Source organism: Drosophila yakuba, chromosome X (genome assembly GCF_016746365.2).
Source record: "Drosophila yakuba strain Tai18E2 chromosome X, Prin_Dyak_Tai18E2_2.1, whole genome shotgun sequence".
Lineage (NCBI taxonomy): Eukaryota > Metazoa > Arthropoda > Insecta > Diptera > Drosophilidae > Drosophila > Drosophila yakuba.
This window is the reverse complement of record NC_052526.2, coordinates 6,757,829-6,810,875: the sequence shown is the minus strand read 5'-3', so window position 1 is coordinate 6,810,875 and position 53,047 is coordinate 6,757,829. Positions and strand designations below refer to the sequence as shown.

Genomic DNA, 53,047 nt, shown 5'->3' with positions numbered 1-53,047 from the left:
CAATCCCAATCCCAATCCATTCGATTTCGATTCGATTCGATGCGAAACGATTCTGTTCCCTCCTTCCTTTTCTTGCCCTTGAGCAAGTTGAGGAATGGATGATGTAAAAGTTATGTAAAATCACAAAAATCATTAAGATCAGTAAAAACAAGATTCGATTAAGAAAACACGCACTGAAATCAGAGCCTAAAATTGACCAGCATGACGAACAGTCATTATGACTGCGAGTAAATATGTTTATGAGACAGATTGGCTCCATCAATTCGAAACTGTGGGAATTTTTACGAGCTTCACAATATTTTTTGCACCTTACCCACCCACAGAGCAAAATTCACGGAAGCTTGCCATATTTTCATTAATTTCATTAATTTTGCTAAGTAAATTAGATACTCATATATAAATGTTTCATTGATAAAACAGTTTGCGGTGTTCTGTGAAGATGTTTTTCATGCAATTAATGTGGCAAAATGTTTAGACTTCGATTTCATAGGTACATACATGTATACATACGAGTATATGTCGATTTATTCATGGATAGAAACATGCATATAAGGCTCTGTTACCGTTTCCAATTCATGTTACTGTTGCCATCTCTTTGTACAATTTATTGGCCAAATTAAGCAGTATCTGTCAGTGCATCTAATATTCTATTGATATGCAGATCGCATTGTGAACCTCTCCTTATAGACAGTTCCATAAATCTGGGCAGCTCCATTTCGGAGCAACCCATCACCCAACCAATCTGATCGGATCTGCCTACATCTCTTGCTCTCTCTGTATTGAACTGGTTCGATGGCGTCCGTTAATCCAACTGATTTGCATTGGGGCACATGCAGAGGAATCCCCCCCCTTCTCCCTCGTACATACTATTATCAAATCATATAGAATAATATTATAATTATACTTGTAGGTGGCCGAACAACGCCCCTAATTTTTATTTGGCAATAGCTGGTTGTCATTAGTGGAGCATGTCCAGGGCGTGATTGAATCTGAATGGAATATTAAGAATCAGTTATGGCTGCAGGTTCTCAATCGGAATCAGAATCCAGAATCAGAATCGGATTCAGAATCAGAATCAGAATAAGATAGAGAGAGAGAGAAAGGGAGATCTGGTTGCGGCCATAAATAATATGTGGCTAAATCATATTTTATGGCCAACTTAAGGAAATACGCCATACTCAACGCAACGCAACTCAACTCGACTCAACTCGACTTGACTGGGATCCCAGTGTGGTTGGTTCTACGGGTCTAGAACTCAACCGTGTAGCCGTGCAAACCAACTAAATCGAGTTGCGATCAGGTTCTCTGTGGTCTTTGACCGGTTATGCATATGCCAGCTGAGCCGATCCATCGATCGATCCAACGCTCCTTTTTATGGCTGTTTTCTACGGTTTTTTATTTTTTCACCTTTTTTCTATTTTTTTTTTTGTGTTTTACTTTGGTTTTGAGGGGGGGATTTTATTTGTATTATTTCTGCGAGAGCCAAAAAAATAAATAATCAATGCGAATTTGCATAGTTTAAATAGAAAGCTTAACACGTTTTGCTTTTACCCCGAAAACGTAAAGTTATCTGTCTCTGCGCTCGCCTTTTTGTGGTTTTTTTTTTTTTGTTTTTTTGTTGAATTTGTATAATTAAGACCAGTGTTTTTTCGTTGTATTCGATTTTAGGGGAGTATTAAGTTCCTTTAAATATATGCAGACATACAGTGCGTTTCGGTGTTAAAAATGCCATCGAAATTGTGGGATGAAAGTAGATGCCGATGCCGCAGTACCATAATTTACTCATTTTATTCATTAAGCCTAGTTTTTTTGTACGTTTTCGATACCTGTTCTAAATAAAACATACTAATGTGCTAAATTTAGAATTAAATTTAATAAAATATTTAAATCGTCATACATACTTATACCTGTTTTTAAACGAGTTTAACAATGCTATTAAGTAGGCCATTTGTTCGAATTTAATTTAATGTGTTATTTAATTCGAAAACTTCTTAGACACTGGATGAGGTAATCCCTTTTTGGTTTTCTACAAAAATTTTAAATGTTTAACATTTAAGGATTTAGAATAAAGGTACTATTTGTAGATTTTCAAAAATAATGAGTTAATAATTCGTTATTCTAAATCAAGATATTTAAGCAGAACGTCAATCTCTAAATTATTTCAGATTAAATCTAGATGGAGCTTCTCAGGCGTGACAACAAGTGCAGAGCCACAGGTTCAGAAATCCAGAACCAAGCCCAAAATTTAAAGAAAAAAAGTTCGAATCCGAGATCGCCAGCGAGTCTAAGAGAAATCACATAAAAGTGAAGCTGTCGCCATTTAAGACCGCCGTTCAATTAACTCTGCCTCACTAATTCCATTAAAGTTTTATAGGGATTATAAATCTCCAGACAGATATATTAAACTCGTCTTTGGAAACGGGCAAAGCCAAAAGGAGCGTTGATAATCCATCTAATTAATAGTTGGTAGGAGTAGTTCGAGTTTACGACTTGTTTATTTAATAATTTATCTGAGTTTTCCGCAATACTGAGATCCGGTCAACCCCCCGCCACATAAAAATCTGGTTTTCAAGATAATTTTTTAGCTTTCGGCTTGTTAGCATTTTGTGCGCACAAACTCTAAAAATAGCACACGAAATAACAAAAAATATGTTTTTGGAAAACACTTTTGGGCGTCTTTGTTCACTTTAAGGCGGCGCCAAGGGCAAGAATTGATTGGGAACTGTGTCAATCATGATTGTTGGATGCTTATTAAGAATTAATTTGATTATAATAATCTAGTATAAAGGAAGTTTCTGAAAGCCGTCCATCCGAATACAATAGTTCAATTTTTCTTCATCCTGGTTCCCAGTTTATTTATTTTTCCAATCAATCATTTATTGCCTCAATCTCTACATCAACAAGTTCTTAAATTTCTTAATGATCAGCCAACTTGCTCAAGCTTTCAATTAAGTTGAAAGACGAATCAATCATTCAGCGCCACTCGCGCATAAATCAAAAAATCCCGCGCATAAATCAAAGAATAGGAAAGCGAATTATATGACTGTTTGAATTCGGATCTATAGGTCTATATAATGCCGCCCATGGAGTTACCCAGACGATTTATTAAAACTCGACGGAAAATCGAGACGCGGCGGCGAAGACACTTGCTCCACTTCCAAAAGCTTACAGCGCAGACAGCGCGACTCCACCGCATAAACAAACAATCACAGACTCCCCATCCAACGACCGCAGTGATGGCACAAACTGGGAGGCTAATTAATGAGAATCACTAAAGAAGATGTACAAGATTCTCTAAAAAAATATCAACCATATATGTTCAGTTCAAAATATATATGTTAACTTTAAAATGAAACACATTTTTCTGGAAATTTGTATAGCTAACTTAATACTTAAACAATATTGTTACCTTAAAACTAAAAACTTGAAGAGAACTTAAAGCTAAGAACTAGCTATGAGCTACTTAATCTAGCTAAGAACTAGCTAAATTATGATCAGCTCTGCGCAGTGAGAGCAAGCGAGATGGCGCGAAAAAGGCAGCGTGTGCGCGTTTGTACAGTTAGACACACATGCGCCAATATTACGTATACGTATACACCACTCAATATTACGTATACGTACAGGGGCCACTGTTTGTATTTGTGCGGCGACGCGTGCGGCGCATGCGCAGCTTTTTTTGATAGTCGTTTTTTCGGTTTTTTTTTTTCGTTTTTTTCGGTTTTTTTCTTCTAAATTTTGATCGACCGATGTGTCCATCGCCTAACTAACCGATCTTTATCTCCAAGCGTGGCTACCTTTTGCCCCTCTGCCGCTTTACACATGTCGCTTCTTTATGGTCACCCCTCCCCCGGTAACAGAGCTTCTTCGTTGTTCTTCCTGAGATTATTTAGCTTATTCCCCGCGGTTTTTTTTGTTTTGCCATAAATTATTGTGGCTTTTGTTGCTTTTGTTCGTTGTTTTGGGTCTCATCACAATTTGCACCTGCACGAGAATCGCACTCGCAAATTAGGTGCGCTTTTTTTTGGTTGGCAAAACGAGAGATATGAAGGGGGTTTTTGGGAACAAGATTTAGAAGCACAGTATCTGAAAATTGTTTGTGTCTTTGCCTATGTTTATTTTATTTAAAAATTATTCAGGACTTTATTTGCTATTGCCTATTAAAAATAACAACGTTGTTTTACAATTTAAAGGAATTTTTTTTACCAGGCTTTATGGTAACGTTGCTAGTATAACTGACTAAATAAGTAAATGTACATTAGTTAGCTAAAGTGGTACTCAGACTTCTCAGTGCTACTGTGGTTGTCATGCCATATGCCCATAGGAAAGAAAACACGTTTGACCATTAACGATGACTGACTTTCATTAGATAGATGGCCAAAATCCAGTTTCCCTTCTCCATTTCTGAGTGGGTGCCTTGGGTAAGATCACCAATCGCCAACAGCTAAGTCGCATCATCGATACCCAAATCAAATACAGTTCAATTCAATTCAAATCGAAACGCGGGCTTGGTTCCAATTCGATGAGATCGTGATCGAGAGGCAAAGACATTTCCGCTTACTTAGGCGCAACAATTTCAAAATTGACAGCTCCCCGATTGCCAATTAATCTTTTATTGGAATCCGAATCGAATCTGAATCCAAATGCGAGTGTGAATCGGAATGGACCAAAGCCATAAACCAAATCCAGATAAATTGCTATAAATGTCTTTCCGAGTAGAGTTCATAAATTAAATCAACTCCAAATTAATAACACAAAAAAAAGAACCAAATTCGCATTCTGGTTTTTCATCTTTAAAAGCTGTGTGACGTGGGTGAATTCAGAACTGGATAGTTCATTTGGGAAACCGTTGACCCGATCCGGAATATTCAAACTATATTTTAAAATCAATAAAAAACCAGTGATATTTCCTACTTGCTTTACAGCTCTATTCATTATTTAACGACATTTTCTTAAAACTTCCTACAAATTGTGTGAGCTTAGAGCAAAACATATATTTTTCAAAAAAAACATTTTTAGTTTTTCCCTTAAATAAGAATTTCAATTGGTAAAATGTATAGATAGATAGAAGTAAACTTGCTATAAGGAATACTTATAGCTAAAAAGTCCTGGGTATCAAATGGTATTCAAATTTAAATAAGCTTAAGTCGCACATTTGGCTATATAATTATGCAGTTGCGCCATGCGATTAATTGGCAATTAACAAATTCGATTTCTACAGATTGCTTTTGCCTAATTTTGTCGATTTGCGGCGTTGAGGTGAAAGGTTCTTTGGCAGTTCCTCGTTTTGTTGTTCATCGATTGGAATACTTAATTTGGTCGATGCGGAAGCATTAAGCGATTTGTTTGCCTTAAACAATTGCAATCAATTATCCGTCGATCGAATGAACTAAAAGCATTCATCAATCAATATGTATATTTATCTCTATCTCTCTCCATCTGTGGATCCCACGCGAAGTATATATGTATGTACATATATTTTATATTTTTTTGTAAAGCCTAGAAATTGGCTTTAGTGTTTGCAGCCCCAAAAGTTATGCTATACTTCGAATAATACACATCTTGATTCATTTTAGCTTTCGTTTTTTATTTAGGATTTTTTATACAATAACTTAACATCTTGTTTTTTTTCTTTTTTTTAATAGGTTTTTGCTTTTTGGAATCGGAAATTTACAATATTAAATATTGATTTTATTGCTGTACTGGCTGCTGTTTTATCCCTCTGATGGATTTAGTTGACGAATTTCTTTATTTTCATTTGCGGACTTTGAAATTTTCCCATTTGCTGTTTGCTTATTTTCAGTTGAAACAATATTGCTATTTCATATATCTGTGTGTGTGTGTATATATATATATATATATATTTAATTTATTTTTTGTTTTTCATTACGTTTATCAAATGCAGCATATTGATGCTTAGGCTGTAGGTGTGTGGGTGTAGGTGTCTCTGTGTCAGTGTGTTTGAGAGTGTGTGAGTGTTACATATTTGTGGGTGTGGCTGTCCATTTCGGTGTTCTCATTACATTCTTTAGCTATTTGGTTGCTGCTTTTTCTCTCTGTGTAAACATTCTTGTACCTCGCTTTGCTCGATTTACCTGCATATTACTTCTGCATATTTGTTTGCCTTCACTTTTGTTTTTGCTTTTGATTAGCGTTCAAACTGAGAAAAATACTGAGTGAAAGGGGTTGGAAAAATGGGTGGTTGGTTGGTTGGTTGTTTTGTGAGGGTTTGTATTGTGCTTAACTAAGCTGAAAAACGGTGGTTCTTCCTTTTTTATATACTTTTTCTGGCCTCATTTTTAAGCTTTTGTCTTGGGATTTCGGTTTCTTCAAAGCCTTTCTTTCTATCTATATATATGTATATATATATATATATTCTCCTCAAAGCACTAAGACCTTTTCTACCATTTTCGCCGTCTTTCTTCAGCACCGCTTGGCTTTGATCAGCCGCTACAGTGGGCCCCAAAAGTCAGCGCACCCGGTTTTAATTGTCTGCCTCATGTATATAATGATACAAAATAATTACTCATTATTTAGCCTTAGAAAATTGGGATTTCTTTAATTAGTTTTTTTTTCTACTATTTCCGGTTCATCTCGTTTTGCTTTATTGCGTCATTCATTTCATCTCATATATCGTATAATATATATGCGTATGTGTGTGTGTGTGTATTTTGTATATGTACGTGTGTATGTGTATATTTGTTTTAAGGTTTAACATTTAATTTACTTTCATCTGCTTCGTCGTCATTATATAAATAAAAATAAATACATTATTCTTTATGTTAATTTTTTTTGCATTCCTTTTTTTTTCGATTTTGTATCCATTATGCATGCAAGCAAAACGTTTTTCGTTATTTTTTGTCCTTTTAGATTTTACTTGTTAAACGTCCCTACATCCTTTTCATTTTTTAAAAAAGCCGCACTAAATTTTACGATTACAAAAAAAAAATAAATTCACATATATGCATACAATAATTTTTATAATACACATATGCAGGTCGAGTCCACATTACACAAAAAGGAAAAAAAAGAGTATGTATATATAATAATGGTGAATTGCAGTGTGTAGCATCGCCTGCAGACTAACAGATATATATATAAACATATATAAGTGTGGTCGTCAGATTTACAATTCAAATTTTGGATTTTTGTTATTCTCGAAGCTGGAGCAACAGTTGCTGGGTGTTGCATACATTTTGGTTCTCACTGTGGCTGCCGGCTGGTGCCGCTACAACATTCTTGATAATCTTCTGCTGCTGCTGCTGGTCAGAGAGCTTGGTTTTCCTAATGTTCTTCTAGTTTATCATTGTGTTGCAAGAATCTCAATCTCGGTCTCGGTCTCAGTATTAGGGTCTCGTCGTCTTGCAAAGCGAAGCAAAGCGATTTATGCGGCATGCAAAGTATCAACAGCTCGGCTCCATTTCGTCCAAAAAAAACATTAACATCAAAAAACACGGCTAGCCGTAAAATGACCGCCCCCTAATCTGCTGTCGTCCCCCCGCCGCTGTTTTCCCCCAAATTATTGAAGGACACAGCAGCCCTTCTTCTTGTTCTTCTTCTCGTCAATGACCACATGACTAGCGGACGTCGGTCCGGGAACCACCTGTTTGGACACCTGTCCCAGCGAGGTGACTCCATTGTTTCCGTTCCCGTTTCCGCCGCTCAGCTCGGTCGCCGTCGCTGCTTTTCCGGCGCCAGCGTCGGCAGTTGCAGAGGCATGGGAATTTGTACCATTTTGTGCTGTTGCTAGATTCTGCGAGAGCTGCAAATGACATAGGGATTTAGTCACACATGTATGTATGTACATATAGTTAAGCTATATCTGCAATCTTACATTTGATTTGGTTACACTCTCGCCGATCGCCGTGCCGCCGTTGCAATTGTCGTCCGCATGCTGGGCGCTCCCGTTGCCAATTGTACGCTCCTCTGTGGGTGTGATAGGCTTGCCACCTGAAAGTAAGGGTATTTGATAAAGATAATAATGAAATTACTGAAAGATCTCATCCGAATGAACAGATGTAAATGCTTTTATAGTCTCTGAACAAATAGAACTCACCTCTGATCATGTTGACAATTTCATCAGCCTCTCTAGACAGATCGCCGCCTGGGCGAAAGGGATTGTCCCAGCCGGAATCGGTGCTGCAATAGAGGATTACCAAAGAATCGATAAGATACATATGTATATACATTAAATGGTTCATGGTATGGCCACCTGGCCACCACCAACCACCCACCTTTGCTGTCGATCGTAGGCCGCACCCAGGCCAATCACCTGCTGCTGTGGGATCCCCGCCGCCGTCGTGGCCATCGTAGTGTAGTCTAGGAGGTTGCTACTGTAGTTGTACTCCGGATACTCCAGATACTCCGCCGGTGGACAGATTATCTGCGGCTGGCTGCTTTGGTAGATTGAAACGCGCACTATCGAACGCTCCGATCTGGAAATGAGCAGAGCAGGCAAGTACAAATCGAATTAGAGATTTGCTATATAATATATCATGTGTATCTACATATATGTATGTGCAGTGGTTGATGTGCAGCGTTTGTTATTGTATCGAGATTACGAGAGGGGCCAGTGGGGGGCGGACGAGCACTAAAATCACGCATCGGCGCATGTGACCTTAAAATAGCTGAGCAAGTGCGTCATCTACTGAGGAGCCACCTCAATGTCAATTAAATTAAGTCATTTGGCAATTGGCTTTCAGCTAAATATCTGATTCAATTGATTGAAACAACTGCCAGCGAAATACAATTTTCTCTCTGTATTTCTGTATGTTGGCCAGGCTAATGGGATAAATGTAGAAATTGAAACTGTATTACTCTTCAATCAGCTGCTTATCTGCGTCTGATATGGCGCCCCTCATCCAGGAATCGTCCAAAGATTCGTTGGGTTCCATCGAATACTCTATACGTGTGTGGTAGTAATCCATATTGTTGGCAACGAAAACGAATTCTAACTTCTGGCACTTACACAAATATCACAGGTCACTGGATCAAACAAGTTAAATCGATACAGGGGGAAAGTGTTCCAGATTTTGGATTTTCCTTTCCTTTTTTTTTGGGCATTGGGGAATCTTTGGCGTTATTTTAGGATTAGTTTCCCTCTCGGAAAACATAATCGAAACATTTTTGGAGCATCCAGAAATACAATGCGTTATTTACAGAAGTTGGCTTTATTCTTAAAATATTTATATTATATTCAGCAAACTCAGCTGCACTAGCAGAAAATTGGATCAACAGAATTTAAGGTATGACATATTTTTTATGCCCAATAGAAAACCAGCAATTTGACAAATCAGTTCAGAAATAAATTACGTTTTTATAACGCAGTCTGTTGGATGGGCAGCTTTTTTAATTTTTTATCTTTATAACTGGTTTATGTCGATGACTTCATTTATGGCCGGTTGGCTGTGCGAAAAGCCCGAGACTTACTGAGCCGAAACGCACTGTACTATCAAAGAACTGGAATGGGAGAGACGATTTAACTTGTAAGATCTCAATCTTCGCCATCCATCCAATGGCCCATGGGACATTCACTTCCTACATCTTTCCAGCATTCGGTTTTATTGTCCCAGAACTTTGAACCCCAAGTGGGAAAACCATTACAGAAACCTGTCGACAACAAAAAAAATTGAGAACCAGAAGAAGTAGCAAAAAATAAACAGCCTACAATCGAATCAGACAACCCGTTCACTATATAAAGACCCCTCCCCCCACTCCTCCTCCCCCACACAACACAGCTTTTTATCTGTTTACATTTCAAATACACTTCATAACTCAGTGTGCTTGTTGTTGTAATTATTTTGTTGTTGTTGTTATTGTTGTTGCTGCTGCTGAACATGTGAAGATTACGTCATGTGCCGAAATTGATATGGAAAAAATTGATACAGGGCGCACTCAACAGTGCGAACTATGTTTGCTGTGCAAATAATACAAGCAAAGTGTTTTTAACTTAAAGCAACGGATTCCTAACAAGGGAAAAGCTATAGCTTAACTATTGCCTGTTTTCCAAGTCAAATAACTGTAAAGGAATGTAACTTTTGTATTCCGCAAATAGAGTGTGAAATAATGGTTTTAGTTCATTATGATAAGGAATTATAAAACAAAGAAAATAAATGAGTGTTCTATGGTATCTCCTTATATTATTGATTTCTATGCTATAACTATGAACTCTAACTCTTAACTCTTTAGCACATTATATCGAGGGCGGCCTGTAGCAACTGGAACAAGAACAAGACCATCAACAAAACACGAGTGTTACAAGCTCGAAAAACAAGTTTTAGGCAAATAACAAATAACAAAAAAAAAACAAGAAGAAGGAAAACGTTTTCATCTTGTTTCGGCCCAAAGCATTATTAAACGTTTTTTCCTCGGAACAAAATGCTTGTTAAGTAGAAGTGGAGAAAAAGTTTAAGGAGTTACCACTAACTCATAAACGCAACTTCAAGTGCCCCAGCAAATTAAACAACTGAAAAATATGGGAAAAATACTTGTTGCCATTACTGCGAAGCAGGAGGTGGAGTGAATAAATGGATAATTCTCAAGAGAAGAGGAGAGGAAGGGAAGGGAAGCGAGAAGACACGAAGAGGAGGTGGAACATGAGCTGTAAATGGGAAACAGAAGCAGAAGAAGCAGCATCAGCTGGGGAATAACGAACTCAAAGATGATCGCATTAATTATGTTTGCCACCAACGATCTAGTGATGCTGAGCACTTGGCCATTTTCTGGCTACTTAATAGCTACATATGTATATCCAAGACTTAAATTATCAGGTGATCTTTGTCAGGGGTTTGGCTTGTTGACACAATGCATTATGCACTTTTCACTTTTGCCTTTTTTTTGCGAAAAAAAAAGTATGCCATTACAATAAACAGTTTAATAATTTTTTAAGGTTATTGATTTTTACTGTGACTGTATTGGATCATAAATTTGTATTGGCTGTAGCTTGCATTTAAATTAATTATTATGCTTTGTGATGATTTCTTTTCCTCTTTTCATGTCAATTTCTGGCATTTTTCTTGAGAACATATGGAACTTTTCAAACGAAAGATTGGCACATTGAAAAAAAGCACTTGAAACATATGTTTATGTTGTCATGAGACATTTGGCTACAATTTAGCCTATTTTTTTTTGCATCGAATGGATGGCAACACTGTTTGGCGACTGCGACGCTGGCAGCGCAGCAGCTTTTCAATTAGTTTTGGTTTTTACTGTTGTATTTTGGGGCACACACGCGAGGGACTACGTCACGGGCGAAGAAGAAGAAAATGCTAAGGGGGAGGGGGTCAAGTGCGAGAGGGAGAGTGAAAATTAATTTAACAAATTATGCGACCCCACCCGCAAACACAAAAACAACAAAAATAAAACACAAGCACATGAGAAACAAATAGCGGAAAATTCAATTTTGCACTTGAAAAGCGAAAACAGAGAGGAAAAAGAGAGCACAAGAAACGCAGAGGAGGGGAGACAAGAGAGGGCCACTGCAGTGCGGCGTTGATTTTGATTTGTTTTAATAATTTCAAAATATATACACTGGCGCAACCGAAGTGGGCACATATTGTATAATGCATACGGTTTATATATAGTATAAATAACAGCGACTAAGGCTAATTTATGTACAAACAAGGTGCTATTTTAACACGCACACACACTGGCGCACATTTATTTTAATTGCGTTTAGCGGTGTACACTGAGCGAAACGGATATGATTTGGTAATTTAATTGAACTCTAGAACCATATTACTAACTATATTAGGTAAGGATTGTACTGCAAAAAAAAGCATTATTAATCTTCAAATGTCCTATTATATATTTCAAAATATGGATTTCATTGCTAATCTAGCCTCTATTCCTCGCAGTGCAGGCGTGCGAGGGAGAGGAGGCGTTGTCGTTCTCTCACGCTGTTTGTGTGTATGTGTGTGTGTGTGTGTATTATTTTTTGCGATGAACTCACTGCGCGCAACAACAACAATTACAAGTGTACTACTAATGTTTAACTACTTAAGTGTGTGTGAACCAAATAGCAGAAATTACTTTCACATGGTTTTTGCTATTTTCCTATTTAATTCAAGTGTTTTTTTTTGTTTTTTCTCAACCACTTGCACTTGCTTATTCGACTCTCTTTGCCCGCCTACCCGCCCTCTCTCTCCATTTCGCTCACGCTGTTAACTGTAACTTTTCCCTCTCTTTTTGCACTTTTCTTGGGTTTAAACTTAATACTTTTCTTGTTTGTATTTGAAACGCACTTTTAAGGAAATTCTACGCGCGTTTTGCACTCGCTCTTCTTCTTTGATCCTTTTGCGAATTAAAAAAATAGCCGAAGAGCGGGAAGTAGCAGCAGCAACGATTGATGAGCGCGTAATTTTCTTTCGTTTCGGTTTTTGGGTTTTTGTGCTTTTATTTTTTGTGTGAGGTGAGCGCTCTTTTTTTTTTTGTTTGGAGGCTCTTCGAACTTTTGCGTTGTTGCTGCCTAAACTGAAAAACTGAACTGAAACTGACTGTTTGAGTTTCACGCTGCTGAAAAGTAAAAGATACAAAACACACACACACTCACACGCAGGCGTTCACACGCACGAATGTTTGCAGGAGCGGGAAAGAGAGAGAGACCGCTCTCTCGCAAACTTTTGCCAATGTTGCCACCTAACTGACTGTTCAGTGGCGCGCTTTTTGAATACCACAACTTTTCAAGTTAACAAATAAGTTAGGCTGTTATTTAACACTCGTTTGTATCAGAAAACCAAATGAACAAAATTGTTAAATTGTTTTTTAAGGCTACAAATTTAAATTGTACATATTTAAGTTAACATATAACTTTATATAACTTGTTTTCAATGCAAAAAGAAAAAGCAAATGCAAAATAAAACATTTGTTCAAACTTCTGCTAATAAAAATAGTCCTTCGAATAAGTGAACTCTATTTCATGCTTAAGGCCCAAAGTACTCTAAATAAATCACTTGAGATATCTGAAATACGCCGCAAGTGTTTCACTTTACAACAGAAGACACAAAGAACAATTAACATTCTCTTTAATGAGCTCTTTAATGGGCTCCAGACACACACGTCTACGTCTATCTTTTGTCATGGTTTTATTGCGATCTATTTTGAGCGAAACAAAAACATTTCCAAATTTTTCATTTCGCGCATTTCCTGGCTACAAAATTTACACATTTCGGACAAACAAATGAAAACAAACAGCACAACCGGCAGTTTGTGCTTTTTGTATGGGGATTTTTGGCAGCTGCTGCAGGCCCACCTGAAAGTACACTAGCCAACAAAGTCGTAAATATTTTTCAACATTTATAATTTTAAAATATACAAGAAAATTCGCATAAATGTAAATCAAAAGTTGATTTCGAATTGAAATGTATAATTTATTTTGGATATTTTATATAAATTTCCGACACAAATTCTTGATTTTTGTTTTATTTTAGTCAGCTCTAAACCGGCGGAAACCTAACAAGTTTTGAAGAGTGTTCTTGCTGCCTAGTGTAGTTTTGAGATCTACGTATTTGCTTCGTTTTTTTGTTGTAAAAGCCCAGATGAAATGCGCAATAAGCAAAAGGCGAAAACGCCGCGCATTTGTAATGGCAAAAACGGAAAAACAAACAAACGTAAATCCAAATGCGCCACATCTGGCAACGTTGCCAAAGCCAACAAACATGACATCACTTTTTTGCGCACTCACCAAAGTAATAAAAGAGCGTAAGCTCGCTCTACCGCTCCACGCTCGCAATCTCTCCCTCTCTCTCACTTGTTATACACAAGCAACGGACCGAAAATAATATAACAGCAACAACAGAAAAAAAAAAGCCAAAGAGAGCACAAGGGAAACACGGAAAAACATAAACACGTAACCACACACACATAAAGGTAAAAACGGGGAAGCTGCTGGAAATAGCGATGGAAAAGGGCGAGGGGATAAAGAACGACACAGAAGGGGGGTTGATTAAAACAGGGTTGCCACCGCCACCATACAGATGCTTAGAATCGGGGTCCCCATCTATTGTTGTCCAAAAAAAATTGAAAAAACCGAACATATAAGCGGAAAAATAAGAGCAGAACACAAAATCAAGAAAAACCACGGCACTCAAACCACAAACACATTCACACCTGTGGTCAGCCAAATAGCACACTATAAAAACAATATAGACTCGTACATTCAACAGTTGTGGTGAGAAGTCCGAAATAAATTGAAATATTCTACATTTTTCAAATAATTTCAAGACTCGCGTACACTAAAAAAGAAAGTGTTTATGAGTTAACGATCGAATATTTGATCATTATTTTTAGATTGCGATGTGAATCATTGAACGCAAGATTCTATTTTCTCTGTGTACAAGGTGCCGCAAAAATATCTCACAGTTCGCCATTTAGCACTTCAGATACTTTAGGTTAGCTGTAAATATTGGCAATAAACAATTATCGTTTTGGCATTGTGTGCTAATTAAAAAGTTACTTACAGAAAATATTCAATACTGAATAAGGTTATTTAAAATTGACAACAAACACTTAAATGTAATGAAATGAATAATAAAATTATAGATATTTACATTTTTTGGTAATATTTTTACGACCTGCACGGTGCACACGTAAATGGGTAATAGGGCTAATGCACAGTGGGAAATACGAATACGATCCAATTTGAATATGACAGCATGACTGAGGCTAAAAATAGAATTTACTACTCCCGATTAATTCGGCTCTGGAATTACGCGGTTCTCCGCGTTTGCCACACAATATATTTTGGGCATTAAGTGATTTGAAATTATTTGGCATTGCTGTGAACAGTGATAAGTCCAGCAACAATTGATAACGAAACGATTTGAGGCGAAGATGGATGAGTGACGTTGGCAGCAGAAAATAAATACTTATAACATTTGGGCAATTTGTTGCCATTGCCAATGGGAATTTGTCGAGAGTATTATAGTATTTACGAGTTATTATAAATCTATTATACATAAACATTTGAAAATCTCACGAAATGCTCGTGCTTGGGAACCGAAGTATATTTCTTTTGGTATGCTCGCATTTTCCCCATTTCCGTTACAATTTCAAACAACTAAAACACAATTGGCATAGTTCCCAATGAAATTGACAGTATTCAAGATTGGCGTACTATAAAGAATATAAAAAAAATGATTGCTATACAAGAATTTTTGCAGGGAAATTTAATTGATTCGAAGACGACACTAGGATTTGAATTATAGCTACAAAAACTACGAAAATATAATTTTAATAAATAAACTCGATTAGCTAAAACCTGCCTATGATACATATGATGCATTATACCATTCGAATCACCTGGAATAAAATACTTTTTTAGCAGGGCTTACAATTGTTTTATATCACAACAATTTAAACCAATTTGTTTTGCAAGTAGTCGTATTTGTTGTAAAGCTGACAGCTTTAATTTCATAAGTTGAACAAAACTACACTGAACTATGCATAATCTTTGTGTGGAAAAATGTATTCAGTCTACCTTGTGGCCTCATAATCGCGTATCTTTTGTTCCTGCTCGTTTTTTTGTTTAGCCTAAAAGTTAATAATAATTTCCACTGTTCCGTTGCACAGAAGAGGCAACAACAATTACACACGCACTGCTGGCCAGCGGCACAATTACCGTTGTTGGCATTACAACAATGTGACAATGGGCCTGACCCGTCTGCCTATGATTATAATTATGCCTATATGATTATGATTATGACTGGGTCCGCTGGTGATGATCATGATGATGATGATGAGCACGCTGTATGCATGTCAAGTGTGCCGTGGGTACCGGAAAATCAATTGACTGAGTGACAGGCGGACAGTTCGAGATGTACTTTCACAATAGCTATAGACGTGAGCAAGGCCCACCGGCCGATCGAATTTCTTAAGTAAAAAAAAATGAGAAAAAAAACAGAATCATGTCGAGGTCAGCTGTTCAATCAGCCTCCTTTCGTTGGCTTTTAGCAGAGAAAAGAAAAGTAAATAGTTGGATTTTTAGCTCAAGAAATGCCTTTCTTCTGCACAAACGGTCACACTTTGTCAATTCAATGAAATAGCATACTAGAAATGGCAAATTACTGAATATCTAATGAATGATCATTTTATGTGGTAAATTTGATACATTTGTTCCCTGTGTATCTGGATAATCGATTATAAGAATAAAGAGCCGCAAGATTCTCGGTTTTTCTTTCTCCGCTCAGCGTTCTTTTGCCTTGTTCTTTCCTTTCCTTTCTTTTGTGACTCTGACTAACTGTAAGAAAGAAAGTTCTACAGCAAGTGCCGAGCTCAAAAGCTGATGACATCACGCTCCACCGGCAAATTAATGCTCCGCACATACAATAAAAACTGAAGAAACACACATGTGGAGAGACTGGCGAAGAAAAAGGTCACAACATGTGTTAAGTCTAATCTCTCCCAAAATGGAATATGCCACCTAGACGAAACAGCAATAGACAAAGCAAAACAAATTGTCAGCAAATTTGATTTGATGCCCGTTTGACAGCCATCACAAGAAATAAAACACCTTCTATATTTGTCTTGTCAGCACTTTTAACTCAATGCTTTTTGTCACATTCTGGGAAATAATAATAGCAAAATTATTGTACTTTAAAAACGGGATAGCTACTTTCTTTTCGATTATATTCTCCTCATTTTATTCACTTAAAACATAAACTCACTTAAAAACTTAATCTTTTATTAAATATATAAAACATTTAACTGATCGAATGCTTTAAATTTCACCCGTCATTGAGATAATCGAATAATTTGGGCGTAGATTATCACATTGCAGCTCTTCTCCATGACAGTAATCGATTGTCAAGCTCTGTTATCGACGTGAATCCAACTAGAACTAAAGTTAAAGCGCCCAATTCGAATTAAGTGGGTGCGGCACATCCATTAGATACACGTTCAGATACGGATACACAAAATGCAGCCGAAAAAGATGTGGGTCAACAACCACCGAATGAAGTTGACCCACTTATATATATATATTGCTTTAAAATGCACACATACAAACACACTTACATTGGCGACACACGCACATGGGGTCATTATGTAATAAAACGATGACGATGTTTAACGGTATTTCAGTTAGAATGACTGCAGCGCCGGCGCATTATAAACTCCAATTGGAGTTCTCTTTGGTGGTGGGAAATGCGAAAAGGCAGACGAAGAAAAACCCAAACAAACAAACCCATCTTCCAATTGGACTGATAACAGAATGGGGCGAGGAAAAAGTGAGAGAGGATAAACAACAATACAGTGGCAGCTCGCCATTTCGAATCCTTTTTGGCGGTTTTTCCTATTGGAAAATAATTTCTGTTCCTATTTTAATTAGATTTCAGTTTAATATTCTTAGGCCTTCTTCAACTACCATTTTTATACTTAATTGTCTTGTAAAAGGAACATCTCCTATTTAAATACGCTCAATTATAATAGTTTCCAATTATTTAAAAAAAGATACACTGTTCTTATTGCGTAAAAAGAACCCGAATAAATTTAATGGGCTGCTCAAGCAATGAAAACAAATGTTGAAATATCTTTTTAATTGTTTCCGCTCCTACTTTACATGATACACTTCGTTACGATTTTATTCAAGCCCTAGCCCCGCCATTTGATTTGCCATACAAAATGCATGTCCATCAACTAAGTGAACACTGTACGTGGGTTAAAGCTAGGTAGCAAAGTTTATAAAACCAAACTGCTGACGACGGTGAGCGGTAATTATCGATTCAAAAATTTGTGTCTCAAGCTTCCTGCCTTTGGGGGAGGTTGTGGGTAAAAAACGCGGGGATTTGGGGGGCTTTAGTTTTGGGGTTGGGTGCGATGAGCACAAAGTTCATCGCTTGCTATTTGGGTTGATAGCAATGTATGTACGATGTATGTATGGTGGTGGTGTGGAAAACCCAGCTGCACTTTTTGCCAAAAGGCTTTGGGAAAAGAGATCAGCTTTGGATTGGCCCAAATCAAAAAGTGCCGGGCTTACTATGAATTAGAAAAGCGAAACAAAAGTGAAAGCTGCCAAAAAGTCATTAGACGGATATTTTAATTAGGTAAAAGTAGGCCTACTTTCGGGGCATACACAATAAAAGCCCTGCAATGAATGCCGAAGATGAACCCCAACCATTGTTACACTGTCAAAAATATATACATAAACCACACATTGTTACACTGACAAACTATACTATCTAAAAACTGCATAAGATCAGAGCATTTTATCACGGAGCCTTCGTCTAATCAAATAAAGACAGAATTTATGTGAGAAACCCTATAGTATATCATATTTATACATTTCCTGATATCAGAGTTTACTTTTAGTCATTTTGTCGGTGCAAATAAGAGTTTGCCTTTACATGGGAGAAATGGTGAATCATCTGGCCTTCGTTTTTTAAATTATCTATTCTTTTAAATATTGACCATACATTTTGTAGAACCACTAACTTGAATGGCCATAACTATTGGTTTGGTTTTGGCAGGTTTTTATAATACCCGCATAAGAGGAACTCGTTTGATTTTTATTAAATCTAGTTTCTTATATGGCAACATACATGTGGCTAGTTTTATTTAGCAGGGAAAATTTAATTGTTTAATTTAAATGTTTCAAGTTGGTTACTTACTCTTCCTGCACTTCAATGCCGCTGTCATCCATGGTCCCCTTGGCATAGTCTCCACTGTAGCCACCGGCCAGCGGCAGATGCGACGCCAGCTGCGGCTGACCAGCGGCGGCAGCGGCGGTATCGGCAGCAGAATTCGCTGCCGCATCGAATCCAAAAGTGGACTCCATGTGCTCCGACAACGGCGTCGGCGTCTCGAAGACGAGTGTCTCCACCATCGAGCCCTTCGAGGACCCAAAGGAGACGCTGTGGAAACAAATAATTAGCAGGTTAAAGGTCAGCAATATTTCATAAAAACAAGTCTATTTATGATACCCTAGGGATAAAAAGAAAGAGCGGCAGAGGCACTTTTAGAAATCCCCAACCTGCAAACTAGTGCTAATGTCACTGTGAAACTAAATCAATTAATTAAACAAGTAAGCCCTTGAATACCCCTTAAGATATATAGCAGTGCTTTGTTGCGAGCGAAATTTGAAATTATAATGGATCGATCAGTACGATTTTAAGTGATTGCAAGACTTTCTAATACCCATTATAGCCTTTTCGAAAATATTTGTATTTAGACTGGTGTCTTGGCGTATACTTTATATAAGGGTAAGTAATAGTAAGTAATTTACCGTTTGAGGCCGACGCTTTTGGTGCCCAATTTGCTCAGTTTGCCGGGTTTCTTTTGGGGGCGTGGGAATTTATCGCTCAGATCGCTAGATATATCCTCATCATCAGCTGCTGTTGTTGTTGTTGCTGTTACCGGTTCTTCTCCTGTCGTCGTCGTTGTTGTTGTTGTTGTAGGCGCTGCAGCTGCTGCCGCTGCATTGTTGTTGTTGCTGCTGCTGGCCTCGTTGTTTTTGCATTTGCTGTTATTCTTATTACTTTTATTATTAGCCATGTTTTTCGCACTGACCACAAGCGAACCATTATTGTTGTTGTTCACATTGTTGTTGTTTTGTTGCGTTGTTGTTGTGGTTGCTGTAGTGTGCACCAAAGGCAGCGACGTTGGCGGCGCAGCAGCAGCGACGCCGGCAGAGAACGTCGACGCAGGCAGCGGCGCAACAACAATCTCTTCGCTTAGCAAAAGCGTTCGCTCATCACAGTCGCCAGCGACGCCGGCGGCGACGTCAACGTCAGCAGCGACGCCAGCAGAGCCGTTTGACAGCATTGCGGTTGCAGCAAAACGATTCGATTTCGATTTCGCGGCTAACGGTGCATTTCGAGGGGGCGGCGTGGTGGGCGGGGCCAGGGCCAGCATAGGTATATTTATATATATATATATGTATATAGGTGAGCCACACACACACTCTTAATTGAATCGCAATTTGCGTGTGCAAAATAATGACAACCCAACAATAAACCAAACAAAACTAAGCACTTGCACAAAGACACACCAATTTATCTCTATATTATTTAGCACATTAACGCGCACCTCTGTAAACAGCAACAAAAAAAAAAAAACAAGCAGCAACAGCTACCGCAACTGCGACGTCGACGGAGGCAGCGGCTGCGGCAGAGGCGTCGGTGACCTGCACTTTAGTTCCCGACCAAAAACTCGCGTTTATAAATAAATATGCATGTGCATTTAATAAATCCGATGGCGCGCGCTCTGTTGCTCTTGTCCTGCGATTCGGAACTCGGATTTTTCGGATCGGAGCGATACAATCGGAACAATCGTGTGTGTATATTTGGCAGCGCTTCGAATTTCTGTTCTGTTCTGTTCCGTTTTGTTCGAACGCACTAACGATGACACCCGGCCGATAGCTCGACTGTACGATAAGTATAGCGCCACTTGCGATAGTTGCGACGATAGCTTTTGTATAGGAAAGCAAAGCCCAAAGCCAAATTAATAAAAGGTATTTTATTCTTACATATCTTACATATCTTACATTAAAGGTATATTTTTCTTACATATCTAAAAATAAAAATAATGTATTAAGTTGTGTTAAAAGTGCGCAATAAAATAGTTCTATTCAGAGAAAAACGAACATAATATACTAATTTACACATTTTCGTATTTAATACAATTTAATTTGAATTTCTTTAATTTAACTATTGTTAGAAATACATTTTAAATTTCTTAAGCAACACTGTATGGCCGATCAGTCGGAAATCGATAGCTAATCGATAGGCGCAGCCTAGCAGTTCTTCCATCCCTATAGAGATGAGCAAAATTGCAATTTTCTGTATTAATATTCGCAGCAGAAAAGACACAAATAAACAACACTAAATTGGAATACATGGAAGATATAGCTGCGATTTAACTAGAGTAAATCGTGGGGCTGGAAAAGCCCGCCGATGTTAAGTTGCCAAAGCGAGGAAAATCGCTCATCTCTATTACAAATACGAAAATGAAACTGCGTGCATTCTGAATGGTGAGTTAAACGCCCAGAAAAAAACTGTTAGTAATGTTCACTAAACAAAATACCCAATTACACGGCTATAAATAATTGGTTTTTAATTGCGGCGGGTGAAAACAATAAACATTGCACACATTTGCAGCAAAAACAACAATCAAAATAAGCACGCACACTAATACGCAAATGTTTTTCTCTATTTTCATTTATTTCCCTTTTTGATTAAAACAAAGTGCTTAAAACGCAACAATTACACGCTTTAATGGTTTTGTACACTTCGATAAATTGTGAAATACATTTTCATGCCAAACCAAAACACACCCACTTTTTACCTGTGCGTGTGTGTGTGAATTTGGAGAATCCTTTTACAGTGCGCGACATAAAAACAAGTGCGAAAATCTATAACTGAGTGTCATGCTTTTGTTTATAATTTTTATTACCATGACTCACATAGAGAATTACTGGGTCTGCACAAATAGAACGCACAAATATTGCCGGTTCAAAAATACCGGTTAGCCCGGTTAAGAAAATGCAAGAAAAAAACAAGAATAAATGTTTAAGAACCACAACCACTTTGGCCACAAAACCCTAGCCCACATTTAATTGCAGCTGAAATTACGTAAAAATGGAAAAAAATGTCTCATTCAATGAGCAAACTTCTTGCGGCTCTAAGTTGTTAACTGGGCTATCTAAAAAAAACATTTTTTAAAATAGAAAAAATGAGTGTGTAAGGAAATTTCCGGCATTCATTTGGAACACTCTAGTGGAACAATTTAAAAATACTTTGCCCTAGAAAATGTGTTGAACGGTTTTAATGTTTGAGGTACACACCTTTTTCCATCAATTTAAATATTAAAGCACACGTCGTCACGTTTGTGACATCAAGTTATTGTAATAGTTCGTTAGTTAGTTAGTTATTATTTAAATATATCTATTTTATTACAATTTTAATAATATTTCTACCATTTCAGCCACATGGGAACCATGACCAAGGATTACGACTATCTGCTGAAGGTTTTACTGGTGGGTGACAGCGATGTGGGCAAGCACGAGATCCTTTCGAATCTGGAGGACCCCTCCACGGAGAGTCCCTTCTGCAGCGGGAACGGTAAGTGTTGGCTATATCCCTTGAACGACCAACGACCTGCAATCCAATCTAATAGACTGCACATCTCATATCCTCCAAACGGTAGCCTACAAGACGACCACCATACTACTGGAGGGCAAGCGGGTGAAGCTGCAGCTGTGGGACACCTCTGGCCAGGGACGTTTCTGCACGATCATCCGCTCCTATTCGCGCGGCGCCCAGGGCATCATCCTCGTCTACGACATCACCAACAAGTGGAGCTTCGACGGCATTGATAGGTGGCTCAAGGAGGTCGACGAGGTGTGTTGGGAATTATAAATTGCACAAGAAAAGAAAACACATTGGAGGGATTTTTATTCGCACATTGTATACCTAGACGTTTGTCTATATTTTTCTAACTACTGTTAATTTATACTTATAAAAGTATTGTTTGTTTGATGTCTCGCGGTACTACCTACTACTTATTGACTCCAATGTGTTTTCCTTTCTTATTTTACCATTCAAAATTCCCATTAATAACTTCTTATGTACGTTAAATTTGCAGCACGCCCCTGGAATTCCAAAGGTTCTTGTTGGGAATCGCCTGCACTTGGCGTTCAAGCGACAGGTGGCCGCCAAACAGGCCGAGACCTACGCCAGCCGCAACAACATGTCCTGCTTCGAGATATCGCCTCTCTGCGACTTCAACATCCGCGAGTCCTTTTGCGAACTGGCGCGGATGGCTCTGCACCGCAACGGCATGGAGCACATCTGGCGCAGCAATAAGGGTAAATATATCACCAGGTTGAAGTTAATAAATCTCATCTAATTTTAGTTAAATTGTGAAAATGGCGAGACAAAGCCTTCAGGTCAATTTTGATTGAGCTCCAATTAAAGCGTTCATTAGGTCATTCCAATCATTAATCATTTTTCGGCAGTTGGATAACACTTAATCGCTATAATGTGTGAACTTTTGTTAATTTCCATACTATTTTCGTTTAATATCAGTTATCTTTTGTAGATTTGGGATTTAGTATTTGTAATACATGAAATTTAGAGAAACCCCGAAAAGCAAATTCTCCAGCAGACGGATATATGTATATATATATTGTTTAAAAGTGCACTTAGTAACCCACTTTAAATCCCATTGCAGTGTTATCGCTCCAGGAATTGTGCTGCAGGACGATCGTGCGAAGGACGAGCGTGTACGCGATCGATTCGCTGCCGCTGCCGCCGTCGGTGAAGTCGACGCTCAAGTCATACGCGCTGACCACGTCGCAGTGCTTCAACTCGCTGACCCAGAGCTCCAAGAGCAAGAACCGCTGCAAGACGCCGACGAGCAGCAGTCGGAATAGCTGTGCGATCGCGTGATCGTTGCCTTGTAGGCCGCCGTCTAGCCGCCTACACCGCCACGCCCCTAACCGACATTAACTTTAATTGAGCTCTACTTATGTACTCTAGGCTAACACACACACACCCATACCATACCCATGCCCATACGCATACACGTACACCACACACCCACTCGCCCCAGCTTTTGGTTATATTTTGTTTCATTGACATTGATATTTGTGGTCAAGAATGTTTACTTTTTACACAGTAAAGCGTGCACCTTTTTAATTTTGAACCACCCCCATCCCAGCCCCATTTTCCCAGCTCCTCTCTTTTGCATTAATCTAATGTTGTTAATATTATTATGTTTGTATAATTCTAATATTTAATGCATCAAACTCATCAACATATAAGACAAAAAAAAGAAGAAAAACAAAAACGATGAAATAACATCAAGTGAAAATCAATTTTTATATGGAAAAAGATAATAATTTTTTTTTTTTGTTTGTTTACCATCGGATTTAAATATTCTTAGAGAAGTATTGTAATTGAAGCGAACTCAGCAAGAGAAGCACACACAAAGCGAATTGATAAAAAAAATAATTCATACTGAACTAGAAAATTGTGTTTTCATTTATTTTCCATCCCTTTCTGATTCCCGGCCAGGTGACTCCATCTCTTTCCATTTAGGTTTCTGATTTGTGGTAATCTAAAGTGAAAGTTTGCTGCATCTTTAATCCTATTAAGTTGTATGTCATTATGCAACTCGTTAAAGTTTCTGTTGAAAAGCTGCGCTTCTATCTGCATTTGTTATTTTTAACAAATTTAGAGTTAACCTCTAATAATACTTTATTATTAAATAATTGGATATACCAAACAAATTTTATACTGTCCATTAAAATTGATTGATATGTGTTGGAAAAATGTTTTTTGTATAGCTCATCATTTCGACGTGTATCTTTGAAATACTATTGTGCATTCTTATTATAAATATTTTATATAATTATTAACAGGAAGATGACAATTGTCGAAACAATACCCTTCCCATTTCAACTTGAAGAGCATTTGGATTGTCGATCTTTGGATGTCTGCTCTTCCTCAGTCGATTTGTTGGTTTTCCAACATCTGCTGGGGGTTGTCCCTTGTCGGATGTGATTAATCGGTTGGCTGCAAACCCAATTTGATATTGTAATATTATTTAAATGACTCAAATTGCTATTTCGTCGGTTTGCTTCGCATTGGGATTCATTCGCCCTTTGAGGCAAAAACAATTCGCGGCTTCTTTTTCGACATCTATTGCTTCCCCGAAAACTTCGGTTGTTTGGCGTTTTGCCTTTACACAATTCCCGAAGTTAGGCAATCAAAAGGGGGCGGGGCTCCCGGGGGCAGTGGACTCGTTATAATTTAAATGTATCTTCCAATTTCGAATGTAACACCTGGGGGATTCAATGCGAAGTGATAGCGAAATTATTGCAATAATTTGCATACGCTTTAATTCACTTAATAAATGGTTTGATTGTCTTTTTTATTGTTTTTTGTTTTATAGTTTTGGCAAGCTATAAAATCTTTTCTTGCAAAAAAAGCTGAAGCACTAAAAATTAATTTCAAACTAAGTTTAATATTTTTATTTTCTTTGTAGTTTGTTACTACCACTGTTATATGAGGACTTCCCCTTATTTAATGATGTTTAGTTTTTTTCCAAAAATGCATTCCCCATATGCGTCTGCATTGGGAAAGGGCTAATCCGACCTGAACTGAACTGAACTGACCTAGCCCATCGATCAGGTGACCCACGGGGGGCGGGGTCACCATCATTAAGTGGTGCGTTCATGCCCGGCGGATTAATTTCGGCGGCCGGTTCCAATTATGGAACTGCTATTTTTCCCATTTTTTTCCACCGGACTCATTTGCATTTGCCAGCCGTCGATGCGTTTGTTGTTGGACCAACGCGAGTCCAGATGGACGGAGATGATGGCTTTCGGGTTGGTTGGTGGTGAAGGCAAGAGTGGTGGGCAGCAAGATGACGAAAGCAAGTTCACAGACAGATGGAGCAACTCGCAATCCGGCTGCTATAAAAACCGTGGATCGCTCGGATTGGAGCATCAGTTGGCTTCCTCTTCTGCTACGTGAAGTTCCATAGTTTTCAACCCCCAAGCAAGAAACTTCCAGCAATGAAGGTGAGTCTTCTCGACATTAAGAAAAATTTCAAATCAGTTTTTAAATATTAAAAGTTCAAAAATTACGCTACAAAATATGGACAAAACTATCATAATCATCAACATATAAACGCGCAGCTGAAAAATAAATATAAAAATAGTAAAAGTCCGTGTGATGAAGAGTTTTAAATATATTTATTTATATTTTATAACATTTTATTAAATCCTTTCTCTTATTCACAGATCTTTGTGTGTCTCCTGGCTACCTTGGCTGCCACCGCATCGGCTGGCTTCATTGGCGGATCCGGCGGTGGTGGCGGTGGCGGTGGCTACAGCTATGGAATCGGTTCCGGCGGCGGCGGTGGTGGCCACCAGGAGGTGAAGACTATCCAGGTCATCCACCAGGAGGGTGGCGGCTACTCCGGCGGCGGCGGTTACGGCGGCTACTCCGGTGGCCATGGAGGCTACTCCGGCGGCGGCCACCAGGAGGTCAAGACCATCAAGGTTATTCAGCAGGAAGGTGGCGGCTATTCCGGTGGTCATGGCTTCTCTGGTGGTCACGGTGGCTACTCTGGCGGTGGACACCAGGAGGTGAAGACCGTTAAGGTCATCCATGAGGAAGGACATGGCCTGGGCGGCGGCGGTTATGCTGGTGGCTTTGCCGGCCATGGACACGGACATGGTGGCCATCAGGAGGTGAAGTTGGTCAAGGTCATCCATGAGGAAGGCGGTCATGCCCACGGACACGGCGGCGGCTACTCCCACGGCGGATTCTCTGGCGGTCATCAGGAGGTTAAGACTGTGAAGGTCATCCACGAGGAAGGACACGCTTTGGGCGGCAGCGGTGGCTACTCCGGTGGCTTCTCCGGTCATGGACATGGACATGGTGGCCATGAGGAAGTGAAGGTGGTCAAGGTGATCCACGAGGAGGGCGGTCACAGTCATGGCGGACACGGTCACGGTCACGGCCACTCGCACGGCGGATTCGAGGAGGTCAAGACCATCAAGGTCATTCACGAGGATGCTGGCCACGCCCACGGCCATGGACCCGCCCCCATCATCAGCAACGAATACCTGCCGCCCAGCAATGAGTACCTGCCCCCCGTATCCGCTCCCCAGCCCGGATACCTGCCCCCATCCTCCAGCTGGAAGTGATTCCTTGCCATTCGATTCGAGCCATACTGATCCTTGAGTCTTGTTAAGTAATTTTAGGTCTACTTTTTTTTCATACCCATGTTTTTTTTACTGTTGTTCCCATTTTACCTCACCCTTTGAACAAATATACCATCTGTAAATTATAAAGCAATCGGATTTTCTATGATATATGTGTGCCAAAAGCTTTGGAAAGAAATAGCATAAAGAAATAGTTGGAAAGTTCTGATTGATGGCGAAATTAACGTATCATTGATCATTTCGCCTGGCTTGGAAATTTGATTAAAAAACCCATTCCCTATGCATTCTTATGTCCATCGTATTCACGGTTAGTTAGGCTGTGTGAATTAGCATTTTATTCATTTTTTTTCATTTGGTTCCATTCATGCGACTCGGTCACTTTCGATTCGCGTTTCAATTTCACTTTCAACTCGAACCGATCGACCCATATTATCATAATCACAGTCATCCAATTTAGCGGTAGCTCAACGACCTTTTCATCGGCGGGCTTATGTTCATTATAGATAGCCGTCGAATCTAATGGATTTATTTTGTATATCTTAACGTTTATTTTAATGTTTAGAAATGTATTTTGTGTCTGGTGGATTTTGTTGTGGCGTGTGTTTGTGTCTTGTGGATTATTGTGTATCTGTGTAGTACATTTTGTATCTGGTGGATTATTGTGTATCTGTGTAGTACATTTTGTATCTGGTGGATTATTGTGTATCTGTGTAGTACATTTTGTATCTTATGGTTTATTTTGAACGATCTGGCTTACTTCTTATTTCAAACTTCTTTTTTTTCTGTTTTCAATGGTTATTTTAAGATTTTTAGAACTGTTATTCCATTGCTTGCATTTAATACAATTTGTTATTAAATGTTATAAAATATTATAGGATCATTACTTTTTTTTTTGTCAAAAATTCAAATGAATATCATTGAGCTTTTGCTTAAAAATCAGGTCCATAAATGTGAATGTGCTCTGCGTGCTGTGTTGTTTAACAATAAACAATTAAATGAGTTATGGTAAATATAAAATAAATATTTGTTTTCGTTTATTATTTATGTGGCCACATATCCTGCCGCCTTCTCTTCGCCGTATTTTGATCGATGTGATTACTATTCTGGTGCAGATACTGATGCAGGGGCAGTGGGCGTGGCGAGGAGGAGGTGACGCCCAGGGGAAACTCGCTGGTGGGTCGCCACTTGGAGGGCATCCATGGTGAATCGTAGCTGTGGTATCTGCTTTGGTATTTCTCCTCTTGATAATTGGACGATGGTTCCATGCCCTTCGGTTCGTTGTGCACCTTGAGATTCAGCAGCAGTTCACCATCGTCATCGATCAAGTTATACAGCTGAACACCTTTGGCCTCCCGCAAAGGATGGGCTCTTTCCAATCTGATTTGTTGTTGTTGCTTGACCTTTGACCTTACCACGGGCTTTGGCCTCTGGCCAATGTATCGCGATGATCGATCGTGGGACTGCAATTGCCGCAGGATATTCAATGGCAGTAGTAGATCCGATTCGAAGGGCATAAAGCCACTGGCTCGCACTTTAATGATATTTCTCAGCAGCGGCTGATGGCCATAACTCGCGACCAGGCCCAAAAGGCTCAAAATGCAAAGGCCCAAAGTGTGCATTTTGCGGCAGTTGTTAGCTCATTTTACACGAGGATCACTGCTTGCTATAGGCACTCGAAAAAAAATATATAAATAAAGTGTGGAGCGAATGAGCAGCGCGTTCTAGGCCCGTGTTGCACCAACTGAACGGACTAAAAACTACACGGCTCAAATCAAGCTGAGGCCAGCTGAATGCGCTCGTAAAAACGAATTAATTAGAGAAAATACCGTACGGTACGCGAACGCACAGTGGTTCGAAACATATGCATTTGTGACAACAAAAAGTAAATATCAAAGACTTTGTTTGACAATGAATAGCTTGTGGTAGCAGTCATAAGTTAGGCAACGAGATAAATCAGAAATTCATAGCTTGGCCCCACTGTGCGCGATATGTCCAACACTTTGAATTGAAAATAAAAACATAACTGGCCGCGGCGACTGGACGTTTATTGTTGAAGTGGCTCTTTCTTCCATTATTTCCTCTATTTTGTTATGGGCAACACAGAATTTATTAACAACATCAAGTGAGCCAAGTGAGTCAAGTGTGTGAGTGTTGATTTATGCCAGTGTGGAAAAGAATAATTCTTTGAATGCCTTCTTGTGGGGAGGATTGACATTAAAACTAACTCACTAGCCGACAGTTGAGCCATTACAATGGCCATTAAAACATAACCTGTCCACTCTCGCTGCCACTGGTGACCCAAACAAAAGAGCAGCAGTTACTGCCATAAACACACACCACACACCACACACCACACACATCTCTGCCACATTAGCATTAACACAAAAGACACCCGCATTGAAAAAAAAAAAAAAAAAAAACAGAAAAACAACAAAGGCAGTAAACTCTCTATGCAGATTAGCAAGGTGGAAAAGCGTGGCTCAGAATTTTCACTCCAGCCGGGTTTTGCAGTTGACAAACGCTCCACTGATCACTCTCACTGTTCCACATTTGCATATGGACTGACCGGTACAGTGCGTGACATAACGAGCAAAATGAACTCGAACCTACTTCAACCTTATACAAAGTATTGCCTTCGTAATTCGCCATTAAAATTATATATTTTATTTCTAAACATCTATTTTTAAACATTAATTTCGTAGCAGGTGTTACTTTTTCGAAACGCACTGTATTAATTGATAACCAGCGGAAAGCGCTGGTAACGGTAGCTAAATCACAATCCCATTTGATTGACATTGTTTTTATTCAACATCAATATCCACATCAAGTTCGCATTATGTTTATATTTTTTACATTTTTTATTTCTCATAGACGTAGACCTTTGCTTAATCACTAAAATTTAGAACAAATAATTTGCAAAAAAAAAGATATATATATATATGTATGTATATAGGTAAATGTGAGGAGGGATATCTGTACAATTAGACTTAGACATAAACGTATAGCTAACTGACTAGAATTACAATCCAAATTTTCAATTCAATGTGCTGCAAAGCTTAACTACAAGGTATTTAAATTCAAATTCAATATTCTTTGGTTGTGTTAATCTCTTGTTTCCTTGGCCATAATAAATATTTACATATACAAATACTGTTGCTCTAAATAATAATTAATTAGGATATTAATTAGGCTCTAGTCCAGGGTGATGTGGGGATTTGTGTAGGTGAAGCCGTGGAACTGCTTCTGATCCATGGATGCCAATATCTCCTTATCGATGGGGGTTAGACGCACCCTTTCCCTGGTGAAGACCCGATCGAAGTACTGGGTATCCAGCGGGTGTTTCTAACCGAAAAAAAAATACAAAAAAAATAAAGAAAAGTAATTAGTTATGCATTGGAATACTCACCACTTGGGGCTTGAAGGGCGGCTCGATTTGTCGCTTTTCCAGCAAACCCCAGTCGATCGGGCGAAAGAATATATGATCGGCTATATCACCAGCTGGGCTGTACTGCGAGCCAATACGCTTTGTATAGTCCTTCTCCAGCAACTGCAATGGTACATTAGGTTGTGTTATAAATGATTTAAAATTAAAATGATCTATCTTTTCAGCTCACCCCCTTGAGAATCCCGGTGGCCTCGGCGGATATGTAAACAGGGAACCATGGAATTTCATTGCAAATGGACCAGAAGAGCTCGTCCTCATCGCAGCCACTGAATGGCGACTGTCCAATCAGCATTTCGTATAGCAGCACACCAAACGACCACCAATCCACATTCTGATTGTACTTTTCGCCCTGCAAATGGAAAGGTAAGAGTTGAGATATGTTTGATTTGGATTCAACTAAAATCGATTAAAGTATCTATGGTATAGTAACATGCCTTAATGATTTCGGGCGCCATATAATCGGGTGTGCCGCAAAAACTATCAGCCGTCTTGTCCAAATAGATTTGCAATTTGCACATGCCAAAGTCGGCAATTCGCACATGTCCCTCGTAGTCCAAAAGGACATTATCCAGTTTGAGATCCCTAAAAAATTGCAAAGAAATATTTAAAATATAGCATGAAGTAGTCAAAAGTATTGTGTTTGAACCCACCTATAGATAATGCCCTTTTTGTGCAGGAATTTGAGGCCCGAGATGATTTCGGCCCCATAGAATCTGGCTCGCTCCTCGGAAAAGCGACCGCTCTCCTGGATGTGGAACATGAGATCACCGCCATTCAGGTACTCCATCACAAAGAACAAGTGGCTCTGCGGGATATAGAAATATAGGAAAATATAGCGGGCGATTTTACATACAGATCGAGAACAGACGAGAGAAACAATAATATAGCGAGAGATCGAGATTCAGATTGAGATTGAGATTGAGATTGAGAGATCGTCCCCCAAAGTCATAAATAATTAAAATACCTTCTAATCGGTGTCAATGCAAGACGTTGCAGTTGCAGATGCAAATTTTCGGATTGAGAGAAACACACAAAAACCAAAAAAAAAAAAAAAACCAAACAAAATAAATACAATAAAATAAAAGCGTACGGACAGGCACCCTGATCTACATGATGTCCGATCGACGTCGTGTGCCCCAATCGATGGCCAGAGCCCAGTGATCCAATAATAGACCGTTTTACCTTTCCTCTGGCTATAAATAGCCAGCCGATCGACTGTTCTATATGATAAATATCGATCAAGAGTGCAGACACACCTTCGACTGGTGACCCCCACCTGTGAATTGCCTCTAATTGAAAGCAAAAGCGGTGCAAAGTGCGCATGAAACTCCTTCGCCTGAATACTTTTAGCTGGACAACATCAGTTTGTGTGCCACATTTCGACTTTGACTGATTGGTAAAGTTTTACAGAACAAACAAACCATTTTTACTAAATTTTTGTAAGTTCAATTTGAATTTTATGCAAGGGTCATTGACCTACGATTGCTAAGCAATACATGTCTAAAGTTTAATGTGTGTAAATGTATATATCCTTCATTCATTTATATTATTTGTATATTTTTATTTACCTCCGTTTGGAAGGTGCAAAACAGATGGCACAGGTAAGGATGTTTGGTACCCAGGGCCAGGACCTTGCGTTCGATGAGCGTGGAGTCCACATCGTCGTCCTCCAGGACAACATCCTTTTTCAGGCACTTGATGGCATAGTAGTATGTGGTATCACGCAGCTCAGCCAGCAGAACCTAATTTCAAAATTCAAAATTAATCAGGTAAATACAATATATCTATTCATAACTCACCTTGCCGAAACTTCCCTTGCCAAGAACGGCCAGAAAGTGGAAATCATCTACCGAATAATTCTTAAATCTAGGTATTACTGTTGCTGGCGCAGTGAAACGTCCGGATTTTTGGAATTGTGAATATGTATATGATGTTTCTGTGCGATCGAGACAGCAAGATATTTATAGTTGCAGAAAGAGAGAGAGAGTGCCAGTCATGGAATAAAAGTTAAAGTTAGTTAAAATCTTATAAAAATTATATACGAGTATATTAGCAGAGTAATGTTCGTTCATGAGCTCTTCTTTTGTTGGTCACTTGAATTGGGGACTACATATGTGGGACTTATATCATATTTAATCGGCATACCATCGTGTTCTTCGCTGGCCTCGATTTTATAGGCTGGATTCAAGCTGGGCGGAGTGCTGGGCGAGTCACGGGCTTCTCGGGCTCCTAATTATTCGGGAATATTAGTCGAGGATCTTTTAAGAGATCTCTAGGAAATTCGCTATTTCTGGGCCTGATTTTGCTAACAGAATTCATGCTTGATAAACTTACACTGCGCTATTTATTTATTCTTTAATTCAATTACTTTTTAGATGCACATTGTATTTATAGATATATTTTATATCAAGACTTTTTTTGATTCACAATGACTAACAGATTTTTCTTATAAGAAATGCATATAGTAAAGACTTTCCCGGAATAATTATTTCCTGGTTTCCAGTCGCTCCATTAACACATTATAAATTCTGTTCTGAGCAAAATCAGACCCATAAATTCGAGGCACAAATTATGAATATTGTTTGGCCTCCATATTTCCCGACTGTGATTTCGACTGTGATTTGTGCATTTTGTCTGGTTTTTATTTTTTTACCTCGCTTCACGTGGTTGAGTGCCTCAACGATGAGTTTCTGATTGACACCGCATAAATTGGCCGTGAGCCGTTCGCATTTCTTGTGACAATTCACGTCACATTCTGGTTCGCGTGTTTAGATTCGATATTTGAATTTCGTTGTGGACGTGGATGTGGATGAGGCCCACGCATAACATCGCATTGGAGGGGAATTAATTGCAAACAAATTATTAATACAGTTTTGTTGCGGCAAAACTGGGCGGGTTACCCAATCTTCTGTTGCGATTTATTGGCTGCACGCTTTTTTGACTCGAGCAAAATGTATTCAAATTGAAAATGTACTGGCCAAGACGTGAATAATACAAATTAGCCAGGTGCAAGTCCCAAAATGTGTAGACTAACTTGGAAAATAATTACTGAATTACGCTGAATACTGTCCATGTACAAATATTTTCAATAAACAATAACAAGTTAGTCAGCTGAAGCCAATTGTGATAAAAAGCAAACCCATACTAACTAAGTTTTAAACGTCAAACATATATTTAAATAATGGATTTGTTCAGTTATAAAAATGCCATCATAAGTAAAAATATAAATATCTGATGGTATATTTTCAAATTAACCAATACCACAGATATTTTGGCCATGAGCTAGAACATTTCTAATAACAGCGCTGTCAGCTTTAAAGAAATTTCCCATACACTTAGCTGATTATTGTTCTCAGTGCATTCCAATCGGTTTAAAGACATGAATTTCCGATGATTATTTTGGGTGGGAGGTTCTGCTCGCATAAACAATGCGAATCCGCAATTGTTTCTGCCCACTTTGATTGAATTTCCCACCAAATGAGGCGGATAGCCGGATATCACGTATACGCAGTGTGGTAACGGAACAAAACACAAATGATTTTCCTCGCTCTGCGAGGGAATTTATATAATCTGCGAATTGACTGTATGGCCCATAACTGCGTTGTATTGTTTCGTTTGGCTGGGTAAAACAACTGCAGGGGATGTCTAAATCAATATAGTATCTATGCAGATATATCTGAATTTATGTACACAAAAGCATTCTCTTTGACGCTCAGACAGACACGACGATGACCTAAACAATTTGTTTTCATTTGTTGTTTTGCCTAAAAGTAAAATGCCAACTTCTAGATTTGTTCTTTCTCTTTTTTGCTTTTTTTCTTTTTTCCTTTTTTCCTTCTTGCGTTTTGCGGCTTCTGGCAGCGGATCTCTAGCAAATTCTCGCACAAACATCAAGGAAACGCCACCACGGAACAGTAAGCAACGATAAAATTCTCGGCGAAAAATTACATAAAACACGAATCGAGCAATTGAAATAGGAAGTCGATTACCCAAATTCACTATCGCACAACATGAGTAACAATGCTAATAAATAACGCCGCACACAAAATAGAGACACTAAAATTCGCTCTTTTTTTGTTTTTTTTAGCTTTAAAAGCACAGAAACATTGTAGGAAATTGGTGCTGAATATTTGTTAAATGAATATGAATACTCAGCACACAAATGAGAATCCACTCAATAAAAGTATATTTTACAGCAAATTTGGGAACCTAGGGCAAAGACAATAACAAAACGAAACAACTTCTTCAGCAGCTAAATCAAAGAGAATACCAACATACAATATATAGTAATTTAAACAGAAAATAAAGAACATCGAGTTTGGAGAAAATCCTAAGTAACAATAAACGCATAAACATAAAAAATGAAATAGTTTATTACTTGGTTGAATTAAAAACCGATAAATAATCCCATTTCCCAATTCATTTGCATTTAAAAAATGCGATAATTAACCCAGAAAAGAGTGTCCCAGAAAAATTGGAAAATCGCGGCATATTCACGACGAATAACTCACAGTTTTTCTCCAGTTGCTGGTCGTTGAACCCGTCGCATTTTCCGCAGAATATAATTTTCCGAACCTGCACTTCCTAGTTAACACTCTGGGCTCAATTGCACTACTATGCCGCCGACTAGACGGGAATATATATTTATATAGATGGGCGGCATCTTTTCCCCGGATGATATACTACCTATTGATCGTTATGACTTTGTTTATTTCTTTGTCTCTCAACTTTTCGCCAGAAATCCTCATATATCTTATATCTATAGGTTGCTGTTTTTGTTTTTGTTTTTCTTTTTTTATATTTGTTGTTGCTGTTGTTGTTGTGAAAACGAAGGCATTCCGAAATGCCTGGGATAGTCAAAAGTAAGTCGAAAGCTCTTTTTTGATCCGGACACGTGCCGCCCATTCAAGTGACCAGCGGAGGAAATGGGGAAACGGGGTGTGAACTGAGGTACACTGGGAAAAATAACGGAGCAGTGGCTTTTTTCTCAATTATCAGTTATCAATTGTTTCATTATCACGATTGAACACGCCTTCGCAGTGATGAAATATAGAGTATTTGAGGGAAAAACTTTTATCTAAAATATTTTTAAGGTTTTCACTCTCTAAATTTCGTGTAAGTATTAATTGTAATTGTAAACAGCTAATCAAAAATTATTTATCCTATTTGTATCAAAAAAGTTGTGAATTGATTACAAAGCGTGCTCTGAGTTTTTCCCAGTGTATTGACTGCTTTGTCCGCTATCTTTGCGAGCTGAATGTGCAGGGTATCGATAGCCTTACCTAACATCTTCTTGGGACTGGAGGGCGCGGTGCCGCCTTCGAATCCGGAATCGTTGCTGCAGGTGCTCATCCGGATGATGGACGGCGAGCTGGATGTGGAGGCACCACCACCACCACCACCACTACCACCACCACTACCACCACCACTGGGCACACTCAGTGTTCCGGCATTTGAGCCGCTGGAACTGGGCGAATCCACGACGGTAGTGGCATTGGAGCTGCCACCCTTGGTGACCATGGCCACCGCCGCATCGAGATCCTCGGAACTGGCGCTGCTGCTGGTGGAGCTGCACTCCTCGCCGCCGCTCTCATCGTCGCTGTCCTCGTCCAAGGAGCCACCGCTGCCCTCCTCGCTGCCGCTCTCATCGTCCGTATTCTCATCCGAATAGACGATCTTCTCGCGCTTCCACAGGGGACGCGGTGTGGCCACCAGTGGATACCTGGGCGCCTCCTCCTTCACATAACACTTGTTTGTCGTATCAATTTTGATCTTCTTGTGCGGATCGAAGCGTTTCGCCTCGGCGGCGGCGGCGGCTTTCGCCTTTTGCTTCTTTTTCTCCTTGCGCAGTTTCTTTTTCATGCTGGCGCTTAAGTTCGCACAACCGTCAACACTGGAATAATCGTCGGAACTGCCGCTGCTGTAGTCGCAGTCGTCGTCGTCGTCTTCTTGGCTATTTTCCGCCGACGAGGGTATATAGTCGTCTAGCTCGGCATCAACGTCTCGCAGACACTGTGCCAAATTCGATACTGTTGCAAACTTTGATAAATTATTGCCGACGCCTTCGCCGCAGCTGTTGTTGCCGCTGAGCGAGGTAGTCGCATCAACAGCAACTGCAGCAGCAGCAGCAGCAGCAGCAGGAGGAGCAACAGCAACATTAACAGCAGCAACACCAATTGTTATTGTTGTGGGCGGCGTTGTGGTTGCATCGCCAGTTGCCGCCGGCGATGACGCATTTGTGGCCTGTTGCTGCTGCTGCTGCTCATGTTGCTGTTGCAATTGCAATGATTGCTGCTTGTTCGGTGATGTTTTGGCCGCCTTTGTGGGGGCCAGCGTTATAAATTGATCGGCATTGATTGGGGTCACATTGCTCTCAGACAAAGCCGTAACAGCTTCTGCTGCTGCTGCTGCGACTTCTGCTGCTGCTGCTGCTGCTGGCGTTGCAGCTTTCTTTTTGCCAACATTTGTTTTGCCGGCACTTTTTGGCTTTGTCGTATTCGGTGATTGCACCTTTGACTTGCCCGTTGGCTCAGCGGCTTCCGTCAATTTCGTTTTGGTTTCCGTTTGTGGCACCAATGTTGCTGCCGTGTCGATCAGTTGTTGTTGCTGCTGCTGTTGCTGTTGTTGCAGTTGTTGCTGCTGCTGTTCCTTGTCCGTTGTTTTATTTATTTTCGTTGCGACTGCGGCTGCCGTTGCCTGTTGTTGTTCAGGTGACTTGGCCGGCTGCCCGCTATTTATTTTTGGCCCTGCTGTTTCGTTCAATTTTGATTTGCCTGTTGCTGTTGTTGGTGTGATTGTTGGTGTTGCTGTTGTCATGGCTACGGCGTTGCCAGATTGCTTGAGCCCCTTGGGTGATATTGTTTTTCCTGCCTCGGCAACAGTGGTTCCTGCCGCTGTTGTCACGCCGATCTTGGCCATTGTTGTCTTTGGTGTCGCCGGTGTTGACTTTAGCTCATCTGTTGCTGCTTTAGCTTGTGGTGTGTCCACTTTTGTTGGTGCTGATGTTGAAGTTGAGGCAGCTGCCTTGGCTTGTGCTGTTGTGGGCGTCACAATCTTTCTTGTTGGTGAATCCTTTGTTGGTGTTTCTACTTTAGCTTGTGGTGTTGTTGGTGCTGCTGCTTTCGTTGTTGGTGGTGAATCTATTGTTGGTTGTTGTGGTTTTATTTGTAATGCCGTTGGTGTATCAAGCTTTATTTGTGGTGTAGCTGCTTTTCTTGTTGGTGCTTCCACTTTCGCCTGTTGCACTGCATCTTCTGTTTTTTGTGATATTTCCAACTTGGCTTGCGGTGTTTTGGGTGAACCCATTGTCGGTGTTGCAATTGTCGCTTTGGTGGTTATTGTTGGCTTAGCGTCGTCTGCCGTTTTTAGTTTTGGTAAGTCTTTTTTGGGCATTATCGGTTTGGCCTTACTATTATCGGTTGCAGACTTTAATTTCGGTGATTCAGCAGTTGTTGAAGCGTCAGTTGATTTAGTTTTTGGTATTTCACTAGTTGGTGCTTTACCTAAAGTATCGTTTGTTTCTACTTTCTTAACTTCGACTTGGTTAGTTTTCACAAGCGTTGGTGTAAGTGGTGTTGATGGTACCTTTTGAATGGCCGATTTGCCAGTCGTGGACACCATGGAAGGTGTTGTCTTCAGCTCGATGAGAATTTCCGATTTGAGTTTGGGTGTTGTTGGTGTCTTTACATCTGTCTTTGTTTCCTTAGGCGTTGCCGGTGACTTGGGCGATTCCTCCTCCAGGAGCTGCTCCTGTTGCTCCTGTCGCATGCTGGAGACCTTTTTGCGATTGGTCATGTATAGCGTTTCCCTGGAACCGATTTGCGACCAAAAGTCCTCGCCGCTCTCCGATTTCTGTATAGCCTTACGAATGGGCTTGGGCGTGGCCACGCCCTCGACCTTGGCCTCAGTTGTAGGCAGTTGTGGCTGCTGCGTTTGTTGCTGCTGCACTTGCTGCTGCTGTTGTATGGCTGCCTCATCGAAGGTGAAAATCTGCGCCTCACTCACATGTTGCTGTTTGCTTGCCTTCTTCAGAGGCGACGTCTTGGTTGTTTTGGGAGCAGCTTTCATGAAGCCTTCGGGCAATGACGCATCGTCCTGTTCCTTGGGCACTGTCTTTTTCTTGGGCAACTTGAAGATCTTGTGTATCTGGTGGTGCTCCTCCACAGTCTCCACATTAACGGTGAACTTAGGCTTCGGACTGGGAGTTGGAGTGGAACTCGAACCGGAACCGGAACCGGAAACGGAAGCTAGTGGTTGTACTAGTAGGGATTCCTCGTTCAACTCCAAGACACTGGGCATATGCTCCACTGGCTGAGCCTGGGGAGCATTTTCCACATCAACAATGGCGGTGATCTTGTGGCGCATCTTCTTGCTCTTCTTGGAGCGTCTTTTGGATCTCTCCTTGAGATCATCATCGTTTGTGGTGGTACTATCGTGACTGGATCTGCGTTCCAGGTGGATCAACTGAAAGCTACCGGAGTTCGACTTCTGCAACTTGTTCAGTATTTCCTGTTCTTGCTCTTGTATAATGGAGGCCCTGCGTCTGAGTTCGCCGGCATTTAGATCATCATCGATCTTATCGGATGAAATGTCCTCGCAAATGTCATGAAACGTTGGACATTGAACCAAACTCAAGCGACGAATGGTCTCCTGCATTTCCTCCAGTTCATGTTCCTGTTTATCAGAGTCCTCCTCCTTTTCGTCAGCCATTTTTTCATCCTTTTTGACACTTATCTCCACTTCGGGAGTCGCCGATGTCTTATGAGCACTTTGTGGTTGGCTAAGCTCCTGGATTTGGGATCTATTGAAATTGGGTGTTTCATCCCTCTCATCTTTGATGTAGAATCTCTCGCGTAGCAATTCGCCGGGTGACTTTTTATTGCTGGCTACTGGAAAGGCTGCCAATTCTTCGGCCAATTTTTGGCGCCAACTTAAACTGGGCTCGGTGGCAGGTGGCAGATCCCGGAACTGATGCTCCTGCACTTGCTCCTTCTTGGGACTCTCGGCACTGCGATCCTTGCTGCGTCTTCGTATGGTGGATAGTCTTACCACAGGACGATTTCTCCTGATGGTTGATCTACGATTGGGTCTACCTTCGACTCCTGTATCCGGACTTTCGGTTGGTGTTTCCTTGGCAGAAGGCTTAACCTCCTGCTCCTTCAACTCCTTCGGCTCCTTCAGCTCCCTCGGCTCCTTCGGCTCCTTCTGCTTGAGCTCCTCCTCCTTGGGCGGCTCCTTTTCCTGCGACTTGGAAGGCACTGCCCTGCGATATCGCGACGAACTCACATCGATATCAGCCGTATTGATGGCAATGGGTCTAGCTGGTATGTACCGACTACTGGCACCAGATGAGCCATAACTCGATGTGGTCACCGAACTGCTGTATTTCGGCGAGTTAATCCTGGTCAGTGGCATCAGGCTGCTGTGTCCACTGTGCCGTCCCGTCTCCGTAATCGTGGTCAGCTTGGGTTGGTATCTGGAGCCCAGGCCATGGAGGGAGCTACTGCTGCCGGAACTGCCGCTGGAATAACTGCTCGGCGATCTCGGCGAGGAGGGACTCAATGGTACCATATAGCTGGCCGGATACGAGCGATTGTAGCTGGACGTATAGCTGGAGGATCCGGGTGAGGATCCCATGCCCAAGTTGAGACCCAGGCCGGAACTATAGTAGGGCGAGTACAGCTGACTGCTGCCGCCACTATAGTAGTAGTTGGTTGAATCCGAATACAGCGGCATTTTGCAGCACTCACTCAAACAAAAAAAAACCAAACAAAAAAAAAACAAAATCACAATACACGAAGAAAACCTTCGGTTTGAATTTTTGGTTTGCTTATTTTCCGGCGCTTTTCCGCTGCTTTTAGCTTAATTGTTTCCTTCGGTTCGTTTAGGATCTCATATTTTAATCGTAATTACGCTGTATTCGAAGGGACACATAAATATCTTTATCTAAATGGCACAGTCGACTAATGCACTACAAATTAATAGTTTTCATAAATTTTAAATCATAAATATAGTATTTAAAGAATTTAATGCAAAATACTATTAGTAAAAGAAAAATCTGATTAAAAAATGTAACATTTGGCCTAGATAAACTACTCGAAAACACGCTGTACTTCCTCATTCGGCCATTTGTCTATCATTAACTAAATAAACCAATTCGATGGCCGATCTGTTCATTTCCAATTCAATTTCCGGCTAAGCCAATTCGATGTCAATAACTCAATTTAATGGCCATTGCGGCCTTTAACAAGACTAATCCCACGATTCAATTGGGCAAGATGATAAATTTAGATTGGGAACGAACAGAGACAGAGATTCGCCCATAAATTCGGTGGCACTTCAGTTTATTCTTCACAGGTTAACGCTTGCTTGAAATATGTATTTCTGGTGCTGTCGTTCATGTATTTTTTGCATACATACATATGTACATACATATGTATCTTGCCCTCCGACGCTGCCGCAGTTTAATTATACAATTTTCAGAGATTTCAAAACGGCTGTCATAATGTGCCAGCATTTGGCAATAGCGAAGCCACATTAATTATAGCCTAATTGGCCCAAAGGGTTTAATTCCGCCTGATCGAACAAAACGCTGCGATCGAAATTAAACCGAATCAGCCAACTTTCTTGACAATTTCCGTGTGGCTTTTTCACCAATTAGATATGGGATATATGATAAATCAAAGGATATTTACAATAGATTCGTTAATTTATGTTTAAATAACATTAATTCCATCAGTGTGAATCAGCTGAACTTTGGTAGAAAATCAAAAATGGATATTAAAAACATTGATAGTGGATTAAATTCATTTGAAAAACGAAAGCTAACCGTTGTGTTTATCCGACTCAATAAACAAAAGCGTTTCCGATGAAGTTTAATGCTAAAGTGCTAGGTTTTTAAATGCCGAAAAAGAGGCATTTGAAATGGATTTGAAATTGAACTGTCATTGGCTGAAGGTCAGCTGGAATCGATGGCTTTTCAATTATTCCAATTTCCTTCAACTTTTCTCGCTCGATATATAATATGTTTATTATTGGCTTTCGCCTTTAGCCCACATGTGCCATATAGAAATAGATATATATAATCCGATGTAGGAGATAAATTTTTTCGCATGACGTAAGCGCTCACGAGTCGTCGTTGTCTGCGATTTTCCTCAGCTATTTTCCACGCATAAATTGCTGACAATTTTTGTTCGTTGTTGCTTCAATGTTGTACGATAGTATAATTATCTCTTTTTTTTTATTAGTCACTTTAAGCACACGGTGAGTTCGATACGATTTTTTCTCCTTTTATTCCAATGCTTGAACTTTGAGCAATAATTAGTTTTTGTTATGATTTTTACCGTCAGCGCGACACAGGAAAAAATTCAAAGGAGCTAACTCGACGAGGCGAACGCATTAACGGAAACTACTGAAATGTGAAAGGCAGCGCAGAATATTTTCAATTCCGATTCCTGAACTCACAAGCACACACACACATAAACACACACAAATACACACACACTCATGTCGATGATTTTCACGGGAAAATTCGAAGTCCATCTGTGTGAGAGAGAGGCTAACTTGGCAGCAGTATCTCTGTATCTTGTATCTGTATCTTGTGTTCATCTGCATCTGTATCCGTGTTGAGGCACAGGCCCAGATCATCATTTTCATTTTCCTCTTCTTTCAATTATCTCTACGTGTCTGCCAATTTCGAAATATGCCCCGTCAGAATTTTCAACACAACCACACCATAAATTTCACACGAAGGCGAGCGCGCTCTTTCGAATTTCGAAAAAGCATCAAAAACATTTTTGACGTCTTTCAAAATGCCCGTCGCTCGTTTTTGCACAGCGAAAGTAAAAGCGAAATCTGCGAAAGAGCGAAGAACTCATATGGTAGATTCTTCCGAAGAATTGAGCGAAAAAAAGAGAGTCCATAAAGTATGCGGAACAATTAACTAAAATAGGTATACGAACATAAATCGCAGTTGTTTATTACAAGCCAATAGGAACTGGCATTTGAGATTCTTACATGGTTACATGGAAACGTGGACATTCAAAATTAAAGTTAAAGATACTTTAACTCTTTCGAGTATTTAAAATCAAATAGTAGTTAAGCAGAAGAAAGTCCCTAGCGAGTAAAGTAAAATTGAAGTGGCAAGTGAAACACTATTGTTCTATTGTTCTGCAAATAAATAAAATTAAAAACGAGCGAAAAAAAACGATTTCAACTCGATGTCGTGATAGAAATAGACATGGACAGAAAATGAGAGCAGGCGGTGGTGTGGGATTGCTGTCATAAAATGTGTGACCAATTAATTGTCACTAAAATGTGTATATGGCATAAATTAAACGAATTAGGCAAGTGCAATCAAACATCAAAGTGTTCATCTCGGCGATGCACAGTGAAGTGGCTAATTCAACAAATTGAGATGCGCTGGATTTGAGAAAGTGCAAAGAAATGTGAGGTGTTGAAGAACTGAAGAGTCTGAACGAGATCTTAACAGTTTTCAATATAAACTGAGTTGAAAGTATCTTTAAATATCTGAATACAATGAACTAATGTTGATAAACTGGCAAACTGCATTTGGATCAAGTCCGAAATGGCTTTGTATCTTATTTTATTGAAAATGCAATGATGGCAAACATGGTTGTTCATTTACGCCAGCAGAGCAGAGGGCTAAGATCCTTTTGGGCAATCATCAATCTGCCTGTTGGTAGCACCTGCTATCGAGATGTTTGGCTAAATTTGTCCATTCCACCACACATCACCCCACCGCACCCCCCGGCAACTGGGAAAGCGGGGAGGAAATCGAAAACAAATGCCAGAAATGCCGCACGTAGGATGTATCTCACATGAGATGTACTACCCGTAGCACTCGGATTCGTTTGTACATGCGATGCGATGCGATGCGATGCGATGCTAATGGTGACGCTTTTCGGTTCCGCAAAGTACATTTATAGACCAGCGAGCAAGAGGAGGAGGCAGTTGGAAAGCGCCAAACAACTAGAAATAGAACTGCAACATGCTCTTCTCTCTACTTTCTTCTTTCTTATTTCTTATTTGTGCTTTTTTGTTTTTTTTTTTTTTTGGTTTTTGCCTCAGCACTTAATCTTTGCGATTTATAGTGAACATTGCATACATATATTTTTGTGTGCGATATTTTTGCTCTGCATTCCTGTGCCGTCAGTTGCAAAAGCGCATATCCATGGGCTTACTCTTTCACTTAAAAGCCAAATAAAAACATATTTGCTCTCATATCTAGTTAATGGGTTATTAAGTTTAAATACCTCCTAAAACGAAATCACTTAGAACATTTACCAAAAGCTACTTTTATATGTTTTTAAGTGCTTCTGTTTGTGTTTGGAAATTTCCGCTAAGCACTTTCTAAATGCATTTATTTTAAATATATGTATAACGAATTAAATGTAAATAAAAACGTTTTGCATACAATTTCTAATATCTAGTTGAAAGGTGCGCTTCATGATATTGCCTTGTAATTAAAATCTCATCTTGTGGTGAATAATAATTAATTTATCTAATAATGATTTGCGAAAATAAAAACTTAAAGAGTATGTAGCCATAGGCAAATTTAAGTGATTTTAAAGTTTGTAAAGCTGTATGTATGTTATATCCGAGTATATGTACTAAGGCTATGTGATAGAAATTAATAGGTATCCTGCCATTCGAATATCACAGACTTCTCGTTGCATTTTCGGCTTGTTCGGTACGCCATGTTTTTTTGCTCCTTTTTTTTCGCATGTCTTGTGTTGGCAAAGTCGCAATAAATTGATTTCTAATGCAGTCTGGCTGTCTGTCTAACCATCTATTATATATAGAGATTTCAGCTTAATCTGGCTTTCGCATTATTTCCGCTTTGATCGCACACACATCGAGTGAAAGTATGTCTTCCTTTGTTCGTCGAATAAAAAGTGCAAATATATATTGCACAATTTCATGCACCTGCACAATGAATGGCCCTCGTTTCGGTTGGCAAAATTATGACACCATTGGAGAGAAATTTCATATATTTGCAGTGGGCTTGTTTTTCGTAAAAAATGGTTCTTAAAAGTCGAGTGCAATGATTGCTTTTTTATATTCACAGCAAAATATACGGTTCGTGATAATTTCAAGAATGTTTCGAGAAACGTTAAGTGGGTCGCATTTATATATAACCATAGGAGTTGTTTTTCTTTTTCGTCGGAAACTTTAATAACATTATTTTCAAAAGTTTGACGCCTGTCTAATGGTAATGTATTTTCAGAAGTAAAGTACATTGTAAACCTTTTCTTTGGTTTTGACGTGTTGTAATATTTTGACGTGTTGTAATAAGTCAAGTAAGTGTCTGCCCCAATGTAAGTTACAGGCGACATAAATCCATAATGGCTCAAGAATACCCATTATTTTTGCCGACCGTTACATTTTGTGGCTGTCAAGTAAGTCAAGTAAGTGTTTGCCCTAATGTAAGTTACATGCGACACAAATCCATAAAGGCTCAAGAATATACCATTACATCCCCCTATTTGATACCCATTATTTTTGCCGACCGTTACATTTTGTGGCTGGGAATAAGCATGGGCATTCTGGGGTTGTTATGACCACTAAAGAATCGAGCAAGCTTTGTATAAAAGCTTTGCGGTTTACCTCTGGCACAGATGGTGCCACCTGCCAAAAGCTCGAGCCAATGTAGCCAATGTAGCCAATTTATAATCGCAACAGGATTGAGTTAACAACTGAATTCCTCTAAGATAATAGCACTGTATAATGCTGAGGAAATTTGACTAATTAAGTGCTAATATTTGTACAAAACAGAGACAACTTACCTTCGCACTTGAGGCCCTGAATAAAAAATCCGCCCATCAAAGATCCGCAATGGTCACAGAAAGTCGGCGACATAAAGGTGTGCGGCTTGAACCGATGTGGCATATCGATCTTGAAACGTTCGCGTAGTAACTAAATTGATATAAAGTTATAAATTATTTAAGAAATGTATTATTAAACAGTTGACAATGCAACCCACAATTGTACTGGCTGAGGTGAAAACGGAACCGGAACATTTGCCCAGCAGTTTATCATGGCACTTTTTGTGCACCACCGTTTGGCAGACTGAAAATATCAGGAATATATATAAGAATGTTTCAAATTTTGAGGTCAGCGTTTAAACTTACTTATGCACTGATAGCCCTGTTTGCCAAATCCCCAGAGAAACAAATTGCAGAAGGCACAAAAGGTTGGCTGGCGAAAGAATTTAGCCACAAAACGATGCCCATTAATGTCGTGGGTTCTGTAAAAAATAAAGGAAAAATAATTAACAATAACACTAGTTAAAAAGGTGCTATTTCTGCAAAGATTTACGCAATATATTCAAATTTTTGATTTTTGATTCAATTGAATGGTAAAGTAATTCACTCAATCCACATTTTGAGTTGCCCAAACTCACTTCTGATGCTTGATGGCCCCGCGACGATTGGTTATGCTCCTGGGGCGTGTCCTTCTGTCCACGTAGACGCCACCGCCGGTGACGCCACCACCATTGCCACCAATGCCACTCCGATCGCCCCTCTCGCCACCACCCGCACTGCTCTCCCGATCTCTGTCTCGATCTCTGTCCCGATCCCGATGGTAGGCCTCCTCCTTGGAGTGCTGGCGTGGCAGCTCAAAGGAATGCTTTCCATAGTGATCCCTGTCCCGGTACTGATCCCTTCGGGCGCCGGAGGTTCCACTGCCGCCACTCAAGCCACTGCCTGCTCCACTGCTGCTGGTGGAGCTCTGTTTGTAGCGCGTCTGGGTAATGAATATATAATGAAAATCAGTATTAACACGTGTTGTACCATTTTATAGCCAAATAGCGAACTTTTATTAAATACCAAAGCACTGCTGCTTTAAGGTAAATGCCGGAAAAACACTTGTCCATGTTTACCCATTTAGCCCAGTTTTATTCTTTTAAATTGTTCAACAAAAATGTGGCAAAACATCGTTTGAATGGTCTCAATGTGTAAATATATACATATTAATTGTTAATTATCTAGTAATGACTGGGCAAACAGGTGCAGTTTTCAGTTTTGTTTTCATATTTTAAGGCTTAAGGAATTTGTTTGATACTGGCTATCAGAAAGATCTGCAAAATCTCAGATATTAGCTAAAGCTCTAAACCAACCATAAATGTCCGGGATGATGTATACAAATTAGTTTTAGTACAATCATAATTCAAATGCCATTTGTAATGGAAGTCACCTCATGTCGGGATGATCCTCCCGAGCTCCGAGGTCGCTGGCTGCTCGAGTTGGTGGTCTTCTGTTTGCGCACCTGGGCACGTGTGAACATCATCTTGTGATCTCCCGGTATCCGAATCCGTATCCAAATCCCATCCACATTCGATATGATTCCCCAGGTTTTTGTTTTTTTTCTGTTTTTGCGCGTATTCCGCGGGCTTCTGGTTTGTGTTTCGCTTGCGGCTTTATGGCGCGTACAAGGCGTTTTCTTTTATATATTTATATTAAATAAACAGCTAGCATTTTTAGTCAGCTGTATGTGGTATCCGGCTTTCGGTGTACTGGCATTTTTGACGCGACTGTGTTGGCCAGGTTTAAAGCCTCGTTGATGGATATCTGAAAGCCAACAGAAAGCAGGGGAATATCAAAAGAATATTTAATTATATGCTATATACAATCGGTTGCTGCTACAACGGGCACTTTTGTTGTGGATCGTGCCTTGATATTATAACGTGGCCTCCAGCCCCTCCCCCTCTGAATCTGAATCTTTGATCCCCCCTCCCTCCTGAGGAAATTGTGTCACGTATGCGAAATGACATTGAATAAAAGAGGAGGAGGTAGAGGCTTTGATGGGTGGGGAAACCTCAAGAACTATTTGTCTCTATTAATTACACGGCGAAAAATCTGTAGAGCATGACTTTCAATTTGTATTGATCCCTTGATAATATTATTGAATATAATAATATATTTTGATTAGTTCTCATTAATAGTCTGCATTTTCAATAACTTACAAAATCTAGTTTTAATTGGTTGCTTAACTGCATTTATTCGGTTCAGGGCAACTCAATCTTTTCTGTCATCGAACAAAATATCTAGGACTATAAAGTTCACATTTTATGTTTAAAACTTAAATGTTTTTCTGAGAAGTATTCGCTGGGTCGAAATAGCATTTGATTCAGCGGAATCAAGTCGGATTAGACATTATTTGGGTATGTACTCAGAGTTCTTCTTGCATTGCATGTTTTTTCCCAGTTTTCTTTGATTTATTCTAATATTTTCATTTTGTGTTTTGACTTGGGAAAGTCTGACTGGAGAGAAGGCGATAAATGTGTTTTGAAATTTTACAGCTCCACACACTCAAGTGAAATTCTTGGAGGGAATCCATTGGCAAGCGTTTTAAAAATATGATTTCTGTTGATGCTTCGACGCGCCACCAAAAATAAGCGCTTGAATCATTTAGAATTTGTTGTGAATACTTTTGGACGCCCCCGCCACGCCTCCGGCCGCCCACCATGCCATGCGTTTGTTGTTAATGTTATTAAAAATAGAAATTAAGTGGCGAATTGTGCGAGATAGCGTGCCAATTGATTGCCGGACATGATAAAAACACAAACAAGATGTGCCCATAGTGAGGCAATTGTGAGGAACCCCGAAAGGGTGGAAGCTATACATTCCGATTCAGGGTTAAGGTTTTTGGGCCAATCAAGGCTGAAGCCATTATGCATTCGAAATATATTCTAATTCGATTTGTATGTATGAACAGAAGTGGCAATGCCAAAGAAGACAAAATATGATAAAAGGTGTTCTGTATCTTGCATCTTGTTACTTTGATACTCGAACTCACAAATTAATGTTGTTTAGTTAATACACAATTATGGGTATCACTTATATGAAAAGGCGAATTTTCATTTGTTTTGACTGTTTGTTTTTTTCTTGCCTAAAATTTCTAGCACACAAAAATGTTTGGCAATAGCAAAGGAGGTTTTTTTACTTTGGCACTATTGTTGAAATATATTTCGCTGGCTAATATAATTATACACAAATCATACATTATACACGCCAAGGATAACAAATGCAAAACTTTCCATCAAAGTTGAATTCAGGCACAGATATTTATCTTTCAGCTCCCGAAGATCACTCACCTTTAGGCGATATATGTAAACATCGGTGTTAGAATCGTAATGTCCAAAACTCACACGATCGATTTCGTTAATGAACTGATTTCACACCGCAGATCCATTTTGATCCAGTTTCTGTTATTTCCGCTGCCAGTTCTTTTTGTTGATTGATTATCGAGTGGGCCATCAGAGATGACAAGCGGTTTATATGGGCGAATTATTCTGAATGATCGAGGGATCAGCTCTTCCAGCTCTTAGCACGTGTCCAAAATCTATTTTCAGGGGGCGGCAGTGGGTTGGAATGAAAACACACACACACACACACACACAGAGGGTAAAATGTGAACAAATTGGAAAACGGGAGGTTGGAAAATAAAGGCGATTTCGAGTCTGGACTTTTGGGGGCTACTATAAACACATTCCACATTGGTACACACGATAATAAATATTTCGTAGTGAAATGCTTTTGTTTTAATGCCCCGAAAAACACAGCGCAAATTGACTGTATGATTGTGCGGTTGCCAGCGCGTTCTTTAGCCTTCTCTCTATTCCCCCCTTATATATATATAAAATCTATATATATATAATCTACATATCCGTATATAGTTCTATGTGTGTGTGACGTCATGCCAGGGGGAAAGCCTTTTTGGCCAGGTGCACAGGTGTGGAAATTCAAACATCAAAAATCTCTCTCTCTGCTTTGCACTTTCACCATAACCAACAACATCACCATCACCATCACTTTCACTTAAAAAAAATTAATAGAAAGAAAGCTTCGTGGCCGATAATTAATTTGCACGCACATTTACTTGGCTGCATCACGCATCCGCCACGTTGCACATTCCATAAGTTTTTGTTGTGTGCCGCGACAAACGAACCAAAATGCAAACTAAATAATTGAACGATATATTATGTAGTTGTATACAGTTGAAAGACCACGAAATTCTTAATAAAGCAAAACAAGAACACACCGAAATGGCAACAACGTGGAACAATACAATCCAAAAAAAAAAGCCAGCCGCAGAAAGTAATAAGAAATAGATGCGAGTATCTGTCAGATACAAAGATACAACGTCAACGCGGAATCTTCCGCTCTGTTTGAACGCTGCGTTCGCACGGGAGCGCACAGCATCCGTATCTGAAAGTGATATACCCGGACTATACTGCCATATCTGAGAACGTGCCCGATCTGAATATGTGTATCTGTATAGCTGTATATCTGTACGTAGGTATCTGCATCTGTGTATCCGCATATCCCCACGTATCCGTCGGATCCAGAGAGAAAGCCCAGCGATCGCGGCTTCTTCGGTTCTCAGTTCTCAGTTCTGTTTTTGTTTCGGCCTTTGCCTTCATCCTCCATATAGACAATATGTGTTTCGTATATGCACCTCCACCGATCATGTGCTCTTTCCACATTTTCCTTTTCAATTTTCTTTGGTTAGTTCTTGATCATATGGAAAGAGAGAAAGAGAGAGATTGAGAGAGTCGCGGAGAAAAGCTTCACTGTACCGAGAGAACTTATTGTGGGCTCACAACAAAACAAAGAAGTGAATATAAGGGTAATTCCCTTTCACAACTTTTATTTTAGCCTTAACCTAATTACTTTGAGCCAACTGAATATATGTTCTAAATATTTAAATAACTGCAGTAAATAAATAAATATGCAGTAAATTTATTAATTGAAGTTATGTCTTATTTTTTATGTTGCATACACAGTGCATACACTTAATTAAAGCTTAAACATATTAAACTTCTTACAATCAAAAAATATAGAAGATCTTTATATTCGATGCCCACAACATTTTCCAAAAAAAGCTGCAAAAGCTTTTGCTTTTGGAATGGGCGCGTGCCCTCTCATTTTCACCAAGCTGAATGTTTATTTATGTATTTTGTTAATTTTAATGTATACAAACAAGAAAAGAGGTAGAGTGAGACAGAGAGAGAGCTAGTCTAAAAACTTTGGCACTTGCAAAATATTCTAAATGTGCCGAAAAATGAACACTTTTACAGAAGTGCACGACATTGCTCATGATTTGTTTGTTCGTTTTCCCTGCATTAAATCAATAAACTGTGTAAAATGCGCCCATCAATTTCCATAAGCCGTTCATTTTAATCATGCGAGCGTATTGATAAAGCTATTTAGAAAACCTGATAATTCATTTTTAAATAATTGCTGTGGAACAACGAAAGATTGTTCATATCACTGATTGCTAGCACAAAAACTCGGCATCTACATAAATGTGGCAACTTGACCCCTGTGTTTAACTCCTGCAACTCGGCGGACACCATCGGATATTGCCGGACAATACGGACAATCCGGACGGAAACCCATCCGCCGGACTGTCGGCGGGACATCTCCGATTTGACTTGGACTTGGACTTTGCCATCGCCCATTGCCCATTGGTCAAACACCGAGCCAAACAATGATTGAGTTTCGAGTCAAGGCCACCGAGCTGGGAAAACTTTATCGTTTAACTTCTCCGTGAATCGGGTAGGGGTATATATATCCATATGTACACGGGGGAGTCGCAGGGTCAGAGTTCGTGGATTGTGGGTTGGGGGTCAACAGCTGCTGCTGCTGCTTGGCATTTGTATTCCGAATTGGCCACACTACTGATTCATGGGCTTCATTTTCCGGCGGTTTGTCTGCCGAAAGCGAATTGAATGGCATAAATCAGTTGGCCAGACAATAATGAAAATGCTTGCCCATATTGCCACACTTATGTATCCGTATCTGTATGCGTATCTGTATCTGTATCTGTATCTGTATCAGCATCTTGTCCTTCTGCTCATTGTTGTTTTCTATACACATTTTGCGATATTGTGTATTGATATTCATTTCAAAAGTTAATCAAGCAAAAATGTTTGCAACTTTCCTTGCCGCAAACTCTGCTCTTTGCCTTCTTTAAGTTCGCCTGAAATAATAGATAATGGATAATGGATAGTCGCGTGACAGGGGTTTATAAGTAGGATATATAAAAAGAGAATGTATCCTGGACGAAAGGATTCGTGTGGCATCCAACAAATGTCGGTTGCATGCCATGCGAATTATAAGAGTGCATCAAGATGGCGGAGATTGCATGCTGCAAGGATTTTTGCCAGGTGGCAGAAAAACCAGAAAAAAAACGTATCTCTGAAATTCTGCACCTGGCATTCGCTGGTCATTATGGCTTCTTTTTTTTTGTACTATTTTTTTTTTGTTTACCTGCCAGTGGAAATTGAAAGTGCAAACAGCTATCAAGATTTAAAGTTTAAAACATTATTGATATGCTTAACTGAAATGTCAGGCTAACAAACAAGCCCATGCAAATAATGCAAATAATGCCTTAAAGTATTTTCCTAGCCAAGCACAAAGCCCACGTGGAATATAATAATAATTTACGTAAACTATAATAACTACGGTTTATATGGGTTTTCGCACAAAGGCTTCGACCAAATGAGTCAGCTTTCTGAGCCCCTGGATTCCGGCTGGATTAGGCCCAAACATTTTGATGACCACAGCTGGAACGGATGTGTGTGCACACACACCCACACACCCACACACACACACACCAAAATGACAAGGATTTCGATTGGGGGGGAAATGGAGTGCGTACAATATATAACCATTATCAGGTGTCAGTCCCGTTTGTTTACTTAGTCAGCGACAATTTCCATTCGAAGACAGTGGGGTCACTGGGTGATTGGGTGCTTGGATGCTTGGATGCTCTTCCGGATGCGAAGGGGCTGAAAAGGGTCCATGGCATTCGTACACGTCGTACAATCAATTGCTATTAGTTTTCATTACACGCAAATTACCATAAAATCACACACAGCCACCCACTCAGTCCATCCAGACTCCTTTTTACTACTTTCTTTTTTTTTTGGTGTGTTGGTTTTTGTGTAACTACTCACGACGACCGCAAGGTGAACACTTTTTCGATATTCATGGAATAATTACACTTTATCAGGGACACTTCATGAATTAACAACGGCCCAAAAGGCAAGGACTTTGCTCCTGTGCTCCATTGCCACCACTGAAATTAGTCAAGTTTTGTTGCGTTTACGTGGAAATTATCGTAATTAGAATATATTGAGCAATAAAAGTGATTTTTATTATTGAACTTTCGCCAGAGGGTGGGAGAACGAGTGAGAGAGAGATAGTGATATAGAAAGAGAGAGGGCGAGTTCACATACTTGTTTGCAGTTGATTTTGTTGCCCAGGTAAAGTGGCAAACTTTTACATGCCTGATTTTTGGTTGAGCGCAAAGGGCAACTTTTTCACTTGCAGGGCTGCCGAACTTTCCACGGAGCCAACCCGAAGTTCTTCAAAGAGTTCCAGACCGTAAAGCCCGAAGCCCTGGACTCTGGGCCAAATTAACTTTGATGCCTGCCTGGTCATAAAAACGCAGGCCATTTGCCTGCCACTAAATATCGTCGCTTCACCAGAGGCAGATGAAAAACACTGCGAAAAGTTGGGGGCACTTTCGTTTGATTCTTTGGACAGCGAGCATAATTAACTCTTGATCATAATCAACTAAATAACATAAACTGGCTAACGCCTGACTTTCGATGTATGTAAGCCTTTGAATTTTACACAAATTCATTCAATTTGTTACATCCAACAACTGTGGTGCCCATTTTCCCTGTGTGTGCTGCGAAAAGAGCTCTTGGGGTTGGGGTTAGGGTTCGGGTTAGAAGTGCCAGTGGTCAATGTCAATGGTTGCAGGACTCGAGTTGGAGGGGCCCAGGATACCAGGATGTGTTTTGTCAAGAAGCGAACGTCAATAGCCAAAAACAGCTGTCAAAACACAGACGCTGCTCCTTTACGAGGATGATAATGTAATTTGACAATCAAGCG

At 39.8% G+C, this 53,047-nt stretch overlaps 5 protein-coding genes across 8 annotated transcripts; 2 read left to right on the top strand and 3 right to left on the bottom strand.

Moving 5' to 3' along the window:
- Positions 1 to 6,529: 6,529 nt before the first annotated feature.
- On the bottom strand, positions 6,530 to 19,887 carry LOC6524503 (homeobox protein 5). Its single transcript, XM_015190243.3, has 6 exons — positions 19,214 to 19,887; positions 18,600 to 18,842; positions 8,232 to 8,432; positions 8,054 to 8,136; positions 7,832 to 7,947; positions 6,530 to 7,759 (listed from the first exon to the last, which is right to left on the bottom strand). The coding sequence occupies exons 1-6, from the start codon at positions 19,840 to 19,842 to the stop codon at positions 7,517 to 7,519; spliced, it is 1,515 nt and encodes a 504-aa protein (XP_015045729.1). The 5' UTR covers positions 19,843 to 19,887; the 3' UTR covers positions 6,530 to 7,516.
- Positions 19,888 to 20,726: 839 nt separating this feature from the next.
- LOC6524501 (ras-related protein Rab-40C) lies at positions 20,727 to 23,953 on the top strand. Of its 2 annotated transcripts, none has more exons than XM_015190242.3 (5): positions 20,727 to 20,959; positions 21,913 to 22,049; positions 22,105 to 22,328; positions 22,573 to 22,795; positions 23,161 to 23,953. In XM_015190242.3, the coding sequence occupies exons 2-5, from the start codon at positions 21,917 to 21,919 to the stop codon at positions 23,376 to 23,378; spliced, it is 798 nt and encodes a 265-aa protein (XP_015045728.1). In that variant the 5' UTR covers positions 20,727 to 20,959; positions 21,913 to 21,916; the 3' UTR covers positions 23,379 to 23,953. The 2 variants fall into 2 exon arrangements, with proteins under 2 accessions (XP_015045728.1, XP_002100358.2); XM_002100322.3 differs by having other exon boundaries at positions 20,729 to 20,959; positions 22,135 to 22,328.
- A 1,425-nt stretch (positions 23,954 to 25,378) lies between these two features.
- LOC6524500 (glycine-rich protein DOT1) lies at positions 25,379 to 26,797 on the top strand. The gene is made up of 2 exons (XM_002100321.4): positions 25,379 to 25,516; positions 25,739 to 26,797. Exons 1-2 carry the CDS (start codon positions 25,511 to 25,513, stop codon positions 26,648 to 26,650), a joined length of 918 nt encoding a protein of 305 aa, XP_002100357.3. The 5' UTR covers positions 25,379 to 25,510; the 3' UTR covers positions 26,651 to 26,797.
- A 172-nt stretch (positions 26,798 to 26,969) lies between these two features.
- On the bottom strand, positions 26,970 to 28,423 carry LOC6524499. The gene has a single exon (XM_002100320.3). The coding sequence runs from the start codon at positions 28,285 to 28,287 to the stop codon at positions 27,706 to 27,708; it is 582 nt and encodes a 193-aa protein (XP_002100356.1). The 5' UTR covers positions 28,288 to 28,423; the 3' UTR covers positions 26,970 to 27,705.
- A 1,029-nt stretch (positions 28,424 to 29,452) lies between these two features.
- LOC6524498 (putative protein kinase C delta type homolog) lies at positions 29,453 to 48,544 on the bottom strand. 3 transcript variants are annotated; one of them, XM_015190239.3, is made up of 15 exons: positions 48,232 to 48,544; positions 46,332 to 46,705; positions 45,538 to 45,881; positions 45,266 to 45,381; positions 45,118 to 45,203; positions 44,921 to 45,050; positions 32,767 to 32,868; positions 32,259 to 32,342; positions 31,913 to 32,049; positions 31,682 to 31,855; positions 30,764 to 30,918; positions 30,548 to 30,695; positions 30,283 to 30,462; positions 30,075 to 30,215; positions 29,453 to 30,010 (listed from the first exon to the last, which is right to left on the bottom strand). In XM_015190239.3, exons 2-15 carry the CDS (start codon positions 46,422 to 46,424, stop codon positions 29,861 to 29,863), a joined length of 2,040 nt encoding a protein of 679 aa, XP_015045725.1. In that variant the 5' UTR covers positions 46,425 to 46,705; positions 48,232 to 48,544; the 3' UTR covers positions 29,453 to 29,860. The 3 variants fall into 3 exon arrangements, with proteins under 3 accessions (XP_015045725.1, XP_039227389.1, XP_015045726.1); XM_039371455.2 differs by lacking the exons at positions 32,259 to 32,342; positions 32,767 to 32,868; positions 44,921 to 45,050; ... (3 more) ...; positions 46,332 to 46,705; positions 48,232 to 48,544 and adding exons at positions 35,396 to 40,026; positions 41,456 to 41,532; XM_015190240.3 differs by lacking the exons at positions 32,259 to 32,342; positions 32,767 to 32,868; positions 44,921 to 45,050; ... (3 more) ...; positions 46,332 to 46,705; positions 48,232 to 48,544 and adding an exon at positions 35,396 to 40,043.
- Positions 48,545 to 53,047: the final 4,503 nt, after the last annotated feature.

Bases quoted from the DNA above. Each gene is read 5' to 3' on its own strand.
- LOC6524503 (XM_015190243.3), bottom strand. From the start codon at position 19,842: ATGCTGGCCCTGGCCCCGCCCACCACGCCGCCCCCTCGAAATGCACCG. The intron at 8,433-18,599 runs GTAAGTAACCAA...GCTCATTTCCAG, and splicing joins GGCATTGAAGTGCAGGAAGA to ATCGGAGCGTTCGATAGTGC. The intron at 7,760-7,831 runs GTAAGATTGCAG...TGTCATTTGCAG, and splicing joins AGAGTGTAACCAAATCAAAT to CTCTCGCAGAATCTAGCAAC.
- LOC6524501 (XM_015190242.3), top strand. From the start codon at position 21,917: ATGGGAACCATGACCAAGGATTACGACTATCTGCTGAAGGTTTTACTG. The intron at 22,050-22,104 runs GTAAGTGTTGGC...CCAATCTAATAG, and splicing joins TCCCTTCTGCAGCGGGAACG to ACTGCACATCTCATATCCTC. The intron at 22,329-22,572 runs GTGTGTTGGGAA...TTAAATTTGCAG, and splicing joins GGCTCAAGGAGGTCGACGAG to CACGCCCCTGGAATTCCAAA.
- LOC6524499 (XM_002100320.3), bottom strand. From the start codon at position 28,287: ATGCACACTTTGGGCCTTTGCATTTTGAGCCTTTTGGGCCTGGTCGCG.
- LOC6524498 (XM_039371455.2), bottom strand. From the start codon at position 39,848: ATGCCGCTGTATTCGGATTCAACCAACTACTACTATAGTGGCGGCAGC. The intron at 31,856-31,912 runs GTGAGTTATGAA...TTTTGAAATTAG, and splicing joins GCAAGGGAAGTTTCGGCAAG to GTTCTGCTGGCTGAGCTGCG. The intron at 30,919-31,681 runs GTAAATAAAAAT...TATATCCCGCAG, and splicing joins TTTGCACCTTCCAAACGGAG to AGCCACTTGTTCTTTGTGAT.